Source organism: Schistocerca serialis, chromosome 3 (assembly GCF_023864345.2).
Source record: "Schistocerca serialis cubense isolate TAMUIC-IGC-003099 chromosome 3, iqSchSeri2.2, whole genome shotgun sequence".
Classification (NCBI taxonomy): Eukaryota; Metazoa; Arthropoda; class Insecta; order Orthoptera; family Acrididae; genus Schistocerca; species Schistocerca serialis.
In genome coordinates, this window is record NC_064640.1 from 702,083,984 (window position 1) to 702,156,072 (window position 72,089).

Genomic DNA, 72,089 nt, shown 5'->3' on the forward strand with positions numbered 1-72,089 from the left:
ACTGACAGCCAACTGTAATTCGTGCATGGGGGCTTAATTAAATAAAATGCAAATATTTTTGGTAGCTGTTTGTCCGATTACGCTGTCTCGTAAACGGTTGGCCCTGACTAGTATTATTACGCTATCTGACTGCATAGAACAACAACAAAGAATAAAATGAAAATTTTCTGTTAACACAATTAATTAATTAAGTCCCCAGCAACTATAAAACCTACGAAACCAAAGCACAAGTGTAATTGTTCTGTGTGTGGGAGTGTGACTCAACGTACACATCTGGCACGGTTCTTCTTCAACAAGACAAGAAATTTTAAATACCATTTATACTGACGTGATAAAAAAAATTAGAAATACTACAATTGCGTAAGGAAAGCAGAATTACACTCTAATACAAGAACAGAAGCCAGATGCTTTGTTGACTGAACCTGTAATGACGCATTATTCAGGACATTGAAATAATGAGAAAAAAAGAAAAGTAGTTTGTTACCTTAATTTACATTGATGAAAAGCACTCTAATCATTACAATATCTCCACACCAACTCGCTACTACCACATCTCAACCAGAACTCTCCAATATCACATCTCAGCAAGCACTCTCTGCTACGAGTTCTCGACCAGCACTCTTCACTAGCGCATCTCAACATGCACTGACTACTACGAGTTCTCCCAAAGCACTGTGGAGGCGGCTGAATAATACTCTTTGGCGCAATCTCTGGCGCAGTGGCTCAGTGTAGCCACCTTTCATATGCCCCTCCTCCACAGGCCAGAATTTGATGGTATTTTTGCCAGCATTGGTGGTGAAAATACCACCAAATTCGTCCACAAAAATACAGACAAAAATAAAAGATAAAATTAATACTTAAATATCACATAATTAGTTAAAATTTTGGCTTTGCACTGACCTTTCAATAACCTAATATATAAAATACAGTAAGCAATACAAATTCTTTCATACATGTGGCTTTACATAATAGTTTACACAATACACAAAAAATCAGTTTATACAAATGTTCACATAAAATACTTTTAATTATTCAAAAAAAAACAAATAGTTGATAATTCCAGCCCAGCAATGGTCAACAGGTGCAAACACCAACAAGTGACATCATTTTAGTAAAAGCAGTCCATCAGTGGCACCCAGCAATGTTGAACAGGTGCACACAGCAACAGGTGACATCATTCAGCAGAAGCAGTTCCATTAGTGGCACCCAGCAATGTTGAGCAGGTGCAGACACCAACAAGTGACATTATGTCAGTAGAAACAGTTCCATCTGTGGCACCCGGCAATGTTGAGCAGGTACACACAGCAACAAGTGACATTATTTGAGTAGAAGCAGTTCCATTAGTGGCACCTAGCAATGATGAGCAGGTCCAGAGAGCAGTCCATGATATTCACTATCACTGATCACACTGTTCATCAGAGTTTATAAGCAGAAATTAAACATGTCCTAGTGGCACCAATCATGTAAAAATAGTACAAGTAACAGTCCATAATATTCAGTATCACTGATCACACTGCTCATCAGAGAAATTAATCATTTCTAAGTGGCACCCATTATGTTGAAAAAGTGCAGGTAACAGTTCATAATATTCACCATCACTAATCAGACAGTTCAAGCATGAACAATAGTTTGAATACACATACAAATGCTTTTACACACTAAACACACAAATTCTAATAAACACACAAATGATATCAGATAATTGTCATATTAACTATTACAAATACTCAAATATCAGTAAACCTATAATATTTATGGGTGTCAGTGCAAGCCACTACAAACAAATAAAATAAAATTTAGGAGATCGCTTGGGACTAATTATTTGGGATTAGGAAGGGAAAACACACAAAACACACTCACTCACTCATCTTTCATCCACATTAAGTACTACTGTGTAATTGAATAGTGTTAACTGTGTAAATGCAGTTCTGTCAAAATTTGATGTTCATCATGTGTATCAAGTAGTAGTGGCAGCAATGAATAACAGTCAATAATAGTTAAGTCAACGTCATAGTCATCATGTCAAGACCAATGTTTGCCAAGCCAGATCAAAATGTACTGTTGCTGAACAACTGTCAGTGTGCCAAGATATGCAAATACTTCCTCTCTTCAAAAAAAAAAATGTACTGCTTATTGATTTAACAAGTGTGTGTAGACAATCTTCCTTCCACTTTAGTATTCTAGTCTGCTATCTTCATCTTCCTTGTTCCATATAGACCAACAAAAAAAAAATATGCTCCTCACTTACTTTACCTCTTATACACCAAAACTCCAATAATCATTAGCATCACATAATCTCAATACTTCAATAATACCTCTTACGTCGATACATATAAACCTTATCATTAATAGCATTTACCTTACCTCTTGTCCACCAAAACTCCAATAATCATCAACTTCACATAATCTCAATAATACCTCAATAATACCTCTTCAATACGTCGATACATATAAACCTTATTACCAATATCATTTCACTTCCATAACAACTCTTTCCTCTAGTCAGTCTCCTCGAACAAGTACAGATAAAATCCTAATGCAAACCTCATCATCCCATACAATCCGAAGACACACTGTCAACACACAACCTCTGTGTAATCCATCTGACCCAAATCTTCTACTCATTATGAATTATAAACAAAAGAAATGCATACATGACCTCTAACAGACTTAGTTCGAATAACTCTCAGTAATTAAGTACGATTACGGAGTGTGAATGATCATAATATTTCACAGTGTGTACACCACTTCAAGAATTATGGCAGAAGCAAACATGTGGAGTATTTTTTGTGTCAAGTGTCACTTACTATTTCAATTGCTCACGAAAAATGCAGTGTAATAACTGTCAATGGTCTAAACCTAGTTTTGGTATGTCATGTCGTTAGCTTCCTTCCTATTAGCATACATTTATACAGCTTCCATAAAACCTCAACTCATGTGACTTCTATGAAGTTTCTTGTACTAATGTCGTTCGTCGAATTATAGCAGTTCATTTTCTTATCTTAAAAATATAAGGCGCTGAGCGTAAGCAAAACATGCAATAGCGAGTAAATATACCAGTAGTGAACAGAATGTCAACAAGTGTATGCAGCACAATTCTTGCAACGAGGCTCTGCCAAGCGAACAATCTATAATTAATACAATAGTATGACCTAAACTCTATGTTTGTACACAGTATATCAGCATTTCTATATACCAAATTAAAGAGTAATTGTGACGACAAACAGAAATGTATAAATATGCAATCCATACGCATAGCAGTAAACATATATCTTACGTAATAAACAGGTCATTAGCATCATATCAGCATAAGCAAATAAATGTTCATATGTCATCTTAATAAGTAAACATGAAGGCGCAAGCAGATAAATCACGAAGTATAACTTACATACATGATCACAGTCAGCACAATTAATCAGGTTACAATTATAATTTAAATAAATGAGCACAGCAGGCACATAATTAAAAAAAATATGACATCAGTGAAAAAGCAGTGCAGCCAAGCGACGCATAATATACACAAGTTACAACCCAGTTCATTAATAATCATTGTCAAAATCAGTTAACGTACGCAAGCACGTCGCTTCACAAGTAATTTCATAGAACATGAAATTAGCACAAAGTATGAATCACGTAATCGCGAGCAGCAAATTACGTCCAAAGTACGCACCTAAGTGGAAATATGTTACCTGGAAAATAAACTCAATTAACAGCCACCCTTTTAGTATATTAGTTTCTTCCTGGAAATTACATTCTTTCTGAAATCCTCTCGATTGCAAGTGCTCTCAACGTCGGAGACACACAGAATTCACCTGAAGTTCTTAAACATTTTATAGAACCGTATCCTGAAAAATACTGAACGTTAATAACATAATTCATCAAGTCACTATAGCTTTATACTGAATTTAATCGGAGAAATTAAACTGTGTATTTGTTCACGGCTGTCAGTGCATTCGCACTGAGCGCTCGATCAACTGCAGGCGCGTGACGTAGGAAGCAACTGTCTGCGGTCAACGACTGCCCTGTGCGGCGCGCAGACCCGACAGTTGCTTTGAGTATGTGCCGCGCATAATTACGAATAGCGTCTAGTTTCTCTGGATCAGGAAGAATACCCTCTATAGAAATAATGTGACCGAGAAATTTCACCTGAGAACGACCAAATTCAGATTTTTCTAAGTTCACTGTAATGCCAACTCTTGCAAAAATACGTAATAATGAATCCAAAATTTTGTTGTGCTCACTCCAAGAACGTTTAGCAATAAGAATGTCGTCAACATATGAAGTAGTATTGTCACGAAGATAAACAGGTAAAATTTCATTTAAACTACGAATGAATGCTGCTGAAGATACAGTAACTCCACATGGTAATTTCCGAAATCACTTTTGGGTAAATTAGTCAAATCCGGTTATTGTTTACTTACTCACTAGATAGATTGATAGTCGAAGAATTGTTTTTGACAGATGCAAAGAATAGTAAAAGAGTAGGCAGCGGTACAGAAAACTAAAAGGGAAATAGCACCACTACGGCTCGGGGCCCTCTGCTCGCTACGGCACATATTCACTTAGAGTAGTGAATCCCCTGAGGACATTAATAGCTGCACATAATTTCTAGTTTGTGACTTACAGACTAATTTGGCGGAAGTACATACGTAAATTGATTTAACCATGCACATGGATGTATGTCATTCTTAGAATTGCGGAAGATCTTAAATTTCCGAACAGTCAAAAAGTGTTTATAGTCAAAGTTTTCGCCTCGTGGCGACAAAGACCTACCGCGTCTGTCCCAGTCACAATGACGATTATTGTTAAATTCACGCGCCTGGCGCTCTTTTGTTGCATCCCGTACATGAAACAAATTACTTTCTTCAAACCCCTCTGCTATCTGTGATTCCATATTTCTTTTGCTGTCTTTTCCTACGATTTCGCCCTCTATTTGTTTGACTTGCTTTCGTAATGCCTCAACTTCCCTTTTAACGCGTTCATTAAATTTTCCCTGATTTTCAACATGCTTATTTATGTTCTGGTACTCTTCGGTTTCTGCAAATGGTAATGGAGCTGTATCATCCGAATCTCTGTCCCCATTTAAACTAAGATTTGTCAATTTGTCTGAAATCTCCTCAACTCTTTCCGATAAGTCACCTATTTTTTCTTTCTGTTTATTTACGTCTTCCGTAAGTGTCGCGACTCGGGTTTCAGTATTAACACATTTAGTAGTTAACTGTTCATATTGTTGTGTTAGGTTATTTAATCTGTCATTTGGTACGGATTCCTCGATTCTCTCAAATATTTCTTCCTTATCTTTTGCACGTTGTAAATTTAACTCTGAAAATTTCTGTACTATCACGCGATCTCTTTCTTCCTGTTCTCTATCCTGTTCCCTTTGTCTAATCTCTACTGCAACTAATCTATTATTGTGAGCATTCAAAATCGGTTGTACTTCTTCTCTGATTTCTTTCTTTAATTCATCTTTCATATTTTTGAAACATGTCCCTATTCGTGAGTCTAACCGTGTTTCCATTGTTTCCATCTCTGTTTCTAAACGTGTTGCCACTGTTTTTAATTCAGATCCTAACCGTGTTTCCATTGTCCCCATCTGTGTTTTTAATTCAGATCTAAACTGTGTTTCCATTGTTCCCATATCATTTTTTAATTCAGATCCCAAAGTTCCCATCTCTGTTTTTAATTCAGATCTCAAAGTTCCCATCTCAGTTTTAATTGTTCCTATTTGTGATCCCAAATTTAATATTGCACTCATCAACTGCTCCGTACTAACTTGTTCGAAATTCTTTTCGCCCCTAACATTTCCCGCAAAACCAGTTTCCTTCGTCATAGCTGTAAAGCTATCTGTGTTCGATACTATTCCAGAATCTTCTATCGTTAATCTCGTATTCTGTGAATTTTCTGATTGAGAAAAATTTTGAAATGGTTCCGGACTATTTTCTCGAATGATTAAATTGTTTTCCACTTAATTATTCATGATACTATTTTCCTCTGTTGGCGAGTTCGCCATGTTAACAATTTCGTCATTCTCACTATCCATCATTTTTGCCTTTTTCATTGATCGCGTAATCATTTACAAAATATACCAAACTCGTCACTATATGAAAATTACACACAATGACACTTTATCACCAACAATACCATTCACACGAGATGTTTCCCTCAAACACGATTAACGAACAATTGAAATAATTGCACTAAATTGTCAAACCCATAGACAAGACAACAAATTTAAATTTTGGAAAATACCATTAGAAGAATCTACACATGCAAAATAGACTACAATTACTAACTACAATTACTACAACAATACTACTGTCTACTATTTTTACAATCAGAAGAATTCCAAGGGACGATCCGAAGCAGCGATCGCCACCTGCATGGGGGCTTAATTAAATAAAATGCAAATATTTTTGGTAGCTGTTTGTCCGATTACGCTGTCTCGTAAACGGTTGGCCCTGACTAGTATTATTACGCTATCTGACTGCATAGAACAACAACAAAGAATAAAATGAAAATTTTCTGTTAACACAATTAATTAATTAAGTCCCCAGCAACTATAAAACCTACGAAACCAAAGCACAAGTGTAATTGTTCTGTGTGTGGGAGTGTGACTCAACGTACACATCTGGCACGGTTCTTCTTCAACAAGACAAGAAATTTTAAATACCATTTATACTGACGTGATAAAAAAAATTAGAAATACTACAATTGCGTAAGGAAAGCAGAATTACACTCTAATACAAGAACAGAAGCCAGATGCTTTGTTGACTGAACCTGTAATGACGCATTATTCAGGACATTGAAATAATGAGAAAAAAAGAAAAGTAGTTTGTTACCTTAATTTACATTGATGAAAAGCACTCTAATCATTACAATATCTCCACACCAACTCGCTACTACCACATCTCAACCAGAACTCTCCAATATCACATCTCAGCAAGCACTCTCTGCTACGAGTTCTCGACCAGCACTCTTCAATAGCACATCTCAACAAGCACTGACTACTACGAGTTCTCCCAAAGCACTGTGGAGGCGGCTGAATAATACTCTTTGGCGCAATCTCTGGCGCAGTGGCTCAGTGTAGCCACCTTTCATTGGTTCAGGGTGGTAATTGTGGTGGGGGTGGGGGGATGGTGAGAAGAAACTGTGATGTACACCCCCATCACCACCACCACCACCACCACCGCCACCACCACCACCACCACCGTACTCCCTCCATGGAACCCTATCCTGAATCTTGCGCGCTCCCAGGAAACTTCACGCCAAAACCGAGTAACACAGCATTTAGTTTTGATAATGTCTTCAGTATCTCGAAGAAGGTAACCATCAAGATACTTCAGTTGCGTCAATCCAACTGAAATCAATCATTAGTGATTGAGTCAGGTAGAACTTCGTAGAACTAGAGACTGTAAATTGCGTGGGTGTTGGCTGCTACGTTCCATTCGCTGTTGCAGATAGTCCGAGAAGTTTTCTGTGGGATTGAAATCGGGCCAGTTGAGGCGCTGTAGGATGCTCCACTGTTGTTAAACCAGTAGCGTATGCGTGGAGCTCTGTCCAGATGTCCATAACATTTGTATGGTCAATGTTTAGAAGTAAGACCAATACTTGGTCACCGACAATCCTGAAATAAACACCTTTTTTCGTGTTTCTTGTAACGTAAGTGACTGGGCCAGTGTCTTCAAACGAAAAAATACAGTCATGCTGTAACCATCGCAGAACAATCTCCATCCTGAACTACAACCTCCAGACGCTACAGTTTCAAAGTCTCATAAGGCCGTCGATGCAGTTGCCACCTTGCGTCGTTTCAAGAGAGACAAAATAGCCACTCGTCGGACCACACCGTACGCGTCGAGTCAGTTACTGTCCAGTTTGTGTATTGCTTTTCTCATCGAAGACTTGCAGCTCTGGGTGCCGCTGTGAACAATGATCTTTTGCGGGCTACGCGACTCCAAATGCCTTTTGTTTCCCGTACCGTTAGTAGTGTTCGCTGGGAAACCGGTTGAGATAGACCTGTCTTCACGTACGACAGCAGTTGTTCTGGGGTGCCGGCCGCTGTGGCCGAGCGGTTCTAGGTACTTCAAACCGGAACCACGCGGTTGCTACGGTAGCAGGTTCGAATCCTGCCTCGGGCATGTGTGTGTGTGATGTCCTTGGGTTAGTTAGGTTTACCTAGTTCTAAGTCTAGGGGACTGGTGACCTCAGATGTTAAGTCCCATAGTGCTCAGAGCCATTTGAACCATTTGTTGTGGTGTTTTCAACCGATCGCCATTTGCAACGCGTGACACTCGTCTCTAGTCCCTGTCGTTAGGATCTTTTTATGATCATTGTTCGTACGTTATGTTACATACACTTAGTTCCGAGTGGTACACCGTTTCTTGTAGGTGCTAGGAATCGTAATTGCCGATGCATCAACAAAGTTGGCAATTTGATTCACGGTGTAGTCATGGGTCCATCCAAACACGATACATCTTTCATGTCATTCTTTCGCGTGTCCATGTCACTTTATCTTACTGTGAAAGTCACATACAACCCAATGCCCATTTCACTGCCTTTACTTTCGTCAGCGGTGGATCGTCACACGACCCCCTTGGTAACAGTATCACATTATCTGCAACGCTTGAAGGGGACCAATGTGCTCTTTTAAGGGGGGTGACAAATATTTTGTCCGGTAAGTTTGCTAAAAACACGTTACTTCGGAAGACACATCGCGTAGAGGTGATCACGGTCCATGTTGCCAGTTGCCGGTCCTTGAAAGATGCCGCTGCTAACAGCAAGGAATAAAAAAGTTTCGCTACCGAAGTAAAGCCACGTCACAGTCTAGGGAGAAAAAATATAGTCTTCCAGTACTTCACCGTTACTTGTGGGGAGGATTGTGGAAGAAAACGCATTGTAACTGGCTGCCGGCAGTTACTGGCAGCCAGTGAGCAGAATGTTTCAAAATTCGGTCTATTTTCGACATAACGCGTACCATACACCTCGTGGATTGTTCTCCTGCTGACAAAGTACCGAAAAATCTTCATCGAATTTGAATATTAGTGTTCAGCCCTTCTCTCTAAAAAAAAAGCATAGTTTTTGCATCTCGTGTTGCCCACAAATTAAATAATTTCATTCTGACCTTATTTATGTACCAGATTTGAGGGATATACAGAACTGAATTACATCTGAGCACTGAATTAAATTCAATAGCGACAAGTGAAAATTTGTTCCAGACCGGGAATCGATCCCGGATTTCCCGTTTTACACGAGCAGTCACCTTAACCGTTTCGGTTATCCGGACATGCTTATCTTCCCACCCCTATTCTCAGCTTGTAGCACATTACATATGCAGCGTCTACCTTCCATTATCCGCATCGCTCGCAGCTTTTCCCGATTCCTGCAAGAGTTCGGATACAGTATGCATCCGCAATGCACATATATATTATTATGCACATATATATTATTATATTTGTGGTGTTCGTCCTGTCGGACAGAAAGATCACCATTCACTTTTAAAACATACATTCATCAGTCTATGGACCTTCTTCAAAAATATACGAGTATAATACAAAACATAACGTCTTTTATTCTTTCTCTTTGTTCTTGGTTGTATGTTTGTCAGGATTATCTGTTGGAAGAAGTTGTGTGAATTTAAATGTCACTGCACCAACAGAGACTCCTTCAGCTGCATATTAAGTATTCGCTTATTTAGTATGGTTACACACGCCTCTAATGCATTCAGAAGCTTCATTGGTACATTCCTAGCCTCTTACCTTCCCGTCGGGAAAATGAGAGAAGATTTTGATAGTGATGTGCAAATGAATATGAAGCTTCCTCGGACGATACTTTCTTTATTGACGTGAGGGACGCAGATAGAGAAACACAATAGGCTGCCTGGGTGGCCATGTTATCTCGTTGACAGGTGCGATGCTTCGTGTCCTCAGTACAAAATTTGGGGGTGTCGCCTCGTTTGCTAGGAATTCTGTCTTATAATGTTGGAACATATTGGTGAAAGAAACTGTTTCACATCATTTTTTATTTTGAAGTGTTCAACAGCACAGATGATATTGTCTGGTGCACAGCAATTGGCCTCACTGTTCCATCGCATGAAGGTTCGTTATACGTTTCGTGTATCACGCCCTTCAGTGAAGAGTTTTTCGTAAACGTGAACAAGAAAATTAATACAAATAGGTTAACTGTTACGGGCTAAAGACTAATAATGCAGGTGAGGGACGCTATGACATAATTTCGTTCATATGAAAGTTACCTTCCCAACAGTTGAAGTTACTGCTCATAAATTATTAGTGAGTACATCAAAGAACCAAAATTTCGTCTTCGGGAGAAAAAGGGGTAAACTTTGAGTGGATTAACACAAAAAGAAATTCATGAGCAACGGTTTCTTTAAACTGAGATGCTGCAGTGGTCGAGACGGTGTACTCCTATTCTGTTGAAATGCCTATTCGACTATCCTGGTTTAGGTTTTCTGTTGTTGCCCTAAATCGAAGCCCACACAATGTTGTTTAGATTTCACTAACAACGGTCCTGCAAGCGAAACAAAGGTCTCTATCCTCATAGCCTGAACGAGACCCGCATGGCCGCACTGTGGGGGTAATAGTAATAGAATGTAAACAACCAACTACTGTGTGTATTCTACGGCCAAAACTCACAGTGGCTGCAGCGAGGATGTAACGCATATTTCTTCGTATGTTTTATTATTTATTTCTCTTGTTAACTTTTAATTAAATATCTCCCTTTTCTACATGCCTTGTCTTTTCGAAATTAGCTTGTAACAAGCTGCATAAGTCATTAGCACCGTTCTTGCAGTTCAAACAGTTATTGTACTTTCCAAGCACATAGTATATTAGAATTATAATTGTTTGTCATCGACACATGCAGTCATTATTGCAACTAGGACTGTTTGTTGTATCATATTAATTGAACACACGATGTATCATATTATACAGGTGGTTGACTGTAATGTTCTTACAGGATAATAATAATAATAATAATAGTAGTAGTAGTAGCAGTAGTAGTAAATACTAAAGTGGTCTAAGGGGAATGACCGAGCGAGGTGGCGCGGTGGTTAGCACATTGGACTCGCATTCGGGAGGACAACGGTTAAATCCCGCGTCCGGCCATCCTGATGTAGGTTTTCTGTGATTTCCCTAAATCGATCCAGGCAAATGCTGGGATGGTTCCTTTGAAAGGGCACGGCCGACTTCCTTCCTCGTCCTTCGCTAATCCGATGAGACCGATGACCTCGCTGTTTGGTCTCTTTCCCCAGACAAACCAACCCAACCCTCTAAGGTGAATGACGGGATGGTTCCTTTGAAACGGACATGTCGGATTTCCTTCCCTATCCGGGTCCTCTTCGATCTACATCTGCGTCTCACATGATTTCGTCATGGATGGGACGTTGAACCCCAAGCCTACTTTCACTCCTCTCCCATTCATTCATAAAGAGGCACAACATAAACGTTTGAAGCATTCCCGTTTAAGGAAGACCATAAAACGGACAGATGTATAAGTAAACGAGCGTCGAGGGTCGTCAGAACTCATTTAGCAGTGTCCATCCACCGCTCTGGAGTCTGAAGATGACTCTTTCATAGAGTCGCAACCGGTCACTCACTCCAATAAAAAAATATTTTAACAAGATTGCGATCAAGACTGTTTTAAATTTTAATTTTAACTTCTTTTAAGATGGCTGACTATGTTTTCAAAAATTTCAAAAATCTCATAAGTAAACAGCTGTTCGCATACTGTAACACGAAGCTGTATGGTTTCCGGAACAGGGAGGTAAGCTAGATCTGATTGGAGCGGCTGTTGGTCTTGTACACAGGCAATCACTGACCTGGTTTTCTCACGCACACTGCCTCTACACTACCTCTCCAGATCTGCAATATGCACATTGTTAAAATACGAAACAAACAGACCAGACAAAATATGATTCACAGAAGAATAGCTCGCAGGCGTCCAGTTAATTTCATAAGCCACTATGTGACAGCAAGAAGTGCATGCGGACACAGGAATAAATTTCAGCAGTACTCTTTCAGTATACGTCCACTACTCGTGGTTCAAGCCAAGAGAAAATAATCGCAGCAAAGCGCGCGCGTCGGTGTGTGTGTGTGTGTGTGTGTGTGTGTGTGTGTGTGTGTGTGAGTGAGAGAGAGAGAGAGAGAGAGACAGAGCTGGATCAAATGGGATAAAGTGGACTATAAGATCGTCTTTCACCCTATGATGATGGTCGAATAACAGAATCTGCGTAGACCAGTAAACGGTAATTCTTTAGGTCTCCCTGTATTCCGCAGGCAGGCAATCCCTGTTAAAAAAGAGTGCGAAGAGAAGTTTGCCACGATATGCAGATACATAGCCGATTCTGCAGCCACAAAGAAGCGAACTTTACTGACAGATTCCCGCTCGCCCTTCTCCCCCACCCCCCAAAAAAAAACAGGTGTCGGAGGAAAAAGGGGCACAAAGAGTGCGGAGCGCTAGCGTAAGGGGCGAGAAATGGAGTTAGCAGGTGTGTTTCGCAGGTGTGTTCCGCAGGTGCTGGAGCAGGAAATCAACTAGCCCGCACCAATCCCCGGCCCATTAGTGGCCTTAGCATCGATCTCGCCACGGACGCAGTTTTAATACGGCCCGCAACCCCTGACAGGTCTTCCAGTTTCGCGTCTAACCGCTGCAAATGAAGTGGCAGAGAGAGAGACAACACGACGCTGCACAGGCCGATCAAAAAGGCTGCTGTCGCCTGTCGCGACAGACGACAGCCACTTTACCACGGCAAGCGACTTTTTGCTCGCACAGCTCAGGGCGTCGTGTTGTGCTATATGGGACAAAACGGTTGGCGGAAGAGAGGAATATACACGTAACGATGGTGTTCCACAGCATACAGTAGGTTGACAACTGGTTTCTTTTAAATAATCTGCGGAAGTGAATTGCTCCGATTTTTTCGACAATACCAAAGATGTAAGAAGGATAATGGCTGAGCCGCGTTGTTTAGCGCTCCTTGCGGTGGCACTTGGTACTATTCGTCGCCATGTTGTACGCACTCACTCTGCAGCTGCTTCCAAAGTGAGAGAATCTGATTTCGTGTATAAGCTAATAAGGAAGTTTTTTTTGCTAAATATTATATAATTTGTGGTCGATATCATGCCATCTGTGTTCTTGCTATATAGTTGCACGCATGAAAGCGAAGAAAACATACTAAAATGTGTGAATTTTTTGCGAGTTAATTTTGCAAATCTCATCGTTAGGTGGTCTTCTACGTTTTGTATTCAGTTGCCGTGTAGAAAGAGCTTTTGGGCACAGTCACGAAAGTTAAGTTTTTCAGTTTTCTGCTAATTCCTAAGTGAAGTTTGTATACATATTACAAAATACGGATTGCAGACAATATAGTATGTAATTTCTTAGATCGTCTTTCGATGAGTGTGACCGGCGATAATCTGACGAGTTGCTGCATATGCAGAAACAAGAGGTGTCATTTTGAACATTTCTACGAGTGTGTCATTGTACAATGTTCTGTCAATAATAACCCGCACACGAATATATGTTTGCGTTTCGTAAGTTCGTCCATGTATCTTTCATTCGTTGTTTAATATGGTACTACGTTGTGTGTGAATCATATTGTAAAGAGTCACACAAAACGAAAGCTTATTTCTTGTTGTTTCTTTTGCAGGTAATTGGAAGTCCCAACAACATCATCACAGACGACTAAATCACAACTCCGACAAGATACAGGGGATGAAATTTGTTACTTCTTTGCAGCGCTAGAAAAGGTAGAAAATAATCCACTACTCTAAAACTATAACAGTAAGTCGATAAGAACAAGACGTGCTTTCACGACGTGCAGAGGGTATCACCAGGCAGCACGATACATTTATAAGGAACGTTAAAATGTCCATTTGTCGGATATTCATAGAAGATGCACTCTAACAGTCTATACAAATAAATGAAATTCTATATTTTTGTCCCATGAACCCCACTTTAGATTGGTAACGTTTTGCCAAGAACTGTCACAGCTGAGTGGATTGCCAAAAATTACACTGTGATGAAATGACTGCTTCTGAACTGTTTGTAGCATCATTGTATCACTTTCCATGTTGGTTGCTTCCTCCGTAGACCTACCACCTCGATTGAAATATCGCCGATCTAGGCGTTACTGTTGAAATAAATCAGCCATATTCGCACTTTTAGGTGATAACGTAACGTTGAATGATATCGCCGAACGTTGATGTTTTATAAGTACTACCGGGCAAAATTACTGGTGAAAGCTTTTAGAAACGCCTCGGGGCTTTGTTTTTATTGCACGTCTCTCCCTTCACTACAAATGGTTGCCTCTGAATTCAAACCCACCTGGCAAACAACACACATGTCAATTGAAGCCAATTGTGTGGTTTGCAGGAGGCCCAAGGATCTTCATTGCCTTTTACATGATGAACAAAAAGTACTTTTCCTAACGTTTTAGGTCAGTTCATCGCACCAAGGAAAAAATCTAATATATGTAGGAAAAACTTTCAGTTTCAACTTAATTAGCTTCTACATATTGATTCGTGGACGGATTGATGGGTGGATGACAGTTCTGATCGGATAAAATTTCTCATGGAACAATTCGGGCTAGATACCACCACCAGCTTAATCTGTGGGGTGGAAACGCCTGCAAGTCCATATGATCTCCCTGTAAATGGTATATGTGCTGTCTACAAAGAATTCATGCAGAACACTATTCCAAACTTCCTATATGTGGTGCCTCTGCAAGTAAGAGGAACCATGTGGTTCATGCCTGAAGGGATTCCAGCACATTTCAGTCATATTGTACGAATTGCACTTCTTATCTTCCATTATCGATGCATAAGTAGGGGAAATCCAGTTCCATGGCTTGTAATTTCCCTGTAGCGCAGTTCTTTGGATGACAGTTTTACGCAGCAGCCATTCCTAATGCAGAAACTTTTCATTGACGTGGTGTAACCGTGTAGATGACGCATGGTAAGACAACGGCCTAACATTCGGGATGCAGTAGTTCAGATCCCCATTCTGCCAATCTGATTTAGGTTTTCTGTTGTTTCCCTAGGTCTCGACATGCAAATACTGAGATCACTGCTTTGAAAAGGATGCGGCCGATTTTATCCTCCATCCTTCCCTACACCGTGTCATTGATCGTGCTACAAGGACCTCTCCTTCGATGGAAAGTTAAACCATAATCTTCCTTTCTTTCTTTCTTTCTTCCTTCCTTCATTCATTCATTCATTCATTCATTCCTTCATTCATTCATTCATTCAACGTGGTACAGAGGCTTACGCAAGCATCCGACACTGCCAGGGGATGTTTGAAGTGGTACTAAAGTCCATGATACATGGAATGCCTATGCGTATAGATGAACGAAGGACATTTTAGACAGTTGTTAATGGTTCTGACTTGGAAACTTTCATTAATAACTAAAAAATGATCCTCAGTCGTATGTGCTTATGGCCTTTTCAGTTGCCTGGTGCGGGGAACACCAGTTCCCCTCCGCCGTAAATGGGAGTAGTATGTCTTCTGCCTGTATGCGGTTAGACCTAATAAGCGTTCTAAACTATTCTTTCACATCTCCGTTCAGATGCGTGATACTTTAATCGTCATCCACCGTGACTTCGTTGGTTCTGGATCTTGTAATGAATATTTTGTAGCGATAAAATGAGAGTGGCAGTACTTATGGGGGGTTTGGAATTTTGAACATCTTTGTACTCTTACCGTTCTAGAAACACGTGGAACCTGCCTGTCAACAGAAATGGCGTGGTTCTTTAGTTTCATAGCCATCTCCTGTGTAGATTTTGTCATATCTGTTTTTACAATAAGGTCCTATTAAATCCTTTTGTTTGGCCGGTCGTATTCTACCGTACTGTGTTGACTATTCCGTTATGACAAGATGTTTTACACTTAACGGTTTACATTCAGATTTGACACGGAGATTGGAAGTGATCAGAAGAAAAAGTAGCTTTTAAACAGCTGTATTTTTGTCTCATGACGGAGTGATCTGAACTTTTTTTTTTTTTTTTTTTTTTTTTTTTTTTTTTTTTTTTTTTTTTTTTTTTTTTTTTGCCTGTTTATCGAATCACGATGTTCCATCGTAGTTGACATTTGTGATTCTTATACAAAATTCCGGTTACCAGTTCATAAGAAATAACATGTTCTATCCGGTATTTTATCGATCCACATTCACAAAAGTTATACACAGATGTAGAAGTATATATGTGCAGTAATCACATGGGCGTTAACTATTCGCTGGTGAAACTCTTTCTCCTATCTTGCTATGTACAGCGTCACACACTTCGATTTCCATCATGACAATGCAGCTGCATAGTTACGATAGCCAGTAATAGTGTAAATACTTAATCAAAATATGATTCAATACTGTAATCCACGCCACTTTTATGCCGGTAAGATCTTTTTTTCTGTTCGCTAGGCTACGTTTTACTTAAATTAGAATTCTACACTGTCCAGTCATATTTATGTGAGCACTTGTCAAAAGCCTGAATAAACACTTTTACAGCGCAAACCGCAGCGAGGCGTGCAAGAAGAGAGTCAGTGAGATTCTGGAAGGTATCGACTGGGATGTAAAGCCATGTGGAGATCAGATGCGCTAGGTTTTGTCGGCTGAGGATCCACGGCACGAACAGCCCCATCGAGGTGGTCCCACAGATACTAATCGGGTTCAAATCCGGGAAGTTTGGTGACTAGGGGAGTACGGTAAAGTCATCCTAGTGTTCTTCCAACCACGCACTTACAGTGATAACTGTATGACACGTTGTATTGTCCTGTTGGTAGATGCCATCGTGCCGAGGATCTTGGGGTGGGCATGGTCCCCAAAGATACATGTATGCTTTTCTCGATCCAATGTGCCTTACAGAATGATTCGATCGCCCAGTGAATACCACGAAAACATTCGTCAGAACATAACGCTGCCGCCATTGTTGCAGGTTGTTCGCTTTCAGACCTTTCACACCGTACAAGACACCGCCCATATGTCCGATGGAGCATGAAACGTGATTCATCTCAAAAGGCCCCCAATCGCCACTCAGTGAACGTCCAGTTGCGATATTCGCATGCAAATTCCAGCCTTTGTCGCCGATGAACATTTGTCAGCATGGGTGAATGAGCAAGGCGCCTTGTTACGGGCGCCCATGCACAGCAACGTTCGTTGAACGGTCGTTCAGGAGACACTGTAGGTTGCCCCTTGGTTTAGTTGGGTGGTCAGTTGCTCAGTAGTTCCATGTCTGTTGGCCAGTATATATCTCCGCAGCTGTCGTTCAGCCCTGCCATGTATGGCCCGTGGTGTACCACAGTTGCCTCGGTGTTGGTTTTGGTTCAAAAATGGCTCTGAGCACTATGGGACTTAACTTCTGAGGTCATCAGTCCCCTAGAACTTAGAACTACTTAAACCTAACTAACCTAAAGACGTCACATACATCCATGCCCGAGGCAGGATTCGAACCTGCGACCGTAGCGGTCGCTCGGCTCCAGACTGTAGCGCCTAGAACCGCTCGGCCACCCCGGCCGGCGTTGGTTTTGGATACTGCCATTTTGCCATGCACGGTATACTTTAACCATAGCGGCATGCGAACGATTTACAGTCTTAACCGTTTCGGAGATGCTTCCACCCTTGGCCCGAAAGTCAATGATCTTGCCGTTTTGGATGTTGGATAAGTCGCTCGGTTTCCGCATTACGACAACGACTGCACTGTTCCCCGCGTCCCCCGACATACTTCATATACGTTCCACTACTGGAGGTGTCACCTGCCGTGTGTGAGTGGTTATTGCTCGTTAACGTCGAATATAGGCGGTGGTCACGTTAATATGACTGGATCATGTAGGTGTCATGCCCTGGATTGTATTGCGCTTTGATGTGTTGTTTGACGTAACAGGCGGGATGCACAGCGTCAAATTGACCCTTGGATGCGTAATGATGTACAGTCGTGGACAAAACGAGCGAGACCCCTCGCCTTTTCGTTATGCTGATCCGCACAGCTTTAAAGTCTGCTACACAGCATAACAGGCAAGGCGACGAAGTGCCACCAACATACTATGCACAGGCGTGAAATTGAAAAACTCTCCGAAAGTCGTCAGACTGTTTTCAATCATGTGTAAGACTATATTAATGCTGATTAGTGTGTTGACACCTACATATAAGATATAATTGAAAGAAGAAACGCTAATTAGTTTGAACTGTACTAATAAAAATGAATTTCAGCTTATCGAGATAACATAACTGTTTTAGTAAGACAAAGTACCCCAGATCGTTACGAATTAGCAAAATATTATGCGCATTCGGCCGCGAAATGGTCTGTGTCAACGTTCAGACCAGTCGTACTGGATTACCGTTGATGACCTACCATGAAAGTGTGCAAATTTAGCAATTCGTGAAGATTCATAACAAAATTCAGCTAAAAATAATTCAGTGCCACACTTAAGTCAATTCAATTGACAGAAGCGGAAAAAGTAGGCAGTAACAAGTATGAAATTCTACAAGTGTTTCATATCGACATCCACAGGACGCCGGTACAGAATAAAGATAGCAATAAAACGTATTAGGGGCGCGAGAATTTCTTAAAATTCCTTTACTGATAGTCTATCTGCCTCCATCGAGATTAAAACCGAAAACAAACTACACATTCCTTGCAGTAGCAAACACCTTTCACTACGCTAGCAGACAACCCAGGCAAACAGCCCTGCAACTTGAACATTTCGAATAAAGAGTAGAGGAATTTATTATGCGGCCCTCATCTTCAGTAACTGTGGTAGTTATTTTCGTTGTTAGGATTTCGTCACGTAAATCAGTAAAAATGGAATTCTACTAGTCTCACTTTCTTGACCGTCTATCTGTCTACCCAACCCTTAAAACCCGTTTACCTCAAGTACGGGTGGACATCATAAGCGGAAATGTATCGCACTTCCTGCGGTATACGGTCCCTTGGTGGTGTAAAAAAGTGAGCTATGTCAACGCAATCTAAAGATACGGCCGTTTGTGGGAAGAAAATTTACGCGAAAGGTCAAAAAATGGCCACCAAACTGCTTAGGTCATCAGTCCCCTAGATCTAGAACTATTTAAACCTACCTAACCTAACTCACATCCATGCCCGGGGAAGGATTCGAACTGACGGCGCAAGGAGCCAAGCGGTCCGCGATATGACGCCGTTGAGCGCACGGCTAACCCGCGCCGGCTAGCTATGAATATCATCTCGTGTTACTAAAAAGTTATTCACTTCTGGTGAATGATTTTCTAAGCAGTTCATTTAAGAAAGAATAACTAAAATATATTTGATGTTACGGAAGAGGAAGGACGCCTAATTCATTTCCCCTTGTCTTTATTCATGATGTTAGATTCGCTATCTGAGCATACTTACTATCCATAACCACATTTTAGATCCAAGTCATAGTCACAGATATGCGAATACAACACATTGGCTTATAGTTGAGGTATTTCGTTTCCCACGAAGTGGTTTGCAGACGATGCTGTGGCGTCTTCGAAGAGCGAGTTTCTCCAGCACATCAGCTGAGCGAACTTGCATAATATGTTGGTAGCACTTCGTCGCCTTACCTATTATGCTGTGTAGCAGACTTTAAAGCTGTGCGGATCAGCATAACGAAAAGGCGAGGTGTCTCGCTCGCTTGGTCCACGACTGTACATTTCGTAAGGACAGATTTCTTCGGATTGATGGCTATTTGAAGCACTTAAAGAGATTAAATGTGCGTTGTTACGTACATACATTGCTCTCGATGGTTAACAACATTCCGTACACAGTACTTGCATATTTTTTTTCTTTAGATGATGTCATAATCCTTGATTCTGCCGGTTGCCTTACCACCATGACTGTCGCTGAAAGTGATTGCTTAGATTGTACAATCCGTAACCAGCAGCTTTTGGTGATTCTCAACATTTAATTTATAATCACACATCGCCTTTGAAGACCGACGTCTCATGCTGAGGCGTTTCATTAGCATATATATTCCGGTTAAGCTAATTTTGTATGCTAATGTAACGCATCATGATGAGACACGGGTCTGTGTGATTAAAAATTAAATGCTGAAACGCAGCGAAAGTGACTGGTAGCCGATTATAATATGTATGAACTGTGCATGGAAATAAGGAAATAATTTTTACAAGAGCTTTAAAATTTTCAAGGTTTAAATTACGATACTTAACGAAAGAATCTCCACTTCCTGTTGTCCTAAAAAATCAGCGTCATTTATTGCATAATTTTTTGTGGCCAGTGTAAGATTTATAAGTATCATATTACGCCGGTGTTTTCTTGATGCTATCAAATGCAGGATACACTCTGAAATACAGACGGGAGAGAATTTCTTCCGTAAGAACTTTCTCTGCACCAGAGATCTCTTTAATTGAGGCAGAATTGTTCTTTAGTTTCATTTTTATCGCGAGACGCTTGGGACTGTAATTAAAAACTCGTAAGACTGGCGCCCATTAACGGTTTAAATTAAATCCATTGGTCATGGAAAAATTCCTCGAAGTCCTGCCGGATGCTTCATGAGCCCTATATTAGGCAAAGGGTGTTTCCAGCACCACAGGCGTGGTGTGCGATGGAAATTGCTACGTTCAGTCCTTTGACACTGAATACCAAGTGCGGCCCGATTCTATGCGCAGCGCATAAACCCGTTGCAGTAATACTATCTTCACTTATTAACTGTTCCAAGAACCCACGTTATAGCCGACGTTCAAGTATTCCAGCAGAACATAATAACAGCTCAGTTTCTTTACGAAGTTCCCGTTTGTGATAAAAAAGCTGCAACAGGAACACTCGAAGATTACAGGAACTCCTATTTTCCATTCCTTAGAAGCGAAATTAAAATATTTATACACGGGGCGAGGTTCCTAGAATTTTCATCAAGATCTGTCGGCCAGAATTAACACAGTTCCATTAAAAAAAATAGTTGATACCTGTATCTCAGTTATTAAGAAGTTGCGAGAACACATTGCTGTTTCTTTCACGAGCCCATTTGTCTACTTGAAAACAGATTACAAATGCCCTTAAACAGGTCAAAAGTAATATGAATCAAAATAGTTGAGCGCCTCACCCCGAATCAGTGGTTCTTGGGATTTCCAGAATTCTATTCACAGCGATTCTAACGGCAATGCAGGCGCGGAAAGGCGTTCTCTTTGTGGAGGAACACAAAGTCTTTGGAAACGGCGCCTGTGTTAGACACATTTAGTTCATTGCCGATGCACTTTATACAGAATCTGTGGGTAGGTATATTGACTAACACACTATAATGTTAATCGAGATACAGTAGGAGTTCTAAGCTTTTACTTCGAATATTGATACAGTAGCGAAGTGAATTTGTTGATTAAGAAATTAAGAACTCGCGAAACCGAGAGAACTGATGTGGATATCAGATTCGTGTACATCTGCCAATGTTAGTACCGTCAACATTCCAACCATCATTCTTTTTTATATTCCATATTGAAAATTTCAATCACATGGTATTCCAAACTACTAGTGTCAGAAGTACGAGTATACAGACAGTAGGGGATCATAAATTGACTGTTTTGAAATACTCAGGTTGCACTAATGGGGCAAACAATTATTAATTTTGAATTGTCATAAACGATTTACACCTTATTGTAACAACGTAAGCTCATAGCAAATTTAAAAAGCGACGACTGCCAGTCACAATGCGGTCTTTAAAACGTTGCATAAAATTTAGCCACATCAAAAAATGTTCAAATGTGTGTGAAATCTTACGGGACTTACCTGCTAAGGTCATCAGTCCCTAAGCTTACACACTACTTAACCTAAATTACCCTAAGGACAAGCACACACACACCCATGCCTGAGGGAGGACTCGAACCTCCGTCGGGACCAGACGCCGGCCGGTGTGGCCAAACGGTTCTAGGCGCTTCAGTCTGGAACCGCGCGACCGCTACAGTCGCAGGTTCGAATCCTGCCTCGGGCATGGACGTGTGTGATGTCCTTAGGTTAGTTAGGTTTAAGTAGTTCTAAGTTCTAGGGGACTGATGACCTCAGATGTTACGTCCCATAGTGCTCAGAGCCATTTGAACCATTTTTCGGGACCAGCCGCACAGTCCACGACTGCAGCGCCATAGACCGGTGGGCTGAACCCGCGCGGCTTTGCCACATCCGCTCAGATATAGTTGCTCTTTATGTACAAAGAGACTGCTAGCCAGCACACTAAAAACCACTTCCTCTACAGTGTCTGCCAGGGTATTGAGAGATATTAGCCTTGCAGCTCTACTCGCAGTTTTTCTTGTGGAATCGGTACTAGGTCCATCACGCATACATACAGGCAGTAGCTCGTAAATGTTTCCCTGGGTTAAGATGAATGATGGGAGAGGTGTTCGTCAAGCCATCTGCGTGCAGCTAAAGAATGGTGACATGTGACATTGCCCTGTCGAAATATGGTATCTCCATCAGAGTATTCTAATGCCAAAAAGGGATGTAGACTGTCTGCACGAATGTCCACATAGCGTGCAACTGACTTTGGTCCCTGCAGGCGGAGAGTGGAACCTAGTTGCGACAATGTAAATACAGCTTCGACTGTCATTGAGACACCTCTTGAGTTGGCACGACCTTGTCGCAGGTTCCATAGATTCATGGCATATACAGCTCACTCTCATGCACCCATCAGGTCGATACAGCTAGAACTGGGAGTTATCGAGCAGTGCTACACGCCGCAACTGTTCCACGGTTCAGTCACTATGTTCGCTGGTCCACGCCAGGCATTGAGCTGTGGCCATGAATCATCGTATGCTACCGAAGTGTATGCGGTGCATTTGTCTCCGTACAGCCGCAGTAGAAATGGGTTCCTTACGCACACATTCAAATCTGCGGTCATCTAACCTGAAGCACGGGGCATAAAAGCGGCCGTTCGTCCAAATGAAATGATATGTGCGTATGGGATACTGGGCCGGGAATCATCTTTCGGGGAGTTGGGCCGCCTGGCGCATATCTTTTTACTTGAAGCCACTTCGGCGACTGGCGCTTCGATGATGATGGAATGATGATAACAAGGACAACAACAACAACAACAACAAAACACAGACACACACACACACACACACACACACACACACACACACGGAGTCTCGAGCGGAGAAAATTCCCGACCCGGCCGGGAATCGAACCCAAAATCCTGTGATTGAGAGTGAGCAACGCTAACCACGAGGCCACCGAGCTGCTGACCTTTCGTTCAAAATTTGTAGTCTTACTGTGTGGTTGTTTACACTTGTGGGAACCTGGCCTCTGCAATATTGAAGATCTGCCCTAGACATCACTGGCCTAGTAAGCTGGTCTCAGATATGATACGACGCAATTTCAGAATTTGTTGACGCGCTAAGTGCTGCCGTGTTCACTGCACACCAGGCTGTAACAGATTGTTTAGATATCATGCCTACAAACACGCCAAACGCCGGATTCAGGTTTCGGTTCTGAGGACAGGGTTGGTGCTCACAGTATATTAACGCTCTGTCCCGCTCCCTACCACTATAACTTGCTGTCACGCCAACTTAACGTGCGACAGATGTGTAAGATTTTAGTAACGATAACAAATGTTTTCATACTAGAGCTGGTGAAAAATAATGCCTCTGAATTTTATATATGAAAACTCTCAAAGCCCTTTAAGTAAAACAAACGCTATTAACATCTACATCCTTATCTTCTTTCTTTCCAATCTTTTTTTGAGTCATCAGTCTTCTGACTGGCTTGATGCGGGCCACCACGAATTCTTCCGCTGTGCCAAGCTCTTCATCTCAGAGCAGTCCTTACAAACTACGTCCTCAGTTATTTGCTGGATATATCCCAATCACTGTCTTTCTCTACAGTTTCTACCCCTAACAGCTCCCTCTATTTCCAAAGATGTCATTTCCCTTATGGCTTAATAGATGTCCTATCATCCAGTCCCTCCTTCTATTCAGTGTTTTCCATATATATCTTTCCTCTCCGATTCTGCGCAGAACCACCTCATTCTTTACCTTATCAGTCCATCTAACTTCCAACATTCGCCCGTAGCACCACATCTCAAATGCTTCGATTCTCCTCTGTTCCGATTTTCCCACAGTCAATGTTTCACTACCATACAATCGTGTGCTTCATAAATACATTCTCAGATACTTTTTTTCTCAAATTAAGACCTGTGTTTGATACTAGTGGAGTTCTCTTGGCCAGGAACGGCCTTTTTCCTAGTGCTAGTCTGCTTTTGGTCCGCCCTCATAAGCTGACATACGGCCGGGAGAACGGTGTACTGACCACATGCCGCTCCATCTCCGCATCCAGTGACGCCTGTGGGCTGAGGATGACACGGCAGCCGGTCAGTACCGTTGGGCCTTCGTCGGCTTTTGGTGTCCTCCTTGCTCTGTCCATCATGGGTTATTTAGCTGCCTAAGTAGCAGATTCCTTAACTTCATTTGCTTCGTGACCATCTCTGATGTTAAGTTTCTCTCTGTTCTCATTTCTGCTACTTTTCGTTAACTAATTCTTCCTTCGATTTACTCCCAATCCATGTTCTACACTCAATAGACTGTTCATTCAGTTCAGCGGATGCTGTAATTCTTCTTCACTTTCACTGAATAGCAGTGTTATCAGCGAATCATATCACTGATATCCTTTCATCTTGAGTTTTAATCCCACTCTTGAACCTTTCTTTTAATTCCGTCATTGCTTCTTCGATGTACAGACTGAGCAGCAGGGGCGAAAGACTATATCCCTAACTTACACCCTTTCTAATCCGAGCACTTCGTGTTAGGTTTTCCATTAATATTCTTACCTCTTGGCTCTCGTACATGTTGTATATTACCCGTTTCTTCCTGTAGCTTACTTCTATTTTCCACAGAATTTCAAACATCTCGCACCATTTGAAATTGTCGAACGCTTTTTCTAGGTCAACAGATCCCTTGTACGGTGTCTTGAAGTTTGTTTTAGTCTTACTTCTATTATCAGCCGCAACGTCAGAACTGGTCTCAGGTGCTTTTACCTTTCCTCATCTAACACATCCTCAATTTCCTGTTCCACTCTTCTGTAAATTATTCGTTTCAGCAGCTTCGATGCATGAGTTGTTAAGCTGATTGTGCGATAATTCTCGTACTTGTCAGCTCATTTAGTCTCCGGAATTGTGTGGATGATATTTTTCCGTAAGTCAGATGCTATATCGCCAGGCTCATACATGTTCACATCAGCATGAATAGTCGTTTATTTTTTTAATTTTTTTTTTGCCACTTCCCCCAATGATTTTAGAAATTCTTTATTAATAATGTCTACATATTTATGTATTTCTCAACATAGTCTCCCTGGCGAAGAAACACATTTCTTCTAATGAGAGACCAGTTTGTTGATAAGCCACTGTAGAACGTTTGACGTCGTTGATAGAGCCACAATCTCATCTATGCTTGCACTGCTTCGTCACTATGAAAGTGAAATCCTCGAGCATGTTCTTAAATTTTGGAAACAGATGAAAATCGGATGAGGCCAAATCTGGACTGTGTGGAGGATGATCGATGACAGCGAACTCAAGGCATCTGACTGTTTCAGAGGTCACAGCGCTCGTGTATTGTTTGGCATTGTCATGCCGAAGGACAGAGTACTCCGTCTTTCGGGGGAACTTTTCGAATTCGAAACTCTACTACCTCGCGCTGTTTCTGACGCACCGACGTAGACACGTTACACACCTCCATGTTGCATGCTACAATTCGGAGCCCTGTTGCGGCAAAGGACTGCAAATATGTAGACATGAAGAATAAAGATGTAGAATGTTAATAACATTTGTTTTATTTAAAAAGCTTTAAGAGTTTTCACATAAAAAATCTGAGATGTTACTTTTCAGCACGCCTTCGTATAATAATAATAATAATAATAATAATAATAATAATAATAATAGTAATTTTTACATTAGTGAATAGTACGAGGGCTGGCCAGAAAGTAAGTTACAATTGATCGCGAAATGAAAATCACAGTGAAAATCAGAAATGTTTCATTTGTAACAGTTAGCTACACCTTTCAGCTACTTCTCTACGTAGTCGCCGTTCTGACTCAGACATTCGTCGTAGCGTTGTACCAACTTTCCAATACCCTCATCATAGAAGGCAGCCGCCAGTGCTCTCCGCTAATTCTCTACGCTGGCCTAAAGCTCGTTGTCTGTGCCAAAATGTTGTCTTCATAGCCAGCGGTTCGTTTGAGCAGAAATGAAACTCAGTAGGAGACAATTACGGGCTGTATTGTGGGTAACCAAACATTTCCAATTGAAACGATGCAGGAACATCTTCATTGCCCCTGCAGAATGAGACTGAGAATTGTCTTGAAGAAGAAACCGCACGGCAGTTATGTAATGTTGGTTGCATAGCTTCAGGGGAAAATTCTCACCAGGCCCTCGTACTTGGCGGGAGACACTATTTTCTATAACATCTTTACACGCTCACTAAGAGCTCAGGAACGAAAAGAGCGACATAATTCTACCTAGAGTCATACTAGAGACACTGCCCAACACATCTTTGCAAAGCTTTATCGGATTTTCATACTCGTTTCCATTTCGCGACCGATCGTAACTTACTTTCTGGACAGCCCTCGTACATTGCTGTTGCATAATGCTTGTCAGTTCTGGAGTTCGTTGGCATTCTCAGATTTGATGTGCTATTTTGTTCTCCAAAAATTAGATGTGTACTTTGGAAATAGTTACATAAACGCTTCCATTTTTTTACGACATCCATACCCGTCCCCTCTTTTGGAAACGCGCTTGGTCACTAGTAACATTTGAGTGTAACACACGGCATGTCTTCAAATGGCACAATTTTTCCCGCGACTTCAGCCACCCATTTTATAAAGTTCGTGGTCGCAGTTTTTACACAAGCCGTCTGCCGAAAGGCTACGATAGCTCGATGGCGAGCTGTGGCAGGCAGGTTGCCGGCTAGGCAGTAAAAGCTGCGGCGGTGCGTCAGCTGTGCGCTGGCAGCCGCAGCTGCTCACAGAAAATACGCCGCCGTGAGTCACGCGCCGGCGCCTCCCAGCCTCCCTGCCTTCCCTCCTTGCCCCGCTTTGTCGCCCACGCCTAAGAGGTCACGAGCCGAGCCGCGCTAACATTGTCTACATCAGGTTCAGCAGTTCTCGCAGAAGCTTACTGTGACGTCGGATAGATGATCAACACTCCAGCTTAAGCTCTACTAAGTGTCACCCTGGAAAAGTAGACCACTAACACCAGTAAGTTCCCAGTCTGTCACTTCGTAAGTTAGGCTCTAACAAAACGCCAGAGGAAAGAAAAGGACGAAAATAAAATGAGTAGCAGCTGCTTCTCAACTAGTTTACAAAAAGGAGAAAAAGTCGCATTGTTCTTGTAGGACCGGCGCCTACGTACACGGAGCAGTGAAATGAAAACGAGATGACGAAGTAGTAACTAAAGTGTTTATTATTTCAAAAGTACCGGTAATCGCCGTAACTGTTAATAAATTTATACCACTCTGAGGCAAGGTGGTCAGTGTCCTCGTGGTAAAATGTTTTCGGTTATCAACGGAACAGTGATTGTACCCAGGCATGCACTTCTTTGACCAAAGCGAATTGACGATCACGGACGTTTTTCTTCGGGGCTCCAGAAACATGGAAGAGATGGATTGAAGATTTCCTAGATAACAGAACGCAGCATGTCATTCTCAACGGAGAGAACTCTTCTGAAGTAAGAGTGGTTTCAGGTGTGCCGCAGGGGAGTGTCGTAGGACCGTTGCTATTCACAGTATACATAAATGGCCTTCTGGATGACATCGGAAGTTCACTGAGACTTTTTGCCGATTATGCTGTGGTATATCGAGAGGTTGTAACAATGGAAAATTGTACTGAAATGCAGGAGGGTCTGCAGCGAATTGACGCATGGTGCAGGGAATGGCAATTGAATCTCAGTGTAGATAAGTTTAATGTGCTGCGAATACATAGAAAGAAAGATCCCTTATCATTTATCTACAATATAGCAGGTCAGCAACTGGAAGCAGTTAATACCATAAATTATCTGGGAGTACGCATTAGGAGTGATTTAAAATGGAATGACCAAATAAAATTAATCGTCGGTAAAGTAGATGCCAGACTGAGATTCATTGGAAGAATCCTAAGGAAATGCAATACGAAAACAAAGGAAGTAGGTTACAGTACACTTGATCGCCCACTGCTTGAATACTGCTCAGCAGTGTGGGATCCGTACCAGATAGGGTTGATAGAAGAGATAGAGAAGATCGAATGGAGAGCAGCGCGCTTCGTTACAGGATCATTTAGTAATCGCGAAAGCGTTACGGAGATAATAGATAAACTCCAGTGGAAGACTCTGCAGGAGAGACGCTCAGTAGCTCGGTACGGGCTTTTATTGAAGTTTCGAGAACATACCTTCACCGAGGAGTCGAGCAGTATATTGCTCCCTCCTACGTATATCTCGCGAAGAGACCATGAGGATAAAATCAGAGAGATTAGAGCCCACACAGAGGCATACCGACAATCCTTCTTTCCACGAACAATACGAGAGTGGTATAGAAGGGAGAACCGATAGAGGTACTCAAGGTACCCTCCGCCACACACCGTCAGGTGGCTTGCGGAGTATGGATGTAGATGTAGATGTAGAGATAGGAAATGTATGCAGGATGTGTAATGGTTTCCCAGCGAAACTTCTGCATCGTAGTCTAAACAACGTTGGCAATACGAGGGCGGGCATCATCCTGCAGCAGAATGATGCCGTCCGTCAACATTCCTGAACGTCTGGACTACGCTGCATAAGTTTCGCTCGGAAGCCCGTACACATCCTCTGTACAGTCCCGATCACTCCCCTTGCGATTTCCGTATTTTTGGGGTTTCAGGAAAGACATTCGTGGCCGTCCATTTCCTTCGGACCAAGAGGAGCACACCTGGTAAATCATGTTTACGTGGGCAACCGAAAACATTTTTGCATGAAGGCATTGGCCTTCTTGTCTCAGAGTGGGATAAATGTATTAATAGTTATGACGATTACTATTGAAATAACGAACAGTCTACTTCTTTTCTTCCATCTGCCTCGTTTCATTTGGCTGCCGCTTAAATGCCAACATTTTTCCGTATTTCTTAGTTACGAAATGTATAAATAAACATGATCATCATCACTCCCCTTCCCTACTCGTAAAATTTAATGCGTGTAATACTTATGTTGATATTTTGCATATCGATTGAGATTTGCTGCTCTCTAACACACATTGTTTGGAGAAAGATTTTTTTAAAGTATAGCAGTTATGGAAGACGAACTACAGCTGTGATTTAAACTGACGATTGAGATGAGAATAAATATGCAACCAGTTTCGTTCTTGGATTTATTGTATCATTAGCCTGTTTTCGAGCCACTGCATGCTTATTATCAGATAGATGTGTTCCAGAAACATAATGTCGTGAACCAAGTACAGCTCGATGCTGTGGTGATTGTGCTGGCGAAAATGACGGGAATTTAGTTATCGGTAACGAAACTTTTATGAAACGGAAAAGTTATGATTTCGGTAGTTAGTTCACTGTATCGTCAAATTCATAACAACAGTATGGAAGCGGATTTGCTACTGGTTTCACGATTCAATGCGCTGCAAATACCCAAAACATAACCACTTTTTCGATTCATAAGCGTTTCGTTACCGATAACTAAATTTCCGTGATTTTCACCAGCACCATCGCCACAGCATTTAGCTACATTTTGTTCACAATATAATGTTCCTGTAAAGACGCGTAACACTAGGCCAATGGAGGCCAACGAACGACAGAGACTCGATCCGGCCGAACATTCGTTGCCAACGTACTGGCGTTCGGCTTCTTATCCACACCAAACGAAGGGCTTCGAGACAAGGGAAATGGTCATGTCGAATGGCGGTTGGCTCTGATAATTTGCTGACGTTGCTCGCGTTTAGTTGTTGCTATTAAGTAGAATTTTAATTACAATTTCACCGGCCGATATTGTGAGTCGCATTGAACACCAGCATCCTGTACATATGACATCGTCTTACGCCGCTACAACAGTTCAGGCACCATCAGCTCCGCCAACCCCAGTCACCTCTCAGAACCGGAAGACTACACCTGCCTCCTTGATGGTTAATGTTGGGGGCATTTCCCTCTCTGTTGCTCCCCCACCATCTACTTCAAGAGCAACACCCCCTCCCCACCCCCCCCACCATCGGGGATACCTATCACCACTTCTAAGCCGGAGAAGCATAAGTCTTCTTCGGCTTCTCTCGCTAGAAAGGGGTCCCTTGGGTCACTCCCTCCCCAGGTTTCTGCTAGTGGGAAAGAAGGCACCCGCCAGTGGCTGAAGAGCTCCAAAGCAGCTGGTTGTAGGGCTTCACGCTCATCCTCAGTCCCGGAGACTGAGCCAATGAAGTTCTCCTAGCCAGGGAAACCCAAGGAACAGCGAGAGAAATCCATAAAGAAGACCCCTAAGACCAAGGAAATTGCGGTGGCACCAACACTACCGCTACCTACAAGTTCTGTGTCTGTGTCTGAGGATGGGGTGGAGATTATGGCGTCCGCTGAGGTCATAGATCTCACCAGACCCTCAGACACAATGAATATAGACTGCTCAGGCAATAAGTCGGTGGCAGCAGGTGACTCTGAGGCGTAAACTGCTACATTGAATGTTCCATGCCCTCCCAATCTCACGATGACGTCATCCTCCAGTGGGATTGCGGCGGTTTTTTCCATCTCCTGGCTGAGCAACTGTTAAGTTTTACACCTGCTATCTGTATTGCCCTCCAGGGAACCTGGTTCCCGGCAATGCGGACCCCTGCCCTCTGCGGCTATAAGGGATATTACAGGAACCGTAGCGGCTATAATAGGGCGTCAGGTGGATTTTGCGTTTATGTCCTAAACTCAGTCTGTAGTGAACCTGTGCCCCTTCAAACCTCTCTTGATGCTGTGGCTGTCAGAATAAGTACGACGCAGGAAATAACTGTCTGCAATGTACATCTTCCTCCAGATGGTGCAGTACCCCTGAATGTACTAGCTGCACTGATTGCTCAACTCCCTAAACCTTCCCTACTTTTGGGAGATTTTAATTCCCATAACCCCTGTAGGGTGGCACTGTGCTTACTGGCCTAGTCAGAGTTGTCGAAACTTTACTGTCTCAGTTCGACCTCTGCCTCTTAAATACTGGGGCCGCCACACATTTCAGTGTGGCTCATGGTCGTTCCTCGGCCATCGATTTATCAATTTTCAGCCCAGGACTTCGCGCATCTATCCACTGGAGAGCACATAACGACCTGTGTGGTAGTGACCACTTCCCCATCTTCCTGTCACTGCCCCAGTGTAGGGTCCATGGACGCCTGCCCAGATGAGCTTTAAACAAGGTGGACTGGGAAACTTTCACCTCTCTGTCACCGTTGAATCCCTCACACACGGTAACATCGATGTCATGGTTGAGCAGGTGTCTACAACAATTGTTTCTGCGGCAGAAAACGCGATCCCTCGCTCTTTAGGGTGACCAAGGCGTAAGGCAGTCCCTTGGTAGTCGCCGGAAGTCGCTGAAGCAATTAAAGGACCTCGGCGAGCTCTACAGCGGCATAAGCGGCACCCTTCCATAGAGTACCTCATATGAGTACCTCATATCCTTTAAACGGCTCCGTAACCACGTTCGCCAACTTATCAAACGACGGATGCAGGTGTGTTGGGAGAGATACGTCTCAATCATGGGGTGCCATATGTCAGCTTCGCAAGTCTGGGCAAAAATCAAATGTCTTTTCGGGTACCAGACACCAGCAGGTGTTCCTGGTGTTACCATAAATGACGTGTTATCTACCGACGCAAACGCGATTGCCGAGCAATTAGCTGAGCACTTTGCTCGAGCCTCTGCGTCTGAGAATTACCCCCCAGCCTTTCACACTCTCAAACGGTGGCTGGAAGGGAACGTCCTCTAATTCACTACACACCACACTGAGTCCTGTAACGCCCCATTTACAGAATGGGAGCCCCTGAGTGCCCTTGAACATTGCCCCAACACAACTCCTGGGCCTGATCGGATCCACAGCCAGATAATTAAACATATCTCATCCGACTTAAGCGATATCTCCTCTTGAACCGCATCTGGTGCGGAAGAGCACCGTCATTCCGGTGCTAGAACCCGGTAAAAACCCGCTTGATGTGGACAACAATCGGTCCATCAGCCTCACCAAACGTTCTTCATAAGCTGTTGGAACGTATGGTATGTCGGCGGTTGGGTTGGGTCCTGGAGTCACGTGGCCTACTGGCTCCATGTCAGGGCGGCTTCCGCCAGGGTCGCTCTAACATTGATAATCTTGTGTCTCTCGAGTCTGCCATCCGAACAGCCTTTACCAGACGGGAACACCTGGTTGCCGTCTTTTTTTGACTTACTTACAGCATACGACACGACCTGGCGACATAATATACTTGCCACATGGTATGAGTGGGGTATCCGAGGCCCGCTCCAGATTTTTATCCAAAATTTCCTGTCACTCCATACTTTCCGTGTCAAAGTTTGTGCCCCCATAGTTCCATCCGTATCAAGGAGAATGGAGTCCTGCAGGTCTCTGTATTGAGTGTCTCTCTATTTTTAGTGGCCATTAACGGTCTAGCAGCAGCTGTTGGGCCCTCCGTCTCACCTTCTCTGTATGCAGACGACTTCTGCATTTCGTACTGCTGCTCCAGTTCTGTTGTTGCTGAGCGTCGCCTACAGGGAGCCATCCACAAGGTGCAGTCATGAGCTCTAGCCCACGGCTTCCTGTTTTCAGCCGCAGAGTCATGTGTCATGCACTTCTGTCACCGTCGTACCGTTCAACCAGACGCAGAACTTTACCTTCATGACGATCCTCTCACTTTAGTGGAGACATATCGATTCTTAGGACTGGTTTTCGGAGCTCGATTCACTTGGCTTCCTCATCTTCGTCAGCTTAACCAGAAGTGCTGGCAGCGCCTCAATGCCCTCCGTTGTCTGAGCAACACCAATTGGGGTGCAGATCGCTCTACGCTGCTGCGACTCTACAGAGTCCTTGTCCAATCCCGAATTGACTATATGAGTGTAGTTTATGGTTCGGCAGCGCCCTCAGCGTTGCATTTACTCGTCCCTGTGCACCACTGCGGTGTTCGACTAGTGACAGGGAGCTGTTAGGACGGTCCGGTGACCAGCGTACTGGTGGAGGCTGGCGTCCATCCACTGCAGATCAGACGTGCACAACTGCTCGCCAGTTACGCAGCACACATTCCTAGTTCTCCTGAGCATCCGAATTGCCGTTTCCTTTTCCCGCCCCCGGTAGTCCATCTCCCGCATCGGCGGCCCAGGTCGGGGTTAACGATTGCTGTCCGCTTGCGGTCCCTTATCTCCGAACTGGAGTCCTTCACTTTACCACCTCTACTTGCGGTCCGTTCACGTACGCCTCCATGGTGTACGGCTCGGCCGCAGCTTCGTCTGGACCTTCCACGTGGCCCTGAGGGCTCCGTTAACCCTGCGGGTCTGTGCTGTCACTTCCCCTCGAGTCTTGACGTGTTCCGGGGCTCTGAAGTGGTTTACACCGACGACTCGATGGGGCTCGATGGCTGATGGTCGCATTGGCTTGGCCTACGTTCACGGCGGCCATATTGAACAGCATTCCTTACCCGATGGTTGCAGTGTATTCACTACAGAGCTGGTGGCCATTTCTCGTGCACTTCAGTATCTCCGTTCATGCCCTGGGGAGCCTTTCCTTTTATGTACTGACTCCTTGAGCAGCCTGAAAATTATCGACCAGAGCTACCCTCTTCATCCTTTGGTGGCGTCCTCCCAGGAGTCCATCTATATCCTGGAACGGTCCAGTCGTTCAGTGGTGTTCGTCTGGACCCTTGGTCACGTCGGAATCCCAGGAAATGAACTTGCCGACAGGCTGGCCAAACAGGCTACACGGAAACCGCTTCTGGAGGACGGCCTCCCCGCAACTGACCTGCGTTCGTTATTACGCCGCAAGGTTTTACACCGTTGGGAGACGGAATGGCAAAATCTTAGTACGCACTACAAACTGTGAACCATTAAGGAGAACACGAATGTGTGGAAATCCTCGATGAGGGCCTCTCGCGGGCACTCTGTGGTCTCTACCGGCTCTGCATTGGCCATGCCTACGCGACCCACGGCTACCTCCTGCGCGGTGAAGACCCACCTCACTGTCGGTGCGGTTCCCGCTTGACAGTGGCACACATTCTTCTGCTCTGTCCTTCTTTAGCTGCCCTGCAACTTCATCTTCGGTTGCCGGACTAGTTATAATTGATTTTAGCAGACAACACCTCATCGGCTGATTTGGTTTTATGTTTCATCCGTGAGGGTGGGTTTTATCATTCGAGCTGAGTTTTAGCGCATGTCCTTTGTCCCTCTGTGTCCTCCACCCCGGTGCTCTTAGGGTCGAGGTTTTAAGTGTTGCAGGGTGGCTGGCTTTTCATTTTTATTTTCGTGGTCGGCCAGCCACTGTAATCTGCTTCCATGTTTTACTCTCTTCTAACTGTTTATTGCATCTCTCTGTTGTTTTCTTGTCTTCTTTTGTTTCTTTCAGTGTTCGTGGCCTTTCCTTCGTTCTTGTGGTCTTTCCTTTCTGATCACCAGTGTACATGTTTTACACTATATGATTCGAAGTTTTTGGAATTTCTTCCATGGCTACTGCACGAGTACACTGTGCACACGCGTGGTACGCATTTTGTGTCTATGATGATCTAGATCGAGTGAAACTACTTCCAAACTGTTTGTTTTTCTAGTGCCTATTTCGTGTAAGGATGTTCTAATCCATGTACGTGTAGTTCTACAGTGCTCTCGTGTTATGACGCTGCCGCCAGATTACTACCACCAGATCAGTTGCAAATATTTTACATTTTTTGAAATACGCCGTATTTGCGTTCTTTGTTATGTTAAACGTGCACTAGAGAATGCCGCACATGCCGAAAACGATCGGTAGTGCGGGAAAAAGTAAAAATATTTTTTTCCCGCTGTACAACGTCTGCGCCAATCATCTTCTTGGAAGTTAGAAGATGATTATCTACTGGATCCAAATCAAATTTCAGGAGTCCTGAAGCTGTCTCAGTTTTAATATGATAGTGGTTTCTGAACTGCTTACGACAGAGAAAGTTTCATGTTTATCTGTCGAAGTGACGCTTTCCCGTAGCAATAATTGCAACTATCAACAGCGAACAAATAGATCCTGGACGAAAAGGAATATAAAAAGGCGGGCAACATAGGAGTAAAGAAAAGTGAAGGAACGTACCTAAAATATTTCCTTTCCGACAGCCTCTGATTGTTAGCGTCAGAAACGCCTTTTCATGTGATCCAGCAGAATGAGGACAATAATCTGGTATTCAATTTATCTTCATAACATTTTACATAAGAGAAATTTTCTGATGGAATCGCCCGCCATGTTAATCAGTAACGGTGCCTAGGTTATACGGTTAAGAAATGTTTTAGCGAAATACTGCATTCGATACGGTGCTATGATCTCAGTAATCCATGTACAGCATCACAATAATTCTTGCAGACACATGTGAAATACAGCCTTGCCATATTTTTCGAAACGCAAAAAATGAATGAGATGTTTATCCCTGAACTGATGTCTAACAAATGTTCCTGTATTTATTTTTGCCTCTCTGATTCTTCGCAACTCTGAGTTATTTAAAGCCATGTGATATTTTGTAAAACCCTTTAGAAAGTTTTTGAGAATATTCAATTTAATGTGTGGTGGAGGTCAACTTGATGAGTGTGCATCACATTATGCTGTCCAGGCAGTACTTCATTCTGAGCTGACCGTTTTTCTTTCTCACAGCAGTGTTTCTTTCTGTCTCTGCTGTCCCACTCACATAAGAAAGCAACAGCTCTTTGTGTACCCGTGCTACATGCCGAGCGGAACTGCAATTAGCTTACCTTGAGATCTCCACACATAAACAGTTTGTGCTTCTTTTATTTGATAAGTGTGAGTAGCAGTTTGTTTTCATATGCTTAAACAACGAAAGAATAGTGTAGATCGCACGTGATGGTCACTCATCACAATTTAAATTACGCGTTTTGGCAGAAGGCCATAACAGTTTCAAGAAGAAAGGAAGAAAGGACTAAATAATACAGAATATATCGTCAAAGTTCAAAATGGCATTGGTAAATTTTATTAAATATTTACGATCCCTCCTGGATACCCTGTATAGCTGGAAGTCTGAAACCCATCCATTGGCGTGCAGTTATAATTGTCAGCGGTCAAGTGCGTGAACGTGGAGTGTTACACTTCCGACACAGGAAGGACATTGTAGCAGAGGCAAATTTTATTTGGTGCCACTAACAAGTAAAAATAATGAATTATCCTACAACCTAGAAGAGTACAACACACGGAGTGTCTCACTCCCACTCCTCGTGAATACGAGCCGAGTATCGACCACAGCGCCAATATGTCCGGTATAAGGAAAACAGTAAAACGTACACTGGTGAGCCAAAATAATATCACCACCTGCTTTATAATGTGTTTGTCCAACCCTAGAAAGCAAAACAACAGCGATTCTGCTTTGTATGGATTCTAAAAGACCTCAGTAGGTTTCCTGGGTTATGTGGCACCAAATGTATACGCATCTATCTCCGTAAATCGCGGGTAGTTCGTGGGCGTGGAATTGGCGACCGATTGCATTCCATATGGTTTCCATCCGATTTACATCAGGCGAATTTGGTGGCCAAAACATCAGCGTTAATTATCACGCTTCTCAAGGCACTATAGCACGATTTTGGCCTTGTGACATGGACAGTTACCCTGCTGGAAGATAACATCGCCGTCCGGGAAGACATCAAGCACGAGGCGGCTATAGGTTTTCGTAGTCCGCCGCTGGTTCTAATGGTTCAAATGGCTCTGAGCACTATGGGACTTAACTGCTGAGGTCATCAGTCCCCTAGAACTTAGAACTACTTAAACTTAACTAGCCTAAGGACATCACAAACATCCATGCCCGAGGCAGGATTCGAACCAGCGACCGCAGCGGACGCGGGGTTCCAGACTGTAGCGCCTAGAACCGCTCGGCCACACTGGCCGGCTCCGCCGCTGGCATGGTGTCTCCGATTACTACCACAGAGCCCATGGAAGCCCACGTGAATGTCACGCATAGCATAAAACTGCCTCTAGCGGGCTCCGTCAGTGGCGCAGTGCATGTTTCGAGCAGCTGTTCTGGATGGGACCTGGTGTAACAATAAACGAGACTCATCCTACCAGGATGATCCACGGTCCAGTCTCGATGATCTCGTACCAATTGCAGTCGTAACTAACGATATAGTTGGGTCGAAATAGGTACACGTAGGGGTCGTCTGCAGTTGAGCCCCATGTGCAACACTGTGCCCTGAACGGTGTGTGCTCCGAAACACTGACGCCTGCACCACTACTGTAATCTCGTCAAATCCGCTGCAAATCCTTGCTTATCCAGCTTTATAGGGCGGGAAAGCCTATGATCTCCACGTTGTGAGTTAGAGCGCAGACATCCAACGCCTTGTCTCCTACTCGTGGTTTTTCTGTCCTTCAATTACTTTCCTCAGATGCTCAATTCAACAGCACACGAACAAACGACCATCTTCTCAGTTTCTGAGATGCCTGCTCCCAGGGGACGGGCTGTATCAATCTGTCCTTTGTCAAAGTCGTCCTTATCAGTGGCTTTTTCCATTTGGGGCACGTCACCATTTGTCTTCGCTCCGCTTATTTCCTTATCGCTCGACTTGCCCTCAACCCCACCAGGAGGGATACAATATAGCGTTGCTAAGTGATCATAATTAGTTTATGCAAACAGATCCTTCCTCTGTTTCTTGTGGTAAAATGATGAACTTACAAGGATATGTTGCTCGTTTGATGCCTTCTACGTTTGTCTACCGTAATAGTATTTGGGTCGACCCAGAGCTTATATGAAGGTCAGTTGCTGTGAACCCCTTCCACTGTGCTGCACTTCACTGTTACAAGCGTCGCATTTTCCGCGTAACAGGTCGTACGTGCTTCCTGAGCTAATGTTTTTGAACGGAACACGGACTTTGTAGTAAAATATGACGATATTGATACACGGTGGGTGTTGTTTGTAAATTAGTAATATTCACAATTTGCACTTAAATGCGGCAACAGTGATTAAATATGAAATGCGGTTAGGTGCATTGGTTAAAAGGAGTGGGTGTGCACAAATACGATAACAATTTTTATTAGCACACTGAATATGTACATTGGAAGGTAACTGGATGAAGTTTTAATTTTTATTTCGGTTACCAGATCTAACTAAAAAAACAACATTTAGGGATTGCACCGAGCGACGTGGCGCAGTGGTAACACACTGGACTCGCATTCGGGAGGACGACGGTTCAATCCCGTCTCCAGCCATCCTGATTTAGGTTTTCCGTGATTTCCCTAAATCGTTTCAGGCAAATGCCGGGATGGTTCCTTTGAAAGGGCACGGCCGATTTCCTTCCCAATCCTTCCCTAACCCGAGCTTGCGCTCCGTCTCTAATGACCTCGTTGTCGACGGGACGTTAAACACTAAACTAACCTAACCTAGGGATTGCTTTTCTTGCATATGAGGACTGTCCCTGCGAAAAAATAAGACTTTTCATTGCCTGCCATGTGCGTTTTGCTTCTTTATTTGTGAAGCATCAATAGTGGCGACTCTTTGTGGTCAACGCAGGAAACATGTGGTTGCAGACATACAGATAAAATTTGCAGTGACAAATTTAGAAAGGTACATGCAATTGATCGTTCTAGGAAGTACTATGATCCAGATCTACAACACATGTGCTTTCTTGTGAACGCTGGGTCCGACCTTTTTCAAGTGAAACGCGTTTTAGGCAAACCGATAAGAACGAATAGAGTGGTGAACCTTACATTGCGTGGAATTTGCTGCGAAACTTAGAAAACAAACTCCGCTTCCGAATTTCGACTGAACGCACTGACAATTTAGTACCACTGGAAAAAGCTTGTTACATTGTGATATATGTGCAGTTAGTAACGATAGTTGTAACACAACCTGCTGTAACATATAAACAGCAGCTAAAAAGTAAAATAAACAAAAATAAAAGTTAATGCCGGAAGTGACCATCTCGCCTTTCTATTGATGTCCAGCACACTTATTCCTTGCTTTGATTGACCAACCTGTGCCTTTCGTTGCACAAAAACATTGGCTGAACTTGTGTTTTATCAATGTAGTACATTAAATAGTGTTAGATTTTCTTAATCAGACATTTCTCGTTTCATCAAAATATTTAACAACCTTCAGTGTAGCTTCTATCTATTTTAAAATAATTTTGTGGATTCACCCACCACATGCATTTCTTCCTACACCTCCTATGTTTTACTTTCAAAATCTCAACAAGAATTGATACAGTAGATACTTCCCAGAGTCTAACTTTTTTCAGCTGAAAAGCACGGTGAGAATTGTGTGTCGTGTCAGTTCGCGGATTCGTACAGGCCATAGTTTAAGTAATTCGGAATTCGTATTCTTCCAACCTTGTGCGTTTACTCAGTAATGCGATTTGTAGTTAGCAACGTAACTTATTCAAATGAAACTCAGTAAATACGTAGCAAAAAAAGATTTGCACTCGGTAAACTCTTTCTAAAATGTCGTACAGAAGGGGGCATATTGGGTGCATACTGTTCTGCAAGTTCGGTGTTCATAAAGTTTCTTGCAGAATTAAGAAAAAATACATAAACTCAGAATTTTCAAATCTGGCTTGGAAAGGGTCGTTGTGACGCTCTCCTTTCATTCTGTACTTAATTTTTATAAACATTCTGTAAATTCCGTAGCATGTCGTTCTATGACGAAGTAGTTTTGTCTTAAATTTTCCCATTGAATTCGCGAACAATGATTACGTAATTCATCCATTAAGAGGGTGCATTGTTGCTCTCGATGTTCCAGTGGTTCAGAAGTGGTCGCAGAACCAGTGCGACGGCTACCGGTAATAATTTTATTCACCCAATAACAGTGCCTCGCTTAGTTCTTAATTTGTGGACAGTATGTATTCATAAGATACAGAGTGGGATTGCTTGTAAGACGACAGTTCCCGAAAGCTTTTGAGACTGAGTAGGACGAAAACGACACTGTTCCAAGATACTAGCGAAATTTCTTCTGCAGCAGCGACGAAAGCCAAACAGCAGTTGAGACAAAGACTATTTCTTTCCTTGGCAACAAAAACTAAAGCACACTGCCGTTCTCGCCCTGTTAGTCCATGGGGAGCAATGAGAGAATCCTTTATCGCCGTCGTGGGCGGAGATGCAGGGCAGGTGATTTGCCGTCGCAGTCTCTCCACCTTCCGTGCGTCTGTTTGTTTCTGCTCTGCGTGTTAGCTTTAACGTTGTGCTTATATTGTTAGAAAATGGTATGGAAATTCAGGAAAGCGAGATAATGAAAGTAGATTTCAGTACATAGCCTATTAGTGACAGGAAGCATAAAGAGCTGTGCTGTCCTCCTTGCGACATACGAATAAGCACTCACAGTGTATTATACATCAATTAATTTGGCAGTGTAGAAAAATATTTGCGAATAATCAGTACATAGGAGCGCCATGCAGCGATTGCAGACAGTACACCGCTCGCACCACTTTCTTCGACTGCACCCTTTAATATAAAGCTTATTCCAGTCCACTAAAATCAAAATTATGCAGAACGTAAAGATTCCTAAACTTGAGGACACACTCTTAGACCGTGTGGAAGATGATTCACCAATAAGCACCCTTCAACTTGTCCGTTAAATTCACACTTCGAAGAGTCGGGACCTAAACTACAAATAACGTGTGCAAAAAATGGTGCGAAATGACTTAAACCTCGGAGTTCAATTCTGTCAGTTGATTACGCAGCACAGTATTGCAGCGTCGATCATACTACAGTTTGTTCCGTTCACCGGTGAGGTCTTTTTTAAGTGTTGCCATTTGCCACAGTAGTAGTGGATGAAAATCTATACTCCATCATTCGCTTGGGTCACTGGCAACGATTATCTGTAAACCTGGAATCGACGTTCCTCACAATGACCTCCTTGTATAAAACATTCTCAGTTTTCACGCCGCGTCAAATCCGAGTAAAAGCTCGAGTAATCGGCGAAATCCTTCGTCTTCGTCCAGAACAAAGGACAGTAGTGACTCCCGTTTCTAGCTAACTGACGACTTGTGACTGGCTGGCGTACGGCGACATTACGTCATGCTACCGAAGTTTGAGTCTGTCAGCCGTGGTGTCACCACGGCTTTCGACGAAATGTCCTGACGGATACGTTCGTCGCACGTCCCACATTAATTTCTGTGGTTATTTCGCGCAGTGTTCTTTGTCCCTTAGCATTGATAACTATACGCAAACGACGCTGCTCTCGGTTGTTAAGTGAAGCCCGCCGGCCACTGCGTTGTCCGTGCTGAGAGGTAATGCCAGAAATTTGGTATTCTCGGCACACATTTGACATTGTGGATCTCGGAAAATTGAAATCCCTAACGATTTCCGGAATGGAGTGGACCATGCGTGTAGCTCCAACTACCATTCAACGTTCAGGGTATGTTAATTTCCGTCATGCGACCATAATCACGTCAGAAACCTTTTCACATGAATCGCCTGAGTACAAATGACAGCTCCGCAAATGCAATACCCTTTTATACTTTGAGTACGCGATACTGCTGCCATCTGTATATGTGAATACCGCTATCCCATGGCTTTTGTCACTTCAGTGTAATACGAGATGAGCACAGCTAAACTGGACATGAGGTGGCTTTAATACTTTACCACTACATGTAAATAATAGGGAAATGATCATCAAACTGTTATGCTAACTCATACTCTTACTACACGTTTTGAAATGGAATAGACAGGTGTTTGCAATGTATAATGCACAGGTGAAACATAGTGACCCAGAATCTGTTATGGTCTTATTAAGTTGTAGTCACATTTATACGAACACAATATCTCTAGAATTCTTTCTACAATTAAGGAATACTTTCACTGTAAGAATTATTGAACTACTGGCTCAACATTGAGTGGGTGCCCAGAAACTGTACTGTCTGTTAACTGAGTTTACTATATATACTTGTTACCAGCCATAGCAAACATGCATACGTAAATGGAAATATTAGAATAAAATCACTATTACAAACCTGCAAAGCACAGAGTAGTTGTGTTGGCCTTTAATCTGTAATGACCTATAAATATTTCTAATAATCTCAATTCCATTCTGTTACTTTAATATTCAGCAAAACTTTTGATTAAAATGAAAATTGAATAATGTGGTAAGTACTTTTGCCCAGCAATTATTCTTTTATAGTACGTTTACTGAACACGAGAAGCATTTCGTACAGAGATTAATTAAGCACTTGAGAAAATTACACTGATCAGCCAGAACATTATGACCAACAAACTACTATCGACACAAACCCGTCCAGGCAACAGCAGCGTCATCTGGCGAGGAATGACTGCTAGTCAGACACACGCACGGTACACGTAGTATCAGTGAGAACGCAGTTCGTGTGTAGAACGGGGTAAGTGCACGATCTACCTGAGTTTGTCGGAGGACAACCTGTAATAGCCCGGAGGCCCAGTGTGATAGCCTGGAGGCTCGGTACGAGTTATTTCGGAGACGGCACTTGTCGGGTGTTCCAGGAGTGCTGAGGTGAGTGTACACAACACTTGGCGAAACCAAGGTAAAACCACGTCCAGACATCGTGGGATTGGGCGACAACCCGCCATTAAAGGTGTCTGACCTCGTAGGCTGGGCAGACTGATAAAACAGGACAGGCGGCGAACTGTGGCAGAACTAACATCAGATTTTAATGCTGGGCAGAGTACAAATGTGCATAAACCCACAGTGCACCGAACATTCCTAACGATAGGCCTCCGCAGCCGACGACCCACGCATGTGCCAATGTTTACAGCACGACATCGGCAACTATGACTGAAGTGGCCAAGCGGTCACCGGCACTGGACGTTGGCGTAGTGACAGGGCGTTGCATGGTCTGATTAGTCCCGGTACCTACTTCATCATGCTGATGTGAGTTCGTGAATACGTCGCCTTCCAAGGGCACTACTGCTTGACATCTGCACGGCGGGACGGAGACAAGCTGGCGGCGGCTCCATTATGCTCTGGGCTACATTCACGTGGGGACCCATGGGTCCAGAGGAGCTTGTGCAAGGAACCAGGATGCCAAAGGAGTATCGTACCACGTATACCCCATTATGACGATCATGCTTGCCGATGGGAGTGGCATCTTTCAACAAGATAATGCTCCATATCACAAAGTCAGGATGGAGCGGTTCGAAGAACAGAGTGGCGAGTTCTAGTGGATGTGTTGACCCCCCCATCTCACCAGATATGAATCCGATGGAACACATCTGGGATGTGATTGAATGTGACGTCAGAGCTCATCGCGCCTCTCCCCGGAATTTACGGGAATTAGGTGAGTCGTGTGTGCAGATGTGATGCCAATTCCCTCGAGCGACCTACCGAGATCTTATTGCTTCTATGATAGGACGCGTTGCCGCGGTTATCCATGCCAAAGGTGGACATACCGGCTATTAGATAGGTGGTCGTAATGCTGTGGGTGATCAGTGTACAGCTCCACAGAATTAGATAGCACTTTGCTACACTAATGTTTCTGCAGTTTAATAGAACTTGGATTCCCGGAATTACAGCATCACGAGGAAAAGGAAACTATCTAGGTGAATGACTGAGGAATAAGTCAGTGTTCTTAACACAAAGCAGAAATCGAGTTAATTATTATTTGCACTTGAACCAACGTACTGGTCCAAGCAATTAAATCAGTACTAAACTTTACTTGCAGTGAAGTTGGTGGCTGTGTCGATCTCCTGTGGCGCTTTCATGAAGTCATCATACATGATCATGGCTACAGGTCTATAAATTATATTCCCAGTGCCGGAATCTTATGATTCACAGCTAACCAATAAATTCCATGACGTAATAGCTAACATATTAGTCGAGGCTTCCTGCTAACTTCGACTTCTTTAGCATTCAAGATGCTCACCGTTTGAAAGCTAGCCACCGATTATCTCTCGCGCAAAGACTTCTTGTGATATTTCGTCGCAATCCACCTTTTACCTTTGCGACTACTGAGTTTCATTACAGAGAGATTTCCCTGCAGGTTTTATATCTGTGTAAACCTACGTCTCCTATGCATGAACGAGTTTTATATAAAACACTTTAACATCTTCTCATTGTAAAAGAACATAGTTTTGAAAATTACATCTACAAATCAATTCTTTTTAAATACTTTATAGAAAATAGGAACAGTTATTACATATGTGATGACCCGAAGAACATAGTGACAGCGATATTGCATTATACAGAGGAAAGCGTAGAAATTACATGTAGCAAACGCAATCTGTATCGAACATAAGTGTTACAATCTTGCGCATTTTGTTTCAATTTGGCGGGTCCTCGAGAACACGTAAGATGCAGCTTCAACACGTCTTATAAGTATTCAGTTGGTGAGAGGTCAGGTGATCAAGCAGACTGGGGCAGTTCCTGTGCGACACAACGGGTATCTTGCGTCGCAGCAGCCGTATATGGACGTGCACTGTCCTACTTACAATGCGCACCATCGTCCTCTCGAAGAAATGGCAATAGCACATGGATAACAGCCTGTGCGATGCAGAGAGAACTGGTTATGTTCTCTTGTAGAAACATCAAATGTGACCACGTTTTGTAACTGATGCCCCAGCTACCACCACAAAGCCTGGGATGGAATGTGTGTTGTGGGTAAATGCTCTCTGGAATAGGCAGCGGACCATATCTACGCCATACACATATATGTTCATCACTGGCATACAGACAGAACCCACTGTCATCACTGAAGACAACACAGTGCCATTCTACTCTCCAATCAATTTTTTTCTGAAGCCCGATTAACCATGACGGCGGTGTCTTGGAGTCAGTGATAGTCTGGCCAGATGCAAGTGTAATCTTATTCCGAAACAAGCTACCGGTTCCCTGTGGTCCCTGATGACACAAGAGGTGAAGATGTGCCCGGATTTCACCCCGGGGTGAAGTTCGGTTGGCCACCGCTGCTAGCACAATGCATCGATTTTGAAATGCGTCTGAACTACACGGACGTCCAGAACTTGGTCTACTGGTGTGGGAATTTTCCGCAGATCACTGCTGAAAGCAGTGACACACCATCGCTAAATTGTTCCCAACACGTATAGCAGTCCGTTGATACGTCCATCCAACTTCTCTCAGGCCCACAGTGCGACCCCATTCAGATGGCGGTAGAGGTTTAACGGGAGTACGAACTCGTCACTGTGGCATGGTTTTACTCTAAAAGGAATGTTTCAAACAATGTTCACCTGGAACGTCAGCACAGTTACTGCCTGCAGTGTCAACACAGAGTGTGCTCAGACAGGCCTCCTGAGCGTCATCTGATCACTGATGACCGTGATAAATAATCAGTAACATGACAACCCCTGAGTATGCACATATTATTTCCTGATGCCACTGAACACAGTCCTTGAGAGTGTTGCATCTTTTCTGCTAGTGTATATACGCAAAATCAGTATCGTTTTTGAAATTTGTGCTCGGAGTCGGCACAAGCAGATACTGCTCATCGTGTCTAACATGTGACGCCCACTGTCGACTGAAATCGTAGCCTTGTTTCCCACTACGAACAAAATTATTTAAAATTTATTCGATAGGGTGGTCCTAGTTTAGTCTAGTGTGGTATTCCTTTAATCGATGTCTATTAACAAGGACGTTAAAACATGAAGAATAGTTAGTACACCAGCACACTCCATGAAGTCACCACACAAGCTTAGATATTAACATCCGGCACCACTGATCTATCCCTGTCAGCTAAGTACCAAACGGTATCGGATACGTAGCATATACTTCCGCCATTAACAGTATATCCTCCTGTCAGTAGTTTATCATGTAGCAACTTAAGTTTGTAATAACTTTACAGTGCTTAGTTTATTATCCACGTGATACTGGGTTTTAACTGGAATAGAGTGCATCTCATTGCACCTGGGCATTGCACATGCGCGAACTTGTGACCAATTCAGTTCCTTGATAGAGCACTATGTGATCTACATAATGCACACGATATCTGATCGGAAGTATCTAGACACCTACTGGTGGACATCAGTACTAGTAGTGCCTTACAGTACAATTTAAAAGGAAAACTGCGATGTGACCTTTCACCTGCTACACACGGGTTGAAAAAATGGCTCTGAGCACTATGGGACTTAACTTCTGAGGTCATCAGTCCCCTAGAACTTAGAACTACTTAAACCTAACTAACCTAAGGACATCACAGACAGCCATGCCCGAGGCAGGATTCGAACTTGCGACCGTAGCGGTCGCGCGGGTCCAGACTATAGCGCCTAGAACCGCTCGGCCACTCCGGCCGGCACACACGGGTTGATCTGATAGCTTTTTTGACATACAGATAAGCGATTCCCAAGGCTTGTTTCTCATGTTTCCGTTATAAATGCTGTTCTGTGGGTTACATAATAATCTCAGTGATTACGATCACGAAGCAAGAGTACCATTCCTCTATTTAAACACAGCCACCATATGGAGAGTGTTTTGTACCACTGCTCTCACTCCCATTCATCCCACATTGGCTGTGCTTATGCTCGTGGTGGCAGATCTGATGACAGTACATTTGCATTATACAGTTGCTATGCTTCAAAAGCATGTGGAACCAGAGGATTACGTATATAGCTTGGATGTAACTGATACCACACAGTGAAGTCAGAATTTCTATAGCATATAAACTGCGGCACTTCGGAACTACATAATGTGTGTACTATAGCACTGCAAGTCAAGATGACGAGCAATACTCAAAGTGCTCGAACAAGTATTTTGCAAGCCACTCTTACTTTCGTGGATGAATTGCATTTCCCTACAGCTTCTCTCAGCCTGGCATCAACTTATACTTTATGTGGTCATTCTACTTCAGGTCGCTGCAGATGGTTACTCCTAAGCACTTTGTGGTAGCTACTGTTTCCACCAACAGTGAAACATTACAGTATAGGTTTTAATCTCCTATGTATGCAAATTGTTACATTTATTTACATCTAGTCTCTGTACCAGTCTTCAACTCTCTGCAATTCATTACAGTCTACCAGCATTGCTATCTTCTTCTTGTAGACAATCACGTCATCTGGGAGTAGCCGTCGAATATTACAATACACAACGTACACAAGTTTGTATACCCAAAAACACCTAGGACATGGATCCACTATCATTAGGTTCAGAGTGGAATCTGGTTGTGGATGCTCCAGCTTTAGGTCCAGGGTAGTGTCTGGAGTTGGATCCATCTGTGTTAGGTCCAGGACAGGGTCTGCCCCCACACAAAATAATACGACTTGGCTACGTGTTTACAACTGGATGAAGACAGTTCCTCGAACTTTTTCCTGTGTTTTACATACATCTTGGATCTTTAAAGTAGGTACAAATCTCTGACAGATGCAGTTGCTAGATACTGTCTTTTTTTAACATGTGAGGAAGTGAGAATGGGTGTCGCCTTTATTAGGTATTCATAGGATGAGATTTTGTAAGAATCAGTAAGTATAAAGCTGTATTTAAGGTAACTAACAAACACTGTATTGCACTCCACCTTGGCCACAGTTTAGTGTTTATGAGGGGGGGGGGGGGGGGCTTTGGCAGGTAGTATTGGAAGTTCTTCTGGGTAGACATTTGGAGAAAGAAAATGAGCAATTGTTGCTGCAAGCACTTTGTATGGACAGCTGGCTCAAATCGGTCCCTGTGGCGGCTGGCTTGGAGAAACAGAACAAACCCCCATCCTTGCCATTGTATTAAAATCATTCCACACATCACCTCCAATGCAGTGGCTACTGGCCCTGTCCCTCAGATGTGAAGCACCATTTACGGCGACTGGTGCGCCTATGAGGTTGTCTCTGTTGCGACAGTAGCCAATCTGTGGCTGTGCCGACAGCATGACAGGCCCTTTCTTAGTGAGTTGCAGCAACTATGGACAGGCAATTCAGAGGTGCGAAAGCTGTCGACTGCAGGGGGAGGAGAGGGGGAGGTGATCTTTTTGGGTCATAAATTATAGCCTTTAATACTAGACTAAAGGCTTCTGTTCATAAATTAGACTTACGTAAGCATAACTTAAGATCACGAGTGAGCAGTTTGTTTACATAAGTTTATGCCAAGTGGCCAGTTTCTTTACATCAGGAGAACAATGGATCCATTGCGCTCGTATGCCCACTGCTCTACTACTGGCGATCTGTGGCGTACCTGAGGACAGAGTACAGTACTGTTGCAGGCAAGTGTTTCAGAGCTCACTGTTTTGGTGCACAATGTAGAACACGAGGCTCTGCAGCAGACGACCCATGCATCTTCCCATTCTATTCCAAATATATCGTAGGTTACGTTTCAGCGGGCATGGGATCACCAAGATTGGACCGTGGATTAAAGGAAATGTGTCATTGGTTGGATGAATTATGTTTCTTGTCACACCAGGTCGATGGTCGTGACCAGAAAATCAGTCATTCAGTCGAACGGCTGCTCGAAATCTGCACCCTGACACAGGCGTTGGCTGGTGGGTACAGTACTACGCTACGGGTGGGTTCACCTGGGCTTCGATGGGACCTCTGGTAGTAATCGAAGGAACCACGCGTACTGTGGACTAGGTGAAAGTTATTACCAACCACCTGCATTCATTTGCACTTTATGTCCTCCCCGATGACGGTGGCACCTTCCAACAGCATAACAGTTTGTCAGAAGGCCTGAATCGTGTTACACTAGTTTCAGTATCGTGATAGTAAACATCCTAACCTGATGACACACATTTGGGACGCACTATCATTTTCCTCATTTCCTACTCCATTCGCGAATAGTGTGTAGAAAGAAGTACTATCGGTAAGCCACCGTACGGACTCTAATTTCCTTGTGGTGATAATTTTACCAGATTTATTTCAGATGAAGTAATATGGTACCTTTAATCTACATGAAACGTACGCTCTCAGGATTGTAGTATTAATCCTCTTCTTTGTTGCACAATGCCTTGACTTTCAACGCCTGCCACTGGCATTCGATGTTCATCTCTGTAACGCTCTCCAGCTTGCTAAACGACCCAGTGACGAAACTCGCGGCTGTTCTATGGATCTTCTCTATCTCCACTATTAATTATTCGAGCTTAGTGGTCCAGACCGACGAACTGTACTCAAGAATTGGCCGGACTAGTGTTTTGTAAGCGAGTAGCGCGTCAAAGCAGGAAGGAAAATGGCAGTGTGATTTTTTTTATTTTTCATTGTGCTTATATCACAGTGGCAGTGCAATGTAACTTCTGTCAAGGAACGAAGTTTGTGCTGCCATCCAAACCTTCCTCAAGAGATGAAATAGACATTAATACCATTGTAAAACATTTATCTACAGTCGTTAAAAAGCAAAAACTTACATCTTAAAAGTTTGACGTAAATGTCCCGATTTGTATTGAACAGTCCTCCAAGTAACTACTAAAAGAAAAGTAGCTTTTCAGCGAGACTGTAGACCTGTGGATCAATATCAGTTAACAGCGCGTGAGGGATGCAGTCTTCTGCTGTTCGTGTCGCATCTTCTGTCAATTACCGGAGACAGAGTTTCAGAGCTGACAAGCCACCATTTCTAACTCTGCGACTGTCCGATCTTCAGTATGCCAAACAAGTAGCGAATCATGGTTCAGTGTTTCGAAAGCTACAAGCTACCAGCTACCCGCTGCCTGTGTAGCCTCAGTCGCTAACACATATCAGGCCCGTGGCGGTCGACACGGAAATAGCCGGAAATGTGTGAAATTTTCATTGCCAGTTGATGGACAACAAGGGGTGGAGAGACGGACCGTGCGCTAATGTCGTAGGCTGAATCTCATACCTCTTCCTCTTGTCCCTTTTGAAGTGAGGCGTATGCCACAGTTGGTAGTGATCCGTCTGTGGAATAGGAGGTTTAGATCGGCGAACCGTTCAGTGCTGTTTTAACGGAACTGGCTGCGTGCCATCACAAGGTTTCTCTCTCTTCCCTCCTCTCCATTCCTTTCGATTTCACATTCATTCGTGACAACACAGCACACACTTGAAATAAACAAATGAAGACAAAAGTTTTATCTGGCGTTCCCCAAGGAAGTGTTAGATGCCCTCTATGTTCCTAATCTACGCCAACGATTTACGTGAAAATTTGTGCAGTTCCCTTAGATTGTTTTCAGATGATGCTGTCGTTCACTGTCTTGTAAAATCATAAGAAGATCAAAATCAATGGCAAAATAATTTGGACAAGAGATCTGTAAGATTTCGACAACTAGAAATTGACCCTAAATAATGAAACATGTGAGGCTATCCACATGAATACTGAAAGGAATCCGTTACATTTTGGTTACACAATAAATCAAACAAATCTAAAGGCTGTCAATTCAAGTAAATACAATAATTATGAAATACTTATATTGGAACACAGATAACGTTGTGGGAAAACCAAACCAAACACTCCATTTTATTGCCAGAACACTTAGAAGATGCTCCAGGTGTACTAAAGAGACGGCATACACTACGCTTGTCTGTCCCCTTCTCGAGTACCGCTGCGCGGTATCCGATCCTTACCATATGGAATTGACAGAAGGAAGGAAGATCGCGTTAACATCCCGTCGACATCGAGGTTGTTAGAGACGGAGCACAAGCTCGGATTATGAGAAGGATGGGGAAAGAAATCGGCCGTGCCCTTTCAAAGTACCAACCATGCATTTGCCTGGAGCGATTAAGTGAAATCACGGAAAACCTAAATCTCGATGGCCGGACGAGGTTTTGAACTGTCGTCCTCCCGGGTGGGAGTCCAGTGTGCTAAACGCCGCTTGGTAGAATTGACAGAAGACATCGATAAAGTGCAAACAAGGACAGCGTGGACTGTATTATTGCGAAATATGGGGGAGAGGGTATCACAGATGTGATGCGCAAATTGGGGTGGCAATGATTAAAAGAAAAGCGTTTCTGGTGACGGCATGATATTTTCACGAAATTTCGATCATCAGCTTTCTCCTCTGAATTCGGAAACATTTTGTTCACGCCCACCTACATATGGAGGATAGACCATCGTAACAAAAAAAGAGGAAGCCTAGCTACCACGGATATATTTAAATACTAGTTCTTCTCGCGCACTGTTAGAGTGTGGAGCGGTAGAGAAATAGTCTAAAGGTAATTCGACGAATCCTCTGCCAGGCACATAATTGTGGTATGCAGAGTAGTCATGTAGACTTAGATGCCGGCCGAAGTGGCCGAGCGGTTCTAGGCGCTACAGTCTGGAACCGCGAGACCGCTACGGTCGCTGGTTCGAATCCTGCCTCGGGCATGGATGTTTGTGATGTCCTTAGGCTAGTTAGGTTTAAGTAGTTCTAAGTTCTAGGGGACTGATGACCTCAGCAGTTAATTCCCATAGTGCTCAGAGCCATTTGAACCATTTAAACTTAGATGTAGGGGAATATAAATAAGTACTTATGACTTACCTCTTGTCTACCAGAGCCAACATTTAGTCCTTTTTTGAATACGTCGAGACTAACTCAAGTTTGTGCCAGACCAAGACTCGCAGCCGGGTTTCTCGCTGTTTGCTGACGCATTACCATAGGCAATCCAACCACGCCTGTAGGCCTAAATCAGATGTTGTCACTGGCTTTTGCACCTGTTTATTGTTACTAGAGATTCTCCCGCGGTGTACTTATAAATATTACGGTGTTGGTGGAGATCTTACTCTCGCATACCTTCATTTGTGATCAAGGAGGCAGCACGTCCTAAGCATTGTCAGCCTTTCTTCAAGGAGATGGGCGACGTGGTTCTATAGGGTACGATCTGATGTTCGATTGCATTGATCCTACGAGCGTGGCCTGCTCGTAGAATTAACACGACCAAACACCTGATGGTGTCCTATAGACCAACGTCACGGTTTTCACAGATCGTGAGGTGTAAACAAGCGGTCAGTCATATTTGTGCGCACGCTAATTAGTTTCCAACTGGTCTTTCAGTGAGAGGGTGCAAGCAGTCAATAAGATTATCTCCATGAGCGAACGTTGAACTTCGCAAGCAAAATAAACACACTTCAACACATCATAAACACATACGACGCGTTCGAATCCATAGCTGCGTCTTCTTGGACTTCAGTTCGTCCGTAATCCAGTGCCGCTAGATGTTCTGCAGATGTGACCCATTTGCATTGTATTGATATAAAACTTGTGAAATCCTGTTGAGTACACTACTCGCCATTAAAATTGCTACACCACGAAGATGACGTGGTACAGACGCGAAATTTAACCGACAGGAAGAAGATGCTGTGATATGCAAATGATTAGCTTTTCAGAGCATTCACACAAGCTTGGCGCCAGTGGCGACACCTACAACGTGCTGACATGAGGAAAGTTTCCAACCGATTTCTCATACACAAACAGCAGTAGACCGGCGTTGCCTGATGAAACGTTGTTGTGATGCCTCGTGTAAGGAGGAGACATGCGTACCATCACGTTTCCGACTTTGATAAGGGTCAGATTGTAGCCTATGGCGATTGCGGTTTATCGTATCGCGACATTGCTGCTCGCGTTGGTCGAGATACAATGACTGTTAGCAGAATATGGAATCGGTGGGTTCAGGATGGTAATACGGAACGCCGTGCTGGATCCCAACGGCCTCGTATCACTAGCAGTCGAGATGACAGGCATCTTATCCGCATGGCTGTAACGGATCGTGCAGCCACGTCTCGATCCCTGAGTCAACGGATGGGGACGTTTGCAAGACAACAACCATATGCACGAACAGTTCGACGACGTTTGCAGCAGCATGGACTATCAGCTCAGAGACCATGGCTGTGGTTACCCTTAACGCTGCATCACAGACAGGAGCGCCTACGATGGTGTACTCAACGACGAACCTGGGCGAACGAATGGCAAAACGTCATTTTTTCGGATGAACCCAGGTACTATTTAGAGCATCATGATGGTCGCATCCGTGTTTGGCGACATCGCGGTGAACGCACATTGGAAGCGTGTATTCGTCATCGCCATACTGGCATATCACCCGGCGTGATGTTATGGGGTGCGATTGGTTACACGTCTTGGTCACCTCTTGTTCACATTGACGTCACTTTGAACAGTGGACGTTACATTTCAGATGTGTTACGAACCGTGGCTCTACCTTTCATTCGATCCCTGCGAAACCCTACATTTCAGCAGGATAATGCAGGACCGCATGTTGCAGGTCCTGTACGGGCCTTTCTGGATACAGAAAATGTTCGACTGCTGCCCTGGCCAGCACATTCTCCAGATCTCTCACCAATTGAAAACGTCTGGTCAGTGGTGGCCGAGCAACTGGCTCGTCACAATACGCCAGTCATTACTCTTGATGAATTGTGGTATCGTGTTGAAGGTGCGTGGGCAACTGTACCCGTACACACCATCCAAGCTCTGTTTGACTCAATGCCCAGGGGTATCAAGGCCGTTATTATGGCCAGAGGTGGTTGTTCTGAGTACTGATTTCTCAGGATCTATTCACCCAAATTGCGTGAAAATGTAATCACGTGTCAGTTCTAGTATAATATATTTGTCCAATGAATGCACGTTTATCATCTGCATTTCTTCTTGGTGTAGCAATTTTAATGGCCAGTAGTGTATATTTAGAGAATCAGTATTAGAGTTAGACTGAAAGTAAATGAAATATCTGCAGCGTATACCTCTCATGGCTGCCTTAAGCGGAATGAAGGAAGATCACTGTGCGTACGAAAGCAAACAACTTCCATCTTTAGATGCCTCATACAAACGGAGAAGTAAAGTTTGGGTCTACCATTTACGCTATCTGATCAAAAGTGTCTGGGCACCACTAGACATCATGACGGGCGGACCCACCAGAATAAAAGGAAGTGGTGAGTACTGTGTTGTCAGTGGAGAAGCAGTAACAGCAGGATGGATCCGTCATGAGAGCTCAGTGATTATGAATGTTGTCTACTCATTTGATGTTACTTGGGTAACAGATCCATCAGAGACATTTCAACCCTTCTAAGGCTGCCCTTGTCGACTGTTGGTGATGCGAGTATGAACTGGAAACGCGAAGGAAGAACCACAGCTAAACCAAGAAAACGCAGCCCTCATGTACTGACGGACCAATGTTCAAATTTTTGTGAAATCTTATGGGACTTAACTGCTAAGGTCATCAGTCCCTAAGCGTACACACTACTTAACCTAAATTATCCTAAGGACAAACACACACACACACCCACGCCCGAGGGAGGACTCGAACCTCCACCGGGACCAACCGCACAGTCCATGACTGCATCGCCGTAGACCGCTCGGCTAATCCCGCGCGGCGCGGACGGACAGGGACCGTCAAACATTGCAAGTGGTGGTTCTAAAAGCTCACATGAATTCAATGAAAGGACCAGCTCTTGAGTTCCAAAGTGCTACCAGAAGTTCAGGTAGCGCAGTGACTGTGAGTAGTGTGTTAAAAAGAATGGAGTACAATGGTCGAACTCATCTTCATAAACCCCAAATTTCTATAGTCACTGCTAAGCGGCCCTTGAAGTGGTGTAAAGAACGACGCCACTGGCCAGTGGATAACTGAGAACGTATTGTTTGGCTTGATGAATCATGCTACCCCTGCAGCAAACCGACGGAACGGTTTGGATTTGGTGACTTCCTGGAGAACGTAGCCAGCCATCATGTATACTTCTAACAGTGAAGTGCGGAGGAAGTGATATTACCAAATGAAAGGGGGGGGGGGGGAGTTCGTGCTCAGGATGTCCCCCCTTACTTCTTTTAAGAAAACGCTGATTGCAGAAGGATATGAACACATTTTATGCCGCATCGTAGGGCGTAGAAGAATAGTTCGGAAATGATTATTGTATCAGCAGGACAATGCATCCTTATATAAAGCAGCATGTGTGAGGCAATAGCTTGTGGACATTAACATTTCTGAAACGGACTGGCCTGCACAGCGTCCCGAGTTGAACCGTGTGGGACACCTCTGGGATGAGTTAGAACGTCGACTTCGCTCCAGACATCACAACCTTCTCTGGTTTCGGCTCTTGAGGAAGTCTGGGCTGCCATTGCTTCACAGACATTCAGACGCCACGTTGAAAGTGTCCCCAGCAGAGTTCAAGCCGTCATGAAAGCGAAATTTGGACACATACATTATTAATGTCGATTAATAAGTGTCCGGATGCTTTTGATGAGATAGTGTATCTCCTGCCAAGCAAACATGTGTTTTCATGTCCATTTGGAGATGTTCTGGACCCGATAAGTATGAAGCAAGCGCAAGATTTTAAACCACAATATCAACGTAGCTCTTTATTGCATATCTCCAGAAAAAGGGAACGTGATCTCAACTCATATCAGCAACCGTCTGGTTACAGATGAAATGAATATTGTGCAGAGATGGTCGGGTATATTATTAGTGAAACTTAGACCGTGATAACGTACGTCTTTAGTTTGTGCTTTGCTGAGGAGATCGACATGAAACGTTTGGCGGATTGAGGTACTGAGAGACTTTAAAGAGTTATGCGACTGGAAGCTCGAAAATAAGTCAATAGTTGAAATCGTCGTGAGACCATGTATTCCAACGTTAGAGACGTATGTCACTTCAGTTGCAGGCTCCATGTAGTTCGGGAATGAGGAATAGACTTGTCTGCTTATCAAGTGACGTTTGTAAAGGAATTTATTCAAAAGAAAGTATGACAAGTCCAACCTTCTTTGTTTTTATTTTCCACTTTACAACGAATAGAACACATGCCTCTGCCTTTTGCCAACTGCGTTTTCACTTACTGTGGTATCCGAGCGTGCTTCACGGGCAGACAGAAGCTTCCATCTGTTCCGTTACTATATTCCACAGAGGCCTTCCCTGCTGGACAGCACTTTTCGAGAACGGATATGGGGAAGGATGGCCTCGCCACAGAGTAGCGGATGTTTCCAAAATGAAGCTCGCACTCTGCAGTGCGGTGCATGCTGTGATGAAACTTCCTGTCATTAAAGCTGTGTGTCGCATTGGCACCGGAACCCACACCTGCGGCTTTCGTGGCAATTCTCTGACTGATGGAGCCATTACAGGATTTGCTCACTGCAGACTGAAGGACACGTCACCGATACTGCGCATCAGCAAACTAGATCTAACAACGGTACTTTAAGACTCACGCTTTTCGATTTTCTTCACTCTTAGAGGATGTGAAGGTCAGTGCCCACACATCAATTTCCTTGGGCATTGCTACTCAATTCTAAATAAATTTCACAAAAAATAGCCTTTAAAAATTAGAACGTTTTTGAGCGTTGTGAAGTATAAAACATTTTCAACTTACAGAGTTTCTCGAAGTGAGTGCATCTTGGAACCACGAAGTTGCTGGTTCGCTTACCGGGAGGAACAACATTTTTCCTTTTATTTTATTTCTTTATTTATTGTGTAATGGGAATGTTAATTAAGAAGTACTGAAACATGACTTCCGGTAAAAAAATCTTTTATTTTTAATTACTAACAGCAAGAAAACGGGAGTATTCACAGCAAATAAAAATTTTCTGCAAAAAAACTTGAAACATCAAACGGAAATAATGTGCTTCCTTCATTCCTAGAGATTTAATATTGCTATTGTTGTTTTCTTTCATTGAAAAATAAGGCATTCAGCGTGTCTTTATAAAATTTAATTTATTTCTATGGGATTAGTAATTTAAAGTCAGCAGCTTCGCAACACTTTCGTTCTGCACAAAGCGGCCGGTTTTGCTACTGAATTCTTGGCGAGCGGGTGGCGCACGTGCTCGGCGGGACTGAGGTTCATCCAGAATCAGGTTTCCTGTCATTCCTCTGAATCACTTCAGGAGAATGACAGGGTGGTTTCCGTAACAAGTCATTTCATAATACGTCTCCAAAGAGCTTGATGTGAACGAGACGTTAAACTTCACTATTCCTTCTCCTTGTTCGTCTGCAGCTGTAGCCTTACCTTGCGAGCAACCATATGGTGTTTGGCAGAGGGCACATAGTGTGTGTTGTATTCACCTGTTACACTTGTATCAAACATTGATAGGTGGCAGAAAGAGAACCCCTTACCACCTAATGTAGTTGTTGTTACTATGAGGTGGCTTGATTTCACATAGCAACTTCACAGACTCATCACAGGGCCAGATAGAGTTAGACAACATCTATCGCAAACGATAGCAACAGAGACTTACAATAGTTTACAATAATTTATTATCAGAAACATTATGATCTTTAACTGTAGAGTAAGATATTGTGTGGCAATAGTGTAAAGTTCACTTGCACTGATACGTCTTTAGGTCTCACTCTCTCCTGGATTCGGTGAACGACAACTACGATCACTTGTAGAATGTCCAGTTAGCTCTTCTTGGCGACGACTGTCACTGTCCTGATGCTGTCTTGCGGTATTGTTGATACTCTGCGGATACTGAGAGGAGCCATGTGTCCGCTTATGTCCGCGTTTGGGGGGAGGGATGTCCGCGTGGGCACTATTTTAGTGACGTATGGGGGAAGCGTTAAATCGGCTTTGCCGATATTTCGGCCTCTCTTTATGCTAGGTTTAAATCAGTGCTGGATGGCTTAAAGGCTCGGCGCTCTCCTGTATGTAACTGCATTAGGTATCTTCCGAATGGTACATAGTGTGCTCCCTTCCTTCTCCATTCGTGGCCGGTACGTGGGAAGAAAGATTGTCGGTACCCTTCTCTATGAACCAGAATATCTCTATGTTTATCATCGTGGTCATTACGCGTGATATATGCTGGAAGAAAAACTATGATTCTTCAGTAATTTTTGAAGCAAGGTGGAGATTTTCTGCTATCTGGCGTGGCATTATGTGGGGCCGACGAACGCCGCTGGTGGTCATGGATGGCGCCGTAACGGTTGTAAGATGCGTGAATGCCATCCTCCGACCGTTAGTCCAACCATATCGACAGCATATTAATGAGGCATTTGTCTTCATGGAGGACAATTTGCGCCCCCATTGTGCACACCTTGTGAATGACTTCCTCCAGGATAACGACATTGCTCGACTAGAGTGGTCAGAATGTTCTCCAGACGTGAACCCTATTGAACATGCCTGGGATAGATTGAAAAGGGCTGTTTATGGACGACGTGACCCACTAACCACTCTACGCCGAATCGCCGTTGAGGAGTGGAACAATATGGACCAACAGTGCCTTGATGAACTTGTGGATAGTATGCCACGACGAATACAGGCATGCATCAATTCAAGAGGACGTGCTGCTGGGTACTAAAGGTACCGGTGTGTGTAGCAATATGGACGACCATCTCTGAAGGTCTCGCTTTATCGTGGTACAACATGCAATGCGTTGCTTTCATGAGCAATAAAAAGGGCGGAAATGATGTTTATGGTGATCTCTGTTCCAATTTTCTGTACAGGTTCAAGAACTGTCGGAACCGAGGTGATGCAAAACTTTTTTGATGTGTGTAATAAATTAAAAGCACCAGTTTGCTTTCGTTGAACAGTGTTTAACTTGCATGAAGTTGAGTAAAATCAGAGACAATAATTTCCCAGTAGTGGCGGTGCGCTGTACCATGAAAACCGATAGTTGTGGCTAAATTTTGGAACATTATTATGTCTCTCTTAATTTCGACTTCATCCGGTTGAAAATACCTCGACAATTTTGTTGGTATTCTGCTTACGGTAATAAAGACAAAACAGCGATTCCATTCGTATTTTCTGCACTAACAGATAAGTCGTACCTAATTTCCACATCGACATATAGAATTATTCATATCATCCAAATACTAAGTGAAATTTAAAATTTCGCGTTCCCCATTTCTATCAATAATTCATTAATTTATTTTCTCTTTTTTTATTAGGTTTTTTTGTGTATACGATTAATAGACTTCCACACTTTTATTCTTTGGTCAACATTATATCTTCGCACACTTCCCGCCAAACATGCACAAACCAAATGTCAAAACTGCCATAATATCAAGAATAGTTGCATTTTGTAAACCAGTAACCATGAAGACACAGACTGTGCTACACTATCAGTTTAGTCATTTGGCAAATTTAAAGGTATTTTCCGCACATTTACCTTCTCACCATTGTGTTCTCATTTCGTATCAATAACATACCATGCTTTTCCATAGTAATAATCAATAGACAGTGGCTTCATAAGCTGAAGTCGATTGTGAAGACAAACATAGATTAAATAAATTGAAGTCCAAGTAAAAGAAATGTGGCTTCCATTCAATATTTGGTTGTGGTATCCTCCATGAAAAAGAAGCACTATTTAGTGCTTTGACGTCCACATGATATTTCATGGAACCATTACTTTATTATTTGACTTGGAAATTACATTCTCGTATTTTTATCGATTTTGTCGGGTGATTTAAACAGATATATTACGTAATTAGAAGCTCATATTGTTGTCTGGATGCTGTATAACTTATACTCATGGACTGGTCGATATGAAAAGCACTGTGCAGCTTAACTATCCAATAGTGGATTAAATAAATTCGGTAGATATAACGGCGTCTTAAAAGACATTTCAGACGACAAGAAACAAATATGCAAAATCTAATCTCCATGGTTGTTTGTTTGTATTAATGTATGCATTAGGTGCTCAACATCGACGTCAACAATACCCCAATTTTCTTTCTTATATTTAGAATCCGTCTTTCTACATTCTAAATCTAAATCCCAACGTAGAACATTTCTTCTGAACAGCTCAGTGTTTAAAATATGTAGTTCGCAGTCAGTAGCCGGATTGTCATTTAGCCCCAATGTATTCCCATACTGTATCGTTGCGTTATATCTCGTTATCGTTACGTGTCTGACCTTTACTAAACTGTGCCTATAAATGATCCAACAGAAAATTAAGAAGTGAGACTGCTATGTTTTTTAGGAACTGTTTGTAGTGGCGACTATTTTTCGACCTGTATTATGACAAGTTTCATCAAAATCTATCAAGTCATTGTTAATGGATGAGCAGTTTACTGCAGTCGCCACGAAATTTAGTTCGTTAATAGTGTGACCTTTGTTATATTTGTTTTGCCAGACTACTTATTAACATACAGCTTCCTGCAGCCTAAATTTCGAACTGCGGCCAAATACAGGGTGTTACAAAAAGGTAAGGCCAAACTTTCAGGAAACATTCCTCACACACAAAGAAAGAAAATATGTTATGTGGACATGTGTCCGGAAACGCTTATTTTCCATGTTAGAACTCATTTTATTACTTGCCTTCAAATAATATTAATCATGGAATGGAAACACACAGCAACAGAACGTACCAGCGAGACTTCAAACACTTTGTTACAGGAAATGTTCAAAATGTCCTCCGTTAGCGAGGATACATGCATCCACCCTCCGTCGCATGGAATCCCTGATGCGCTGATGCAGCCCTGGAGAATGGCGTATTGTATCACAGCCGTCCACAATACGAGCACAAAGAGTCTCTACATTTGGTACCGGGGTTGCGTAGACAAGAGCTTTCAAATGCCCTCATAAATGAAAGTCAAGAGGGTTGAGGTCAGGAGAGCGTGGAGGCCATGGAATTGGTCCGCCTCTACCAATCCATCGGTCACCGAATCTGTTGTTGAGAAGCGTACGAACACTTCGACTGAAATGTGCAGGAGCTCCATCGCGCATGAACCACATGTTGTGTCGTACTTGTAAAGGCACATGTTCTAGCAGCACAGGTAGAGTATCCCGTATGAAATTATGATAACGTGCTCCACTGAGCGTAGGTGGAAGAACATGGGGCCCAATCAAGACATCACCAACAATGCCTGCCCAAACGTTCACAGAAAATCTGTGTCGATGACGTGATTGCACAATTGCGTGCCGATTCTCGTCAGCCCACACATGTTGATTGTGAAAATTTACAATTTGATCACGTTGGAATGAAGCCTCATCCGTAAAGAGAACAGTTGCACTGAAATGAGGATTGACACATTGTTGGATGAACCATTCGCAGAAGTGTACCCGTGGAGGCCAATCAGCTGCTGATAGTGCCTGCACACGCTGTACATGGTACGGAAACAACTGGTTCTCCCGTAACACTGTCCATACAGTGACGTGTGGTCAACGTCACCTTGTACAGCAGCAACTTCTCTGACGCTGGCATTAGGGTTATTGTCAACTGCACGAAGAATTGCCTCGTCCATTGCAGGTGTCCTCGTCGTTCTAGGTCTTCCCCAGTCGCGAGTCATAGGCTGGAATGTTCCGTGCTCCCTAAGACGCCGATCAATTGCTTCGAACGTCTTCCTGTCGGGACACCATCTTTGTGGAAATCTGTCTCGATACAAACATACCGCGCCACGGCTATTGCCCCTTGCTAATCCATACATCAAATGGGCATCTGCCAACTCCGCATTTGTAAACATTGCACTGACTGTAAAACCACGTTCGTGACGAACACTAAACTGTTGATGCTACATACTGATGTGCTTGATGCTAGTACTGTAGAGCAAGGAGTCACATGTCAACACAAGCACCGAAGTCAACTTTACCTTCCTTCAATTGGGCCAACTGGTGGTAAATCGAGGAAGTACAGTACATACTGACGAAACTAAAATGAGCTTTAACGTGGAAATTAAGCGTTTCCGGACACATGTCCACATAACATCTTTTTTTTATTTGTGTGTGAGGAATGTTTCCTGAAAGTTTGGCCGTACCTTTTTGTAACACCCAGTATACACAAACTGCGCTTGAATTATCTTACACTCCACTTAAAGGTGGAAATGTTATGTAGTCAGTATGTAGCGTGCTTAAATAGTTGTTACGGATACAGTCCTGAGAAGCTGGTTTTAGAATTTTATCGCAACATTCTAGCTCCCCTCTTTCCACCGCATTTGGTAGATATTTTCGTCGGCTGTTAGAATGTCGCCTTCATTTCGGTGCGCCCTGACAGGCCTAAGAAAAATAAATAAAATTTGCTAGTGGAAAGGACCTCCAAACTCCGTACAAGTTGCGCGATGCAATTATTTCAGCGTAAATCTGAGTAGCGTAACGAACACTAAATTGCTACCGGAAACTCCAGCACCGCTTCCGGACAATAATTCACCTTGCATAACTTTTTAATGCCACAAGACAGCTTTCTGCCTTTATCACTCCTACTTTGCTGTAAACCCAATTACTGGCTTTCTGTCTCATTACCCAAGTGCGGTCGTGTTTCCAGCGCCGTTAGTCAAGAAAAGTGGACTTCCATCAATAAAGAAATAATTATCAAGTTCGACATCCTTTGATAATTTCACAGAACAGAAAGATAGCTGATTATGATGGAAAGGTCGTACCAGCAGTTTGTAATTAGCGCAGAAAACACAAAAATTAAATTTTAAAGTGTAAAACTCCGTTATTAACGCTTAACGACGTGTATAAAACTACTCATAGGTTTTTAATTGTTATACACGTCGGATTATAACTGTAAGTAGGCTGTAGAGGTTTTTTTATTGGTAACGCCACGTAGCGCTCTGTATGAAAATCACTGGCTGAGCTGTGTGCAGTCTGTGGCTGGTTAGCATTGTTGTAATATTCGCCATTGTAGTATTGGGCAGCTGGATGTTAACAGCGCGTAGCGTTGCGCAGTTGGAGGTGAGCCGCCAGCAGTGGTGGATGTGGGGAGAGAAATGGCGGAATTTTGAAATTTGTAAGACTGGATGTCATGAACTGCTATATATATTATGACTATTAAGCTGGCAGTAGTGGCGCTCGCTGCATTGCAGTAGCTTGAGTAACGAAGATTTTTGTGAGGTAAGTGATTTGTGAAAGGTATAGGTTAATGTTAGTCAGGGCCATTCTTTTGTAGGGATTTCTGAAAGTCAGATTGCGTTGCGCTAAAAATATTGTGTGTCAGTTTAAGCACAGTCTTGTATAATTGTTCAAAGGGGACGTTTCATATGTTTACCCTTAGCCGAGGATACCTCACTGGAATCTTCTGATTTTTTCTTGTAGTTTGTGTAATTAGTGTAGCTTCAGTTTATTGCGAGAGCGTAATTATAGAGAGAATTTCATTTGTAGTTGTAGTTTTTCATTGTTGTACACAGTTGTGGCATGCATGTAGATTTGCACCAAGTGTTTCGCAGCTGCGCACGCAATTAAGTAGATATTATTTTCAATGCTATGTTAATGTGTTTTGTTATTTTGCTCTTCAAATTGTGCTTTTCTGTGTTGTCGTGTGAAATATTGTGACATTAATGGCGTGTGAAAAACGTAATACTAGGCTTCAAAGTAAACTGAGAAATGACAGTGAAGACGAAAGCAGTGTGTTAGCGCCGCAGAGTAATGAATTAACTAATGTTCAAAGTAGTAACTTGGTAATTGTGCATAGGGAAATGGAGCGGGCTGCAAATAATGGTGTAGGCAGTGAAACAATTAGTGAACAGGGAAGCATTATCGATCGATCGGTCGGCAACAGCTCGCCTCAGGAATCCGAAATGACAGAACACAATATTGCAAATACTGTAGACTCAGGTTTTGGGTCTTCACCGTTTTCTCAAATGAGTCAAGACACATTTTCTGCTTGTCAAAACGTGAATGTTGCCGGTGAAAATGCACTGCCAAAAAGCATAGAGAAACACATTCCAGACACTAATACATTATTATTGCAATTAATGCAACAAATGGAACAAAATCAGAGACAAACACAGCAAAAGCTTCAAAAGTTAGACACAATGGAACAACACCAGAGACAAACACAGCAACAGTTAGACACAATGGAACAAAATCTTCGAAAGTTAGACACCACACTTGAACAAACACGTGAAGATTTAACTACTGAGTTACATAACATTGAATCGAAATGTCAAAAAGTCTGTAATGACGTAAAAACACAAATTTGTGAGCATTTCCAACCTATTTTTTCGCGTCATGAAAATGCATTACAGAATCACGAAGCAACCGTAAAAGAACTGCAAACTATTGTTCATGAAAATCACGACACCTTGCAAGCTAAAATTGACTCAGTTGCATCTACCGATTCGGTTACGCAACTTGCAAAACTCAGGAAAACTTAAAGGACACAGTAGATACGATTTCAACACAAATGGACACTCTGAAACTTGGTTCAGAAAAACACACAGAGGAAATAATTTCACTAACGGATAAAGTAGCCGAACTTTCAGATCAGTTCACTAAGTTGTCTACAAAGGTAGATGATGATCTGAATGACACAAGACCTGTAGCCTTCACAGACACTGAAGAGTATGAGCAAATTAGAAAATTCAAACAAAATCAAAATCAAATCAATACACAGTACAAAAGAGAAATCCGGGAAGTACAAGATCAGTTGGCACAAGTAATACATGAATTACATATTTCAGAGGACACTCGCGCTCCAGTATGGGAAGAGGGACATAAAAATACGGAGCAACCACAAAATAATAACACAGGACACTTCGGAAATTATGAATGAAATTGGCAAGGCGCATTGAATTTTGAGATGGAACCGCCGAAACGAAGTAACAATGAGCGATGAGCGACTCGCCGACACGATGATTTTGACTGTAAGCTATTCATTACTACACGTAAATTCAAAACATTTAAGAATTCTGGCAACAACATTCATCCACGAGCATGGCTTCATCAATTCTCTCATTGTTTTCCTCCCAACTGGTCATTGCAGCACAGATTAGAATTTATGTGTGGCTACTTAGAGAATGAACCAGCTGTAAGAATGCGATCGGTCATTCACGACTGTCACAGTGAAGGAGAATTTTATCATGCCTTCCTCTCAGCATATTGGTCTCAAGCTACACAAGACTGAGTAAAACATAGCATCATAATGATGAAACATTTCGAACAATCTGAATTCTCCAGTCTTGTGAAATATTTTGAAGACATGTTGCACAAGAATCGGTACCTGTCAAACCCATACAGCCCCTCAGAACTCATCCGCATTTGCTTAATCAAATTACCTGAACATTTACGACATATTATTTTGGCAGGACGTTGCAAAGACGACATTGAAGCTTTTCAGGGACTCTTACAAGAATTAGAAATTGAAACTGATAATCGCGGAACGCGAAAACAGGAACACAACAATTACAGGTCACATCCGTCGCAATTCCGCGATGAAAGAAAAATAACTGGACACGACAAGGCTATTCTCACAACACAAATGGTGACCAAAACAGACACCACCCGTATAACAACCGTTGGCAGAGTAGTAATAACTACAGGGGAAGATCACCTCTCCGCAGTAATGACTGTCACAGAGACAATCAGAGAAACAGACAATATGGCAACCAGAACTATTATTATCACGGGAGACAGAATAACTTCAGACGCAACGGTCCACCGAGCAGTGATAATTCAGGGAGAAATTCTCCACCGCTTAACGGACAAGAAAGAAACTACGGGAACTACCGACATGACGACAGACGATATAATCGTAACAACAGACTTGAATTGCACCAGAACTGGCGAGATTCAAACAGAGCAGGGCACTCTCGACAAGGTGAATTTGTAGAAGTTAGGTCTCCTAATGCTAATAACGACGCGCGACAACAAAGAAACAGACAATGACTCGCACCGGCAGACAGCCACGTGCGCCGGCTGGCTCAGCGAAAAATAACATAGACGCTAACCTTGAGAAAAATTCCAGTATTCTTTACCGACGTATACCGCATGATAATTGCGTTCAAGTTGGAACTCTGTGCACTAGGAAGAGTAAAGGTGTACAACACATTTCACACGTAAAATCGTTTATTGAGAGATAATGTGCTTTTTACTTTAGTTTTTGCTATAAAATTATTCACTTCACGTTACTAATACGCTTCGTCAGGCTTAGAACCTGTTAACATGCAACTATGTTTTACAGTTAACTATCCAGTCTAGAACCTAGGGAACATATTTAGACAGTAATTATGAAAGCATTGTTATAGTGAGCAGACGACACAGTGTTGTTATTTGTACATTCTTGCTTGTTAGTTACGATTACGTAACGACTATAAGGCTCACATACTTAGAACATTTACCAGTACTGCTAATAAGATTTTAATGCAACATTTTGGTTTACTTGAAAATACATTCTGGATTTAAAGTACTTTCTGTGAGATACCAGATGACACAGTGGTTAGGTTATGTGACAGCTACACGATTTTATCACGACGCTACTAATGAGTGACAATTTACAATGTTACTCTTGCGATGTTTCTGTTTTATATCTGCACAGTTTTTCTGTATTATTCTGGAAAGTAAAACATATTTTAGTAGTAACTTTTGTGGTATAGCTATAATGAGACAGCCTTTTCCATAGCACAACAATACGTTACATTATAGTACTTTCTTCATCACGGCAATAAGCATAATAACTACGACATCTATACACAAAGCATCTCACTTTTGTTTATGATGAGGTGAGTACATTGACTTCAGCAGAACTTTGTTTACAGAGGACGATAACTACGACACTTCAACAGAATTATCTTACAGCAAGACGCACATTTAGCGCTACAGGACACGCATTTCAGTGATTAATTTTGTACTTAAAACATTTATTTTTAAAGATTTTTGAATTACAAAGAAAGTTTTCTGTGATACATTTCATTCCATTGCTGTAATCTGTAGCACCTGAGGGTATAATTACATTAATTCTCAGGGGGGGTACACGCCTACTTCGTGTACCATGTGCTTGGCAAGCACAAGGAGCCCTAGCTAATATGGTATTTGCTTATACAACTTTACGCATTGGTACCATATTTCTCTAAGACTGAATTACACAGCTATCTGATCATTTAACTGAGAGAGACAAACATTTTTTTTCTACATCAGTGACAGATGTTTACGCTATTACACAGCTGGATAACTTCACTCTTATGAAATTGTATTTTGTCTGTAATGTGTGAACCCTTCATATGTTTCGGAACCATTGTGATACTATGAGAGCTTTGAATGATGTATTTGGTATGGAATCATGATTTTTAAAGTACGTTTGAGGTAGATGAAACTTTTGACATGAGCAGAGAATTTTTTTTTTAGGTTTTGAAATTATTGGAGGAAGCTATGACGATTTTGAAATTTGGCTGAGGGTTTATGATGTTATGATGACGATGTGTATTATGCTGTTGCGGTATGTTTATGAACAATAAGCTGATGCTAAATGAGGAATTTGATTATGCTATGTATTTATTATGATGAAATATTGAAGAAGTGTCGATGAATATTGATATGTGTAACAAGGTAAGGAATAATGAGTAGTGGTTAGAGACTGATTTGTGGGAAAGGATGTTGGAAACCAAGAATCGTACTTTAAGAATTATGAAATGTATGTACACGCGTGAATGTATTACAATGCTGTCGAAAATTTTTTGGACACTGTTATATTTATAGGATTTTATTTTCTACACATTTGTAACGCAAATTCTCAACCTGTGAAAATATTTTTATATGAGACTGTCACTGTAGCGGAAGCTGCTGTCGTAAATATTTCAGAAAGAAAGGTAAGTGACCTTGACATAATGCGTTTTGAGTGCCCAGCTGAGAGATAGTCGTCTGACAAAAGAAAGCCATTAGGTGGAGAAAAAAAAGGCCATTATCCTCGCTATTGACATTTCTTTGTCGAAAGCATCGCAAATACGACACGCTCAAACTTGAAAACATACGATTATACTGTGGAGATCTTAATTTATGATATTTAATAAAGTGCCCAATGAAATGATGAGAAACATTTTACATCTATTGTCTTTCTAGTTGAGAGAATTTTTTTGCCTTTGGAGACGCCATTTGCCTAGTGAATGACGTTTCATATGTTGCTTTATATATATATAATTGCTCATTTTGTTTAATATCTAGTTTCTAGCTGCACTGCAGCATTGATTAAAATAAAGTTTTATAGATATACTAATATAAATATTTTATGCCTACAGATCCAGTAAATAATAACTTCATAATTTACTTAAGAAAAACGAGGGAGCACAAAAAGACATTTCCCTTCACAGGAATTGCATACATAATTTTTGTCAATGACTGAGTAACTTATTTAGTAGTGTAAGTTAAGGTGATGCATCACCCTAGTGTTAAGACGTGACATAGGTATTAAACACGGCCATTTTTACTGTCATACTTTTTCTGCTTGAGCTTTGTCATGTTTAGATATAAGTTATTGCATTTGCTGCTGCTGTTTGCCAGGCATAGTGCTACTAAATTTCACTTTGTATTACTCTCTTAAGCTAGTTTTACTACTGATTTATTTTTCTTGTTGCTGCACATTGGCTCATATTAGTTGTAATGTTGCATTTGCTTGGTAATTTAGATTTACTGTAGCTTGCTTTGCCAATTTCCATTTTTTTGTCATTGCTGTTTGTGTTAATTGTTTTGTGCTGCTGCATTGCCTCGTCCCTTAGTTTAGCATCTGAGCTCAGTAGATTTAAGCTAGCTTAAGAGGGGGTAGACTATATAAGAAACTATGATGGATTGGAAGAAATGCATTGAGAAGCTATAAGAAAATGGTTTGGCCAAAAAAGTAGTGTATAGTGGAGAAAAACTATTTTTGAAAGAGGATGTGAACAGAATACAGAAAGCATGCTTGGATAGGATTTTTTTGGCTGAAGCAAATGTTGAAATAAGAGGGACGATCTATGGAATGAAGTTTTGGGTTGGACTGCAGTACCAAATGTTACACTGGAAACGAACCCTGTCCTTTCCTTTTGTTTTATCCCACTATGTGTTTGTGTACCCTTGTGTATTTGTTTTCTTCCTGTCTCTGTGTACTGTTTCATAGAATTTTTTTTCTTCTAATACTAAGCTACATTCACTATGATGAGGAATACTGTTATCCTCAAATATAATTTGCATTAATAATATGTTATTTACTTCATAAAGATGTTTAGACATTATTTATTCTGATTTGTTTTAATGCTCATGTGTGAAGTTGATGTTTCGAAAGATATTCTGATCTTTTATGTATGTACTCATGTCATAATTCCTGTAACACTGATGTACGTGTTTATTTCTATTCTTTTGTGAAGCTTGTTTTACTACAAATATAATGATGTATTTCATACCTTTGTAATTGTATTCTTATGTTATAAAATTGTAATTGACACCAGTTCATCATATTATTAACTTGTAAGTTCCATTTCACTGCACAAGTTTCTGTTGGTCATAGTATATGGACAATATGTGAGAAGTAGGGACTGTTAGTGTTTGCACGTGTGTTAATAATTCAGCAAGGGACTGGATAACAGCATTGCTGGTTCTAAGGACAATTCCAAAAACTTTGTGAGTGCACAAGTGGTGGTTATGGACTTGCTATATTGTCCACAAGACTCTTCGATGGTGATTGTGCACCTGCACAGTCGCAGCAGATGGCTGCTGGCCATCTCTACAAGGACTACAGTGGGTCTACACGTTTGATGATCCACCAGTACCAGTATTTCTACAAGGACTACAGTGGGTCTATATCTTTGATGGCCCACCAATACCATTATTTCTACAAGGACTGCAGTGGTTCTGCACCTCCAGTAGTCCACCAATACCGTAATCTCTACCAGGACTACAGTGGGTCGGCTCTGTGATTACCTACCTACCAATATTCTTCAAAACTTCGACTGATTCTGCTGTGGGTTTGCTCTGTTGTGGCCCATTACCTGCCTGCATGTCAAGAGTCAGCACTGTCTTTCCGTTAGAAGGACAACACTACTTCTTCAAGACTGCATGGAAATCCACTACTTACATGAGCATTTTCTTTTAGTGCTCAGACTTTGAGAAAAACACTGCAATTTTACTGTGATGAATGGTCAGGACTGTGTTTATGGACTGTGAGAAAATTTTAGCTTTTGACCAACATTGTATCAATAAGTGTGTGCATTTGATTTATTTGTTATTGTAATTAGGAAAAATTTTTTCAAATCTGTATTGGCCACTGATCAAAACAATTTGTAAAATTTTTTGTGGGGAGCTATGTAAGTAGGCTGTATAGGTTTTTTTATTGGTAACGCCACGTAGCGCTCTGTATGAAAATCACTGGCTGAGCTGTGTGCAGTCTGTGGCTGGTTAGCATTGGTGTAATATTCGCCATTGTAGTGTTGGACAGCTGGATGTTAACAGCGCGTAGCGTTGCGCAGTTGGAGGTGAGCCACCAGCAGTGGTGGATGTGGGGAGAGAAATGGCGGAGTTTTGAAATTTGTAAGACTGGATGTCATGAACTGCTATATATATTATGACTATTAAGCTGGCAGTAGTGGCGCTCGCTGCATTGCAGTAGCTTGAGTAACGAAGATTATTGTGAGGTAAGTGATTTGTGAAAGGTATAGGTTAATGTTAGTCAGGGCCATTCTTTTGTAGGGATTTCTGAAAGTCAGATTGCGTTGCGCTAAAAATATTGTGTGTCAGTTTAAGCACAGTCTTGTATAATTGTTCAAAGGGGGCGTTTCATAACGTCTCTCTCTCTCTCTCTCTCTCTCTCTCTCTCTCTCTCTCTCTCTCTCTCTCTCTCTCTATATATATATATATATATATATATATATATATATATATACCTGCCTATCTATCTAGCTCTTGTCTCGCGTGCGTGCAGGCACATTCGTGTGTGTGTGTGTGTGTGTGTGTGTGTGTGTGTGTGTGTGTGTGTGTGTGTGTGTGTGTGTGTCTGTGTGTGATCGTTAAACATGTTTAATGAGGATATTATGAAACCACAGCATAATGGTCATATTTACACTACATGGCAATATTCTCTGCGCAAGCACAGCTGCATCAACGCAACATGCGAAAGACATTTTCAGTGTGTTATTACGGCACCTTTGTACAAACGGCAAGTGCACAAATCAGGTTTCGTCCCGGTCAGTGGTCAGTGAACACATGTTGACTGTTTGTCATCAGCGCTAATTTGTCCTCCAAGTAAATATGGCACTTTCATCGTTCGAAAATGCATGAACGTTTCAGTATTGTTTGGAAATGATATCAGCTGTATAAATCGTTTTTGTCGTCTTTTTCCTTCGACCACATCGTTCTTCTTTTTAATGGGATGTGACTTCACTTGCTCGCTAAACTTAGAAAGTAATTCTGACACAGTGGCTCAATAAGGGCTGGAGTTTTGTGTAAAATAACTGTGGAATTTTTATTGCAAATAATAATTGTTGCTGTGTGATTATGACGAGGAAATACAAAATAGACGGATTTTGTGAGATTATGGAAGTAGCAAGACTTTACGTGAAATATTCTCAGATACAGTGAAAACAGAACCACTTCTATAACCTTGGGTAGCACTTAAAAGCATATGTGTAATTCCATATTACCTCAGAGATGTTATTTAAATTCTGAAAAGGAGTAACACACTCCTTCACTTTTTGTTTCTGTTTTTTAACACCTGTCAGATACAAAAGCAGCAATTTTCCTGTCCGGCAGCGTTGGAACGTACTTTTATAATCGAGGGAGGTTGTTGCCTTTAACACTGTATTGTCAAATTCTCTTTACTCACCTACAGGGACTGTAAAGAGAACCGAATATTTAATAGGAACGTACGTCCAGAGGCATACCCTTCTCTTACCACGGCAACAGACGCATAAAATTACATGGACCTCAGATGTTAAGTCCCATAGTGCTTAGAGCCATTAGAACCACTTTTTCGCCTCAAACTAATGTGGTGCAAACTTCAGTTAAAGAATATTTCTTAGTGGTACTACAACGGTGCTACTAGCCTGGTGTCTGCTGTAATCCTGATTTATTCATTCGTCAGAATCCAAGCATTGTGTCTGGTAGTAAATAAATCTGATCGCGCAGTGTGATATTTTTTCCATGACTGTAACTGTTTTCTTCATGTGCTTGATATACCTGCATTTCAAAGTTTTATTTTTGGTTTGGCAAATCGGAAGGGTGTTACGTCTTGTCTTGCACATGCTGGAATGGCTTACTGTTACTCACAAGGTTTATAACCTTCTCTGAATCCGTAATAAGTGATCAGATATGGAACACAAGTAGCTACAGGCGGCTGCTTCGACCGATGACATGGGACCAACCCCATATCACTGGGTTCCAACCGTCAGTCCGCCGTATTCGGCAGAGTTCGTCGTGCGGAGAAGTCGCTTGCCAATGGCTTTACCTGTCTTATGATTAGTCTGTGGTTTTCGGTTGATAACTCACGAATATTATTCCAGTGAACGACTAGCCTATACTTGTGTTCCAAAATTAGATAGTGATCATATGACTTTTTCTCGGACAGCACTATACGCTGGTATATATCTACTGGACGATTATAATTAAACTTTCGCTACATGAGAGTGCGCCCATGAAAAGCGAGTGATCATAGGATAGTGAAACTTCATGGACACATTT